The 72,089-nt window shown below is 44.6% G+C and overlaps 1 protein-coding gene across 2 annotated transcripts; it reads right to left on the bottom strand.

Annotated features, from left to right (window-relative positions):
* Nucleotides 1-9,483: 9,483 nt before the first annotated feature.
* Nucleotides 9,484-58,570, bottom strand: VAPB (VAMP associated protein B and C). Of its 2 annotated transcripts, none has more exons than XM_082643965.1 (6): nucleotides 58,258-58,570; nucleotides 32,370-32,459; nucleotides 18,969-19,072; nucleotides 15,329-15,409; nucleotides 13,194-13,370; nucleotides 9,484-10,958 (listed from the first exon to the last, which is right to left on the bottom strand). In XM_082643965.1, exons 1-6 carry the CDS (start codon nucleotides 58,313-58,315, stop codon nucleotides 10,800-10,802), a joined length of 669 nt encoding a protein of 222 aa, XP_082500091.1. In that variant the 5' UTR covers nucleotides 58,316-58,570; the 3' UTR covers nucleotides 9,484-10,799. The 2 variants fall into 2 exon arrangements, with proteins under 2 accessions (XP_082500091.1, XP_082500090.1); XM_082643964.1 differs by having other exon boundaries at nucleotides 32,307-32,459; nucleotides 58,258-58,562.
* Between the last annotated feature and the right edge of the window lie 13,519 nt (nucleotides 58,571-72,089).

The following is a 72,089-nucleotide window of genomic DNA, read 5'->3' on the forward strand; positions in this document are numbered from 1 at the left end:
TCTTAAGAGATGATGGCTGGACTAATGCTGCCAGGAAGGAGACTGTAAGATTCTTTAGAGAAATGAGCCCAAGATAAACCAACTACAGATACTGACAGCTAGACATTCCCCAAAATGGTGTGTTAGGTCCCTACCCACTTAGCTTTCATACAAACCCACCATTCAACAAATCCCACCTTCACCCATGCAGCTTCCCATCAGCTTTTTAGTGCTTCACTAATAAATACCTAAGGATGGTCAAGGATAACCAGGCATTTGAGAAAACCTCCAAAATGACAGAGACACAAACCTAGTCCAAAGTTAGTAGTAAGTCGTAGATAATGCAGGAGATAGAACAACAAAAACTATACTTTCCTCGGTGAAAAGAATGTTAACCTTTTAAAGACCACAACCATTTTTTAGTCCCTCATATAGAACATCAAAATGAAAGCTTCTAGAACAACAAAAGAACAATAATATCCATAGTGAAAAGAAAATTATATATATATATATATATCTAGCAAGAACAGGGTGCTATAAACAAATAATAGTAAGTGGAAAAGAAAGAATTCTTGAAAATGATAAATACGTTAGCAGAAAAAAAAAAATCAAAAGAAAGTTGGAAATTAAAGCTGAAGAATTTCCCCAGAAGTAGAAAAAGGATCAGGAATTAAAGTGGCCTTAGACTTCTTAGGGGCAACACTGGAAACTGGCAATCAGTGAACAAGGCTTCAGAATCCTCTGAATGATTGCCAACCTTGATTTTTATAACCAGTACAGCTATCAACCAAGTGGGAGGGCAGAATGGAACACTTCCAGAAATGCAAAGTTCTCAGAAGAATCATCTCCCACGTACTCCTCCGTCAGAAACCTGCTAAAGGATGTGCTCCGCCAAAGGGAGGTAGCAAAAGAAGAGAAAGCTAGAGATCCAGAAAACAAGAAATCCAACGCAGAAGAGAACAGAGGGAGTTCCCAAGACGAAAAAGAGGGAGGAGCCCTCCTGGGATGAGAGCTGTGCAGCACGCCTAGGAGGCCGTCAGCCCAGAGAGTAGCAAGAGAATGCAGAGCTCCGAGGAGGGACCTTTCTAAGAAAAAAATCACAGACCACCCAATGTGCAAATGTACTAAAGAGAGTTATACTTCTGTCAGAGTCTGGGGCTGAATTTATCATAGAAACTAAGCACACAAAGCACTGAGATTTAGTTACTCTAAAGGGAAAAGGATTGTGGATAAAAGGGAAATAGAATCATAGAACATACATGGCAGAGCTGTGAACAATGTTTTAAGTAGTCTTAATCATGCAAAAGGATACCGACACAGCCAGAAATGATGACATAACACTCTGAGAGGGACAGGGAAGGAGACTCGGCTTCAGACAGGGATGGAGAGAAAGGTTATTGGAGCTAAATCCTTATCCTCCTTAGAAGGAAATCAATAGACAGTATCTCGACATGAAAAATCAAGACAAAGTAATACAGGCACATTATTCAGAAATATAGAGGTTGATACCCAGAAGAAATTAGTGCTAAAACGGCTGCCTCTGGGCAATGGAAGCTGGGAGTGATGGGGGTCTGCTGGTTTTCATTATGAGCCTATTAGAGAACTATTTGGCGTTTTGTACCATGTAGACAAAATGCTTCAGTTAAAAAACAAAATTAAAAATACCACACGACCAAATCCAATGACAAAACCTAGAACATCCCTTCAAATTGCTCTTAATCCAATAAAGGGACAGAGAGTTGGGGGGGCAGGGGTGGTGGGGTAGGGACGGTGCCGTAGAGCAGGCAGTGCCAGATGATGAGAGAAGATAACATCTTCAGTCAGCAAAGTGGGCTTATCCTCCATGTCTGAGACTGAAGGGAAATACCCCAAGTGTGACAGGGCCACAGGGACTGGACAGCTATTCTCTGATGGTTTCATCTTTATTAATGGAAGATACTGCTATGTTTTGGAATCACGTTTAGGACTGGCAATGCGACTGCAAGGAGGGGCTTAAAATATAACGGTCGGTCTTGGTTTGACCTTAAAAAGAGTCCTGCCTTGCATGCACATTTTCCTAACATTTTTGAAATAGCATAAAAGTCCACTTTTCCGAAAGTCCATAACACTAATTTTGTATTTCTCCAAAGTTTTGCTATTTCTCTGCTTCTGTGACGTGACCTTAGCAGTCAAACATTGCTAAGAAACAGAAGTTCTACTTGAAAAAAAAAGGAAGTCTAGACTCCGAGTACAATTTCCGAGGGTATTCTCAGCTTCTGACGGGGCATGTCACTCCCGTTACAGGACCCTGGCAGATTCTCAGGGAGATTTGTCTTCTGATGCACTAAGGAAAGCTAATGGCAGATTGGTGTGGTTATTTCCTCAGAACAGGCACCTTTTGTTGTTTAAAAAGGCCTCTATTTCACAGCTTGGATTTTAACCCTTTAAGGATTACCACCACTTTCAGTCCCTCTTACAGAAGCTCCCTATGGACTGGGAGGCTGAAACACCCCACCTCACTCGCATCCTCTGCGGACTCCATAGTCCAAGGACCCCAGGAATGTGACACAAGATGTTCGGACTGGTGCAGTAGTGAGGCTCCTAGTGCAGGTCAAGTCCAAGCTCAATTCGTTGGCCACAAAGGGCGATTTCCTCCCCCTGCCCAATCCACTTCTATACCCTTTGCTGCACGTGGTTTGCCTATTAGTAAAATCATGTACAGATTCCTATTTGCACGTTCATAAACGTGTGTCCTCAGAATCGTCATTTCTGCTGTCATCAGCCCTTTGTGTGGCCTTTTAATGTCCCTGCAGATCCTTTACCGTATGAAAAGCTGCTCAACCTCCTGGAGAGAAACCACAAATGAAAGCTGGGAAACCAAGTGCGCTTTTCAGATGAGCAAAGATCAAAAAGGTGGACGATGCAACATGCTGGTGAAGGAACAGGGAAGGAGGCAGCGCTGGGACCACGTGCTGCCACGTCCTCTGGAAGACGATGTGGAGTCACATGACCCGTTTTACATGCAGGCGCCCTTTCCTGTTTCTCTTCCAGGAACTGTCTCATTTACAGGGGAGTCTGCTGTGGCTGCGTTTGCAGCAGCGAGACTAGAAATGATTTAAGTGCACCTCAGAGAGGGCTGGTTAAGGAAATGATGGGCACGTCACCCAGAGAACTACAGAACCACTCCAACGTGCTGTGGCCATGAAATGATCTCCAAGGCGCATCACAAAGTCCACGAGCAGCACTCAGGATGGGGCGGGGCGTGTGTGCAAGAACACACGAGGGCCCTGCGTACACAGGCGCACGGGGGGAGGCTCTCTGGAGAGAGTCCAGCAAGGATGGGGCACAGGAGCCCCTGGAGAGGGGAGCGGGCTTGGGCCTGGGGGACACAGACTTGGAGCTGTCTATCCTTTGGTCTTGTATGAAGTCTTACTGTTTGCACGTGTGACTTTCCCCAAAGAGGTTAAAATGTTTTCAGTAATGTTTTAAAGAGATAACATCAGAAGATGGAGCCTATCCACCACAGCTTAAACACCGGCACCACCCCACCTTGCAGGCTCGGAGGCAACTTAACACCATGAGCAATCAGTAAATCAATGACAAACGCCTCCCCCAGTAGGTTTACCACACGGGGATGCAGGTCTGGCCCCCATGCTGAAGCTCTCTGGGCAAAAGTTTCCTCATCAGTAAAATGAGAAGGTTGACCTTAGTCACCCCATAAGTCTGTTTTGGGCACAAAATATCTGATTGTTCACTTAAACCAATTTCATGTTCCTCAGAAGTGGTGATGCAGGGCTGCACTGTCTCCTCTAAAGCACAGCTAAATTGCTCACAGGCCATCCATTCAAAATAATTGTACACTGAAGCACCCTTTACACATATTCAGAGCACAGAATTTATTGAACATAATGTGGAGATGGCTAGTACAAAAGTTCATGCCTCAGCAGGGCAGGTTTCATCAGGCTGACACGGAACATGTGAGAACATGCTGTGAACGGCTCTTTCGAGCTGGACACTGCAGAAATACACCTCCTTCCCTCCGGGAAACAGAAAATTAGCCATAAAACCGTGAATTTATTACATATCAGATAACCAGCATGTACGAGGGTAAAGAGTCCTTTCCTCCACCAACTTTTTAAATGAATTCCATGTCAAAAGAGGGCATACAACTTAAAATATATAAAAGAAAAATTATGAAAACAAAAGCATTCTAAGACATCTCTTAAAATACTCAATTCCCAAAATGTTAACATATACTGAAGTCAGAATAAAAACCCTGATCACAAACCACAGAGATCTTTTTTCAGGACAGGGAGTGAGATACAAAGCATGGAAAGAACAGCACGTGTGACTGAGACTACTTCTTTACTCAAAACAGTTGAGAGGAGGTGAAGGGAACATTTACATAAAAATAGATCATTTTGAGTTTCCTATAAGAAGTGCCAAATGGCAGCAGTTTATAAATTGTCTTTAAAAAAATGAAACACTAGCAAAAGAAAGGAGGAGCAAATGTATTTTGCGTTTTTCTGCGTAGAAGCGTGAGTCACCTTACTGAGGCTGCTTACGAATGAAAAACACAAAAACACCATCTTTCCCACTGAGTAACTTCTCAGCATCTCATTCAGGATCAGACACAAGAGAGAAGGTAAATGGATCAACGTTTGCTGAATGATGGAGTGGTGAAAAGCAAGAAGCAGTTCTTGTACACGTGGTCTCAGTAGGACAGACAGTAAACTCTGACCTTTGAATCCAAAGAAAATTGTCAAGGGGAAAAAAGTATTTTTAAATGAATGCTGCACTAGAGGTTAACAGCTGAATTTAAGTTACTTCTAAAACGCAGATGGGAATGCAGGCAGCCAGTTCATAAAAAGAACCAGACCTCTTCGTATTACATGGAAAACCGTGGAGTCGATGTGAGAAACATGCACGCTAATTTATCATCCTAAATCCCAAAAAGCTATGCATTCTTGTTAGCACTAAGCCTTAATGAAATCGGGTTAAGATATGTGATTTGTCTCCCCTAGTTGGCAGTTGCTGAAGGAAACAAACAAACAAAAAGTAACCTGTTCTGTTTCGGCCAGACTCGGCGCTGGGTATCAGTGAGACGAAACCCTCCGGGGCCGCAGCTGCACCTGCAGGAGCCGGGCGGAGCTCCTGCCGTTCAGGATGCAGAGGTGAGCAGGACGGGGAGCGAGCACCGCTGTGCACCCACCCGCCCTGAGCCAGATGATTAAATATACATCAACCCTGCGGTATAAGAAAGTAACTGTAATAGGGTATTGTCACAGGATCAATGTTCCCTGGTTTAAAAACAAACATTAGCATTTACTTAGCAGCAGAAAACTATTATCCCACAGTACTGTTTTATTCAACTGACATCTTTTAATCAAAGCAATCCGTATTGTGGCAATATTCCAAGGTATCATAGTTGCAAATATATATGGCATGTTAGATAACAGCTATATTTTTGTTGCTACTTTTTTTTCCCTTTCCTACTGATTGGATGCAGGCATTTTCTGATGAATTATTTCCACTAAGAAAACCTGAAGTAATTATATTGAGACAACTTCTCATCCACCTCTACTGGTTTCATTTTTAACTATTACACACAACTGTTTGTGTGTGCTCATGTCTTCTAAATTTTTCAGAATACCTCTGTAATGACAATAAGGACACCTCGCTTTTCAGTGGCGGGGCCGTAGCTAACAGAGTGGGGTCTGTGTCGTCGGCACGGGGGCGTAGGGCCTTGTGTACCCCAACTCCTGGTCCTGGAGGCCAAGCCTCGCGTGCTAAGTACGCGGGTGGTGAGATTCAGACGCAGGAGGAAAAGGGTCTGTGAATCTCGCTGGAGGTCCACGTTCACAGCCTGCCCAGTCTGCCTGTCCGCTGATGCGCCTCATCGGGGTCTGCCATTACTGGCTCCCTCCGGTGATTTCCCGGAGAAGCACAGCGCTGACTCGGGGAGAGGTCTGAGACCAGCGGCTCGGCTGCTGTAAACCTCAGCAGGCCACTTCTGTGATACCAATTTTAATGAACTGCCTTCGCTTCCCATTTAATTCACAAGTTTTGTAAAGCCTCCCTAGAAAGGCTTCGCATCATCGCCTCGCTGAGACAAGCTAGTAATTTTCTTTCTCAAGCCCCCAAATTCATTCCCCAGGAGCATCATGCAGAGATCTTCAGGCAGTGAGAAAATGGAAAACACACATTTCTTCACTGTCTGAAGTGTGTTTAGTTTCAAAAAGCAAAATACAAAGCATCTGAAGGAGAGTCCTGATTCTGTCTACTTTATCTTCAAAATCACTGCAGAAGGGATGAAGGCAAACGCCTGGAAGGTGTACGAAGGTCAGCGCTGCTGAGATCAGCCCCTGTGAATTCACCGAGGCCTTTCTCGCCGCTCCTCTGACTGGTTTTTGTGGTTCAAACAGCGTCTTGGCGGTTTAGGCCCTCTCAGCAGGCTTCCCAGAGACGGACTTCATTCCAAATGAGAGGTTCTAAAAAGGGGCCCCGTTTAACCTCCTGGAGGCTTCATTTCCTCGTGTGCAAAACCAAAGCCCTCACGCCCCCATCCCCATCACAGTCGTCGTGAGCATTACGTCAGTGAGTGAACCTATCGGATGCTCTGCACGCGGTGGGAGGGCGTCCTAACAACAGCGACTTTCTCTCAGAGGTTACTGTCAAAGCAGCTCTGGCTGAGGAAGGCTTTTAAAAAGACTAATGTTTTCTCCAAACCCAATCGGGCCAGGAACCCTGAGGGACCCCGCTTCACGTGGGGCACACAGGGTCCCAAGCCGCCCTTTCGGGTCGTATCGGATCTGCGTGCCCTGAGCTGGAGTCTTCCGTCTACCGTGCAGGGGACTTTCTAAATACAACCCCATTCCCGCTCATCTCTCAGCAGCAGCAACCTCGGCCCGAGCTCCACTGAGCCCGGCCTCCTCAGAGTGGGAACTCTGAGAATTCCATGTATTAGTTAAAGCTCCTCCTCCTCTAGCCCGACTGTCTCAACAGGAAGAGGCCACTCCCACCCCAGGGCCCCCGCAAGACGCGAGTCAGTGAACTGCCATCACCAGCAGGGGGAGCAGCGGCCTCTCCACCTGCCAAGGTCTCAGAGGTTAAATGTTACTCAAGTGTACAAGGTGACTTCCCAGCCCAAGTCCCACCTTGCTCTTTTTTTTTTTTTTTTTTTTTTTAATCAAGAATTTCACAAACAACCCACAACCAGAAACTTGTAATTGGGCCAGTGCTTTGGAGAAGGAACTGAAAATGACAAAAGGCATTCTATTTTGGCATGGATTCTGAGTTTGCAAATATAAAGATTTTTGTGTGCAAAAAATATAGGCACCATTTGAAAAATGTTAAGCTACTTACATATGGTACATATGCTATATATATACACACACACAGCTTGTTTTCAAATTAATGTGAACGGCTATTTAGCTCTGAGCTATCACCTCATTCAGTTATATCTGACTCAACACAGCCGGCAAGTCCAGTACTGGTATCTTCCAATAGCAATTCTGTTCCTGGGGTTTCTTTGAAAGCTGTTAGGTTTTCACGGATCACTGGAGGTCCTTCACTTTTCCCCCTTCTGTGTTATGTAGGTATAAGCCGTCTCTCTAGGTATAAACTGTCCACTGGTCAACATCAATTCTGATTTTATCAGTATTTATTAGCAGTGGTGCCAGCGGTTTAGAAGACCAGAGAAGGAAGACGTGCAAACTCGGAGGAGAAAACGAGTAAAGCCGGGTCCTCATTCCTACAAACAACACAGCCTGCTGGTCTTTCAGTCATCTTGTAAGGTGCCAAGGGAGCTTAAATTACCCATTTGTAAATTCAATCAATAAAAATTTACAGGACTGTTACTGCTTGCATCTCTCCGTACCTGCGAGCCTGGTGGCGGCTATTTCTAAAACAAGGGCACCACTCTCAGAGGTGCCGTGAGCCAGCGACCAGGGCAGCGGGCACCGGAGCAGCCCGACTGCGCCCGCCCAGTCTCCCTTCCCGGCCAGCGGCCTAACCAGCTTCAGCCTGGCTCGCTCTAAGCCAGTTTATTCCAGTGACTTGACTCTCACCCTCTCAGGACAGAAGAGACCACGGGGCAGGACCGCACATCCATCTACCTGCTTTACTCTCATTTTCCAGAAAAGACACCCAAAATGTGCATGCTTGGGACTTCCCTGGTGGCGCAGTGATTAAGAATCCGCCTGCCAGTGCAGTGGACACGGGTTCGAGCCCTGGTCCGGGAAGATCCCACATACCGCGGAGCAACTAAACCCCTGCGCCACAACTACTGAGCCCATGAGCCATTAACTACTGAAGCCTGCGTGCCTAGAGCCCGTGCTCTGCAACTAGAGAAGCTACAGCAATAAGCAGCAGCACACACTGCAACGAAGAGTAGCCCCTGCTCGCCGCAACTAAAAAAAGCCCGCGTGCAGCAACAAAAACCCAAAACATTCAAAAATAAATAAATAAAATAAATAAATAAATAATTGGAAAGTGCACATGCTTCTCCAGGTTCAAGATCTTGAGTGTCTGTGGTTCTTAAAATGGTCCCCGAACCAGAGCGGCGCCTGCTCCACACACATTCTCCTCCCTGACACACTCTTCACCGACCAGGGTCATTGGCACGGTGTCCGCTCTTCCCATCACCACCCTCCTCCTCTCCCTGGGCCGGGGGGAGATGTTCCCTTCTTCCACTCAGTCAAAAAGCTCAACAGGTGCTTGCCAAGTCCTAGCCCCTAAAACAGAAAGAGGTTTCACAGGATGATTAGTTTTAAGAGACAGCTTTGGATTTTAGATTTTGATTTTTAGCTACACACAAAATGCCACCATCCTCGGAGAAGCTGAATTCCTTCTAGATGCACACGGAACACTTAGTCACTTCCAAAGACCTAAAACACAAGTGTCCCAGGTACTCTTTTTGAGAACTTAGTCACTCGACTACAGGCGCCAGCAAACTCCAGTCTCACGGGCCAAATCCCAGGAGCTGTTCTTGTGAATAAAGTTTTAATGGCACACACAGCAACATCCTTTAAGAAAATGTTTACCAACTCCTGCCCTAGAGGAATGGGACTGTACTGCACCCCCAGGCACTATTTGAGGCCCCCCCCCCACACCAATCACTCTCCTTTCCAGGTCATCAGGTATTAGAAGCCACATAAAGAGTAATTTGTTGCAACTCCTACACTCAGATAGATTTTACTCCACTTAGAGAAAACAGCAGAAAGCACATGCTTCCCAGCTCAGTCTTCTCACTCCTTTTCCTAAGTACCTGGGTCCACACGGAATAGAGACTGGAGACTAATTTATAACCGGGCAGCCGGCCTTCCATAGCTTCACACCATGGGTGTGTGGTCGAGAACTAGGTCTACTCAACATTTACCGCGAGTTCTCAGGATGTATAGTAAACATGTTATTTCTCATCGATAGGGTTCATTTTTAAATCAATCTTCCAATGATAAAATAATAATGATAAAAATAATGTCTCCCTCCCCCCGCCATTTAGCAAAAGTGACAAAATGACAAAAGAACTCTTAATTTGGGGGCTTTATTTTAATTTTTTTTTCTTTTTAAGATGCTACATAGTCAAACAGAATTGGTCTTTTATGGCATAAAATTAATTCACAAGCTCTCAATCACTACTTGATGGATTATCTGACGATTCTCTCCCACCCCCTCCCAACCCCACCGAGCCGGTTTCCTCTCTCCTCCCCGCTCTGCTGCCTGACTCACCTGCCCTGATCCCCAGCTAGGGCCACACGGGGAAGGCCAGGGCCACACTGGAGCACGTGTGTGGAAGCGTGAGTGGTGGCTGATGAGTGGAGCGAGAAGGAGCAGCACAGAGATCGGTACCCCTTCCCCGCAGCAGGCGTAACCCCGGGGTGACTGCCACTACCGAGCACTTCCCTCCCCATGAGAGGTGCTCTTTATTTGCACAGAAAACCACTTCCTGGCAGCTGTTCTCCAACATTCCAACGAGCCGCACCTCCGTATGTGTGCACAGCCCAGAACCTCCAGCGGCAATGCCAGCTTCGCCCAGCAGTGTTAGGTAGCACAGGTGACTTTAGGCCACAGAGTTAATTATAATCTCGTGACAAGAAAACATGAGATGAAATACATTAAATAAGTTAAATATGCATTAAACATCTCTGAATAACAATTCAATCTCATGACACGAACCAATGGTTATCTAGCTTGGTCCCTTTAAGAGAACAAAGCCTTCACTGACTTTTATTTCCAGAGTACTGGGTCACTCGGGCAACACACACCTCCCACTCGTGACAAGCACAGCCGAAGCTGCCACAGCGCCGTTCTTCTCGGCCTCAGACTCTGTCCATCAGTCCCAGGGGACTGATGGCCGGGGCAGACATGGAGGAGCAGCCCGGAGGGAGCGAGCAGCGTGGGGAGGACGCCTTGGGGGGGGATGCACTCTCCACCGCACTGGGCTCCGCTCCCCGAGGGCCAGCACCAACAGGCAAGGAAGAGTGTCATGTTGGAAGAGAGGTGATCAGTAACGTGGACCAAGGCTACAGGTGTCTAAAGTGACATGTACAACATGCCAGTCTCGTTTAATCATGGTTTCCCTGTCATTAGTAAGGATCATTCTTTTCCCCCAATCATTTACTACACGTGTTAAACTTTCTAAAAGATTGTTATTTTATGTTCTATGTGTGTGTGTGCACGCGTGCGGCAGCACACATGCGCAGGGAGGGGTAATTTAAAGGCAAGACCTGTGAGATGTCATCATCATACATTAACTTCTTTTTACACGCGGTTATGATACATTTAAATCCCATGATATGGCGGAGCCATCAATCCAATTTACCATCCTTTGCCCGCTGCCTCTACAAGGCGATCTTCCCTATGATTACACCAACGATAAAGAACAAAACCACCAGCGCGAGTAGCCGGGTGCTGAGGCCCTCCTCCTTCCCAGCCGCGGCTAATGCAGGAACGGGGCTATTGCTCTGCGCGGCCTTCCTCATCCGAAGTCCATCTTCTTCCTATGGGAGCAAACACACGTTTCAAAGACAGTCCAAGGCACCAGAGCAGCAGCCAACTGTACAGCTTGGGGGACGCGGCGGGGGGGCGGTGATGCTCAGACTCGATCACATGATGAGGTCCCACCTCCTCATTTTGCAAATGGAGAAACAAGCCTACAGAGAAGAGACTGGCTTGAGGCCACCACGAAAATACTGCCAGGAGCCCCTCTTTTCTCCCATCCATCCTACACAATGCTGCTGGGTACCTTTTTATACCACACATCTAAGCAGGGGACTCCCTGGTTCCCCATGATTTACAGAAAAGAACTCTTCAGAGAAAAGATTCACAAGAAACGACCACGTGGGGGACCTGGAAGCTTTCAATGGTAGAGCTCTGTATATAGTTGATATCTGATGAGTTACAGGTAGACTGCTGGATCAAAACTGTGATGTGTGTAATATTAAAATGTAACTGAGCTTGATACATGCGTCTCAAATATGTTCTACTTAACGCATGGAATTCCCACCAAAGAAGTGACTCTCTTTCTCATACACATGAAGATAACTTGGCCATTTCCCCCCGCACACACAGACCTGTACGAACAGAAGCTTTTGCTTTCTCCACGTCCCCAAGTGGGGCGCACACCAAGGCTTTCCTACCCGGCTAGTTACCCCTCGACTCATCCCTGACGCCCGCACAGCAGCTGCACTTTCTCTTCTTCTCCTTCAGTCCGTTCACATTCACCAAGTGCCTAGCAGGTCTTGAAGACAACAGGCATCCAACCCATCGACCTTCCGTGACACTCATGGCCATCTCGGTGGCACCAAGCATCACACTCGTTACCAGTATTCGTATCGGGGCCTCCCCGGCTACCCTGGTTAACAGGGAGCTTATCTTAAGGGCAGGGACTGCCCGTGTCTGTATCCACAGAGCGGGGTACAAGGTAGGGCCTCAGGAAATGTGCTGGCCAAATGACAGGATGAAACAGCACAAAACAAGAAATCAGTGTTTGGCAAGATAAAGAATCTTCTAATGTCAAGATCTGTCTGATAATATTTTAAAGACACTCTGCTCATGGGGCATGGCCAATACGACTGCACAGTGATATATGACTGGTGCTATTCGATTAACTTTAAAAAAAAATGGGCACAGCAATATAGCATTTATTTTATTGGGTTTATATAGAAGCTATTTCTACCTATTTATCACCTTAAATGGCACAGAAGTCTGTTTCTGAAAAGCAATACATTCAAGGAGAACCTTTAGGCGTATCTTAAATTTTTAGCCAAAAAGTAGTGTGTCAGCTTCATAATTTACTCCTTACTAAAAGAAGTCGAATCAAGATTACTGCCAAGAAAGAAGATGATGCCATTTCCCAAACTCTGTCAGCACTTCTGTATCTACTACCTTGTTCAGAATAAGAGATGGAAAATTCAACTGCCACGAATTTATGACGTGTACCTGGTGCTATGCAGTGAAAGAGTGAAAAAGCCTATCATGTGGTTGGGGTACATGATCACGATGAAGAGAACAGATCAGCCTCGAGATTTAAGCTGCAACGAAAGACCCTATGATCAGACGTTCAGAAATGCTCTCTTGAATACTGTGTATGAAACAGACATACTTTTAACACTGGAAGGGGCCTTAAAGGGGTTTTGCGAACAGAGGCCTGGGAGCCGCTGTGACTAACAAAGATTCACAGCGAGTCCAAGTGTGGCTGGTCGTTTCCACAACACCGCAGGCCTCCGAGACCAAGTGAGGTGCACCTGCTCCCCTCCAATGCCAACCACCGGGTCAATGGCCACAAGCTGGAGACTCTGGTTCCCTGTAATTTCCACCCATGTACGGCGACAGCTTCCCATCTCCAGTCTCCTCACTGCGTTAACAGCAAGATGAGACCCTACTGCCTAGACCTATTTAGGATCCTCATGAAACAGAATTTTGCCTCTGTTAAAACAGAGTACAGGTCAGTATTTACCCACTTAAAAAAGATTCTCATCCAGTGGGGATGGAGTGGGGTTTGAACATGTGAATTCAAGATAACCACTGCTGTTTTATTTTTAGTCTCAGAACTGAATTTCAATTTACACTAATGGCCTGTTTTGTTTGTTGCTTTTATACAAGGTGACAAGAGTTTATATTGTGCAAATATAAAACAACTCTACAAATTCAGGAGTCCATCAACTTCCCCACCCAAGATCACAGTGAAAAAGCCCCTGTTCCCCGCAGATGATCAGAAAATAAAATGCCGTTACCTTGAACTGCTTGTTCTCTTCCCGCAGCCTCTGGACTTCACTCTGCAGCCGCTTACATTCTTCCATCACCTTCTTAACTTCAGTGTCATCCAAAGAAGAACTCAGAGTTTTAGACACTGTTGGTGTTTCTGTCTTTGATGCAGTTGTGGATATAATTTTATTTATTTCTACATCATGCTGTTCAGAAATAAATGAAAGCCCAAGTGTCACCAACTATGTAATAATGGACTTTTTAATGCAAAGTAAAGTAGTTCTCAGCAAACACCACACGTGGTAGCGTTTCATCCACACTGTAAAATGTCACATTGACTTTTAAAATGGATCACTTTATCTAGTATCTTAATAATCTAAAGCAACTGCGCTCCAGAAATTATGGATAAGGGCAAATAATGAAGTTCGGCTGAGACTAACACTTCAAAGAAAGAGACAAGGGGCTGTGCATACTGCACTATCAAATTCCTGCCATGCAGAAGTTAGCATACTGTAATTGTGCAAACTCAGGAATTATCGGCCACAAATTACTGTCACCACGAAGATCTGAACACCCCCAGGACTGGCTGAGCGGGGGTGGGAGAAGGCCAGAGGGGACGTAACACAGAGGGCGATTTATTTCATGAACTTAGAAAACTTTGAAGATGGAATGAAGGTGCAGTAAACTCAGTGTCTACAATATTTCAGTCTGGGGAAGCGCCACATTCCTCCATTTCCTCGGCCAAAACTGTGCTGTGACACACTCTGGAGCCCGGCTGGGGATGAATCGGTAGTGGTGGGAGGGCATGGAAGCACTCAGGTGTGTCGGGAAAATAAAATAACTGGGGATCGCTGCCCTGGGGGTTCCATGCAGCAAACTGAAAACTAGGAGCTCTACCCTTCGTCTCCCAAGTGAGAAGAGTGAGGCCCTGAAAGGCAAGGCCCCAACATACAGAGCTAATCACCTAGCACAGAGCTAGGGCCAGAATACAGATCTCACAGCGTCCACAACTGACCTTCCCAGGACAGACGTGTAATGGGAAGGGGGAAGGAAAAAAAGACCAGAGCCATTCAAACCAACAGGATAATGATAGTGGTCAATTATCGAGCAGAAAGAAAATGCTCCGTAGTTTCGACACAAAGTGTCAGCATTCCTGGAGGTGGCTACGGAGAATGTGGAGAAGGTGAGCGTTTCTGTTTCCCACGTCCAGCTGTTAACAGCCAGGGTGGCTGAATGTTCTGCATGTGTTTTAAACTGTGTTTTTAATACAATTTATTATAAGTTTTTTGACTAGGTTGAAGGGAGGTCCACATTAGCGTTACGGATACAATCTTCTCTCTCCAACTGGTCACAAGCCAGGGCCACGACAGGCTTATCCCTGGGTTTCACACAGAGAAAAGAGAGCTGACAGCTTGGAGGAAGTCGCTCCTTGCCCTCACCAGCTCGGAAAGCAAAGGGGGCGATTCTCAGCAGGGAATGATTCTGCCCCAGCAAGGGCACATCTGGCAATATCCGGAGACATTTTTGGTTGTCACAGCTAGGGGGTGCTACTGGTATCTAGTGGGCAGAGGTCAAGGATACCGCTACACATCCTACAAGGCACAGGACTGCCCCCATGGCAAAGAATTATCCCGCCCGAGTGTTAATAGTGCTGAGGTTGAGAAATCCTAATCTAAAGGCATATGTTGACTGAAGAGGTGGGTGGGGTTCAAGGGGTAGAGAGGTGGTGCTGAGGGAAAGTGTGGACGGGGAAGCCTACAGGCGGCACTTTGTAAAACAACAGAACCTCAGAGCTCACCACCACCTGTCCACCAAGCACCATGATAAACGGCAAATTATTCCCTTTTGGTCTTACCCACTGTTAAATAGCAACCTATAACTTTGCCAAGTCACAGAAGCTTTTTGGAATTTATGACATTTCAACAGCCAACAGGTTGCACTTTTCAAAGGGAAAAAAATGTTTCAATTAGCTGTCTTTCTGCAAGTCTCTCAAAGGCAGATTTCATGAAGGCCCACTTATTTGTTAACTTCAGCTTATTTTTTTCTTCATACATCAGAAGAAGGAAAATAATTTGCCAACTTAAATCTTGGTTTTGCGGGAGATGGTATGCAAATAAGCATCAGCTTGCAACATTCAATTACTGTTAACTATAAACATACTTACTGGTTTATCATTTTCTGCTGGCAATTCAAACACACATCTAAGTTTTGAATCCATAAGGTCTTCCGGTTTTGCCTCCTTCCACTAAAACAATTTAAATTTAATAATCAGGATATTATAAAGCTGCTGGAAGAATAATTTTCTTCCTATAACTGACAATTTCAGAAAAATACTCTTAATGAGAAAGCCCTGATGTATATCAAATAAAGAACTTAGTTAAGTCTGCTGAGATTTCAATATTTTTAACATGACCAGATTAAATACACTAGCTCTCCTGAATATGTATTATTCTTCACAGACCCCAGTCTTGCCGCTTGACTCCTCAAAGCCCACCAGCGCTCCCCCTGTCGCCAGTCTGCGGAAAGCACACGGGACCGAGAAGACCACCACTGATCCAAGAGGAATCTTCTAAACTGCAACTGGACGGCCTAGGGACATCTGGGCTCTCCTTAAGAAAACACCACTTACTTCGCAGGGCACATCCTTCTTAAGAGAGAGCAAGCACGCACTATCTGGGAGTGGTTTTAGAACGCTGCCCACTACCAACAGGGCACAAGAACTGGCGGGCCCCTCTCTGTGGGCACCGCTGTCTGGGCTGACCCCCACTGCCTCAGTCTGCTGGTAGTAACACCTTCCTGACTAAATCCATGCTCTGGGATGATGCACTTCTGGCTTACTCCTCCTCCTCTTGGCAGTGGAGGACAGGAATTCCAGGTGTTCTGATCCTTACAGACCAGCAGAGCAGGAAGGCTGCAATACAGAAAAAGGGACGAACTCCCCCAGCCTCACCCCAGAACCATGCAGGAGGCAGCAAGAGCAATACAGTGCCAAGAGCCAAAGACGGGAAATCATCTTCATGTCGAACAGCAGGGAACCTCCACATAACCCCTGGCGGGTACAGTCAATGGAACAGCAGGCCGTTCAAGGGATTCTGAGGAGTGTTTAATTGCATGGGGAAAATTCGCAGGATATTAAGTGAAGAAAGTACAAGCAATATTTTAAGTCTGTTCCTCTGCACACGCGCGCGCGCGCACACACACACACACACAGAGTGTACGTGTGCCTGCGTGCGTTGTGTCAAAAGAACATCGGGCAAGGATCATCTCTGGGCGCCAAAAATTACCAAGTGAAAGACTGCTCGCCGGCAAGCGGGACGTTCGTGTGGCCTCCAAGTATCTGATTACTCTGAGTATCACAGATTACCTATTAACCACGAGGGGGAAATGTGCTTTGACACTGGGGAGAGTTGGCATTCACCATCTTAACCAGGTAATCAAATTTAGTGTCATCAAAAGAGGGACAACAAAGCATTAAATGCCTTCTGATATGATGCATCATACATGACACCACCTAGGGAATATTCTTGCCAAAAAAAAAAAAAAAAAAATTTAACCTGAATTTAATCATGAGGAAATAATTGGACAAATCCAGAATGTGGGACATTCTACAAGTCAGCTGGCCTGGACTGTAAAAAGGGTGAGAGTGCTCTAGGAGAAGAAAAACTAAAGGCCATTTTTGGAACAACTGGAAAATGGTGAATATGGGTATGGGTTTCTCTATTAAACATTACTGAATCAATGTTAAGCTTCTTAGCTGTGATAATACGACTGTGGCTATGTAAGAGACTGTCCTTGTCTGAAGCAGTTAGGTGGTGAAGTGTCATGAAGTCTGTGTCTTACAGTCAAGTAGTTCAGCAAAAAAAGAAGTTTATGACAGCAACGAAGCAAATGTGGCAAAATGTTAAACGGTGCATCTTAGTAAAGGTTAGATGAGTAGGCACTACTATCTTTTCAACTTTCTGTATATCAAAATATAAAGAAAAATATTTTAAAGTAAAGAAAAAGCACAAGGCTCTCATTACAGTGGTTGGGTTTAGTATAAATAAGCTACAGGTCACTTAGTTTTATTTTTGCTCATTTGTATATTTCCAAATTTTCCAACAATGTACATTTCATATAAAAATTTTTTAACTGTTATAAAAGTTACCATGGAAGTAAAATTCACCTTTATTGTACATAGAGTGCCTGGCCTATAAAAGTGCTCAGGTAAAACAGCTGCCAGATGCCAGACACTATGCCAAGTGTCCTACATACACAGCACATTTAATCCCACAACAGCCATATGGACTAGGTTTTCATCCCCATTTTATATGTGACCAAACCCTCAAGAGAGTTAATGAACATCGCCCAAGGGCACAATGTTAGTAAAAGGCAGAACTCAGCTTCACACCCAAGGCACCCAAGCCCATGCTCTTTTCACCAAGCCATGCAGCAAAAGCCAAACAGAATATATTCTTGGATATTCCATATTTTGCATTTGCCATACATTTCCTTGATCACACAAAGTAACATGAAGTGACACATCATGTTCCAGGAAATAAAAGTAGTGAATGTCTCAAAAGTCATTCCTATTCGAAGGAATCTTAAAGGAAGCCTCCTCTCACTGATGTCTCTGAAACCCCCAAATATCTAGCTTACCCTTCATTTCCTACCCAGAAGTTAAACATGCATGAAGGTGGTCAGTTATGCTTTTCCAAGATGAAAAGAAGCAGCTGCGTGGTGGCACGGGGACATGAAGGTAGGCTGTGCATGAAACAGCACTTAGTATAAAACTTTGGAAGAGAAGCAGCAGTACAGTGTGAATCCTAGCGAACTCAAATTTGCAGGCATTCCTCGGACGACTTCAGTCTCTTAGTTTCAGTGGGCGAACTGCAAAGCGGTGAAAATGTTGAGGCAGTCCTGCCCTTCTTTTCCAAACTGTGAGGGACAGACAGTCTGTCCTCACTGGTGCTGTGGATTTTAAGGTTTATCAATATATTGTGATTCACGCTCATAGCACCAGGATGCCTGCTGATTTATTTAAGTGAAACCTTGGGGAAGAACTACCATTATAATCTTCTTCTAGAAAAATCAATACGAGGGATTGATTGCAGGGCCCCGCCCCCATGGCTACGAAAATCTCAAGTCCCTCACATAAAACGCTAGGACCGTTGGCCCATATCCACAGATGCAGAACCCACAGAAATGAAGGGCCAACTGTCATATATCAATTATTTATTTTATGATTTTTTACCAAAAAATTTTTTTTACCAAAATTAAGAGACGGAGTTAAACATGTATTTAAGCAGGGAAGAAAAAAAAAATGAAGGAAACTTGGGGAAAAAAACAACAACAAAAAACCCAGAATCATGCTTACCAGAACCAAGCATGAAAAAATAAATGCCTAAAGGGTTGAAGGATATTTAGTATTCAACTCTCTCCCATCCCTCTGGGTTCTGGAGGATGGGGAAGATGTGGTAGGAAGGTTCTCTATAGTGAAAACTGTCCTTTTCTGTGGGGGGAATGGGAGGGGGGTGAAGGGAGAGAATCCTCAGACCATTCAAGACACAATCCACCAGAAGAAGGCACTGCAGAAGGCAACCAGATACAAAAGTCAGAAAAGAAGCGTGTTCTAGAAAGTTACGTGAAATGTTAAAATCAAAGTTTTAGAAAAATCATAAAGGCAGTCAAAGCACAAACCTCCCTGAAGGCACCATTCCCCTTTACAATCAATTCTGACACACTTTGAAATGCATGCACCCACAATTCTGCACCTAATCATTTCTTTTAATTACTGAAAAAAATAAGAAGCATTCAGTACTTACTACTGCTTCCATATCAGAAGTGTCAGTTGGAGCAAACATAGACTGAACCATAAACTTGTGTTTACTTTTCTCATTGGGATCATAATCGAAAGGCTGTAACATCACTGAGAAAGAAAATATTTCATTAGGAGGGTCAGAGCTTGGTTACCAGCAGCCATTTGTTACGTTAATTACTTGTAGTTTGGTTGTACATAGTTTACCAGGATTCGCTCATCTGAGCCTTAAGAAGCCCCAGGTGAAGCGAGCAGGTCAAGGTGACCAGCCTCTCCCCCCACTTTGCAGGTCTCAAACCCGAGGTCCAGGCAAGTGAAGGGACTTCCCCAAGGTCCAACAGCAGGTAGTGGCAGAGCTAGGACTGGGGCTTAGGACCCAGGTCTCCCGATTCCCAGTCCACTGATCTGCCGCTAGGGCACACCTGACCAAACATCTGCTACGGGCCTTACATCCAGGTCAACCAGGTAGAAACACCTGTGCCTGTTTTGCTCAAGAAGACACATGCAGTTGATCTCTTCGGGAACTAAAACAGAGTAATCCAAGACATCTAAGGAACTGTTTTAGCTTCTCTCTGTCCTATTTCCCACGTCAAGGTCATCAAAGTAATGCTTCAAATGCAATTTTGCCAAGAATGTTAGAGAATTTTCAGAACCAGCACCCTCAGGGCATGGAGAAGACACCCCCGGCTTACACCCTTTTTCTCCCTAAGAACCTAGGGGAGTCTCACGTAAGGGCTCCCTTGACTGAGCAGGCCCACTGTGCTGCGGGAGGTACCGTCCTGTTCTGACTGGCTGCCCTAGGACCTACCACCCTACCCCATTAAATGACAGCTGCTGTAAAATACAGGTTTTGCTACAAGCCTTTGACTAAACCACACATCTCATTAAGTTCCCTGAAAACTAACTTTTCCATACACAGGAGAAGCCCGCTGTAGCCCTGACCTTGATAAGAGCTCCCCGGGACTGAGCGTCTCCCTTGGGCCAGAAGCTCAGCTCTGCACTTCAGCTTTATCATTACCTCAAAGGCAGGTAATGTTGTGGAAGTTGTTTTGATGGCTGTTCTTCAGATGAAAAAACTGACGCACAGAAAGGTCGGCTAACCTGCCCAAGGTCACACCGCGGAGGAGTGGACACCCCAACGCAGGTGGTCTGACTGGACAGCCAATGCTCGTGGCCGCCACGAGGGGCTGTGGCTCCCTGTCCTCTGACAGCGCAAGTCCTGTCCTTCTCCACCAGCACCTCTGCTGCTGGGCACTCATCAGTGTTCTCTTGCCCTTGAACACCACTTAGAACTTCCCAGGTGCTTAAAGCCTCACAATCAACCACCCCCTGCAGCAGATGAAGGGCACCTACCCTAAGCCCGAGCTTGTAAAGGAATCGTGAAGGGACTCGACAAAGTGAAGGGACCTGCTCAAGGTCACTGTGCTGGGAAGCAGCAAAACTTCGACAAGGAGCCACGTGCAGTCAGCACCCCTTCGGCCACAATGGACACTCCAATTCGAGACGGGGTCACATCCTGCACACACCCCAGACCCACCAGCACATATCTTACAGAACCACACATGAGGAGGAAGAGAAATACAAACATCCCCCTCCGTCTCAGAGATGCATGGGTCCTTTCTCTCTTGGGCACAGAGAAAGTCTATCAATATGTTCAGTCTGAGGACCCCAAATCCAAAGTGTGACCATAAGCAGAGAGAACAAAAGGTGGTTTAAAACACAGGACCACTCTACTTGAAATTTTATTCTTGCAGATGTAAAGGCACAGCTCCATCCTGGAAAAGCAGTCCTTGCTAGTGGCCTGGGACCTGGAACGGAGACAACTCTGCCTCTGGCATCACAGCTAGCAAGAGCTCTCCTGTGGAGAGACCTGGAACATCACTACACACCTGGGCTTGACATTTAACCTCAGGGACAAATGACCAGATTAGCAGGTCAAAACCATGGACTCTTATTCTGAAAGCTAAATTCCCATTGCGTTTTTTCCACCTGCAAGACTGCAACAAGGAAGAGGCATGTGATAAAGAAAGAAGCCAGTGTCTTCACATGCACTGTGATCTTCCCTGGACAGGAACTGTCAACTTTTTTTGGGGTTGGGTCACAGTCTTCAAACTACTATCAGATTAATATTTATTTTAAAAAATTAAAGTGAATTAGGTTTTAAGAATTTCAGATCTCACCTGGCTGTGACGAAATCACGCTCTAGTATTTTTTAGAATTGGAAAGAAAAGAACTTTGTCCTAGACTACACTTGGATTTTCAGCAGGGCACAGCTCTGGTAGAAAAACTGCCTCATCCTTGAGGCTCTGCTTTCCCAGCTGTGAACCATGGAGGGCTCTGAGGCTGAACAGGATTACCTGTAAAGAGCCCAACGCCCAGGAGACGAGAGCACTCAGAAGACACTAATTTTCAGAGAAGTTGGCCCTTCAGCTCCAGTGACACTGGATCACACACAGGGAATGGATGGGTCCAGAACCCTAAGACAGCCCCACACAAAGAGCCCCGGGAAGACCTGCGGCTCCCTTTCCACTCTTCTCCCCGTTCCTCCAGGGGGTGTAAGCCAGAAAGAAGGGCTTGGTCGCAGGCACGTTCTAAAGCAAACTGACCCTTCCTTTTTCTCTCTACCTCGCCCCACGCTCCCATCCCCAATGCCTTCGCAATGTCCCAAGAAAGGAAAATAACTTTTACTAGGGCCTAGTACAGACTAGGCACCAAAGAAGGAATATTCTTAGTTCTCCCATCAATCCTCACAACAATCATAAAGATGGCCACGTCCTTATGTTCTAGATGAGAAGACAGGGCTTGGAAAGGCTAAGTGGCCTCCCTCAGGTCCCATGGACAGCGTATTAACTGCTGGAACCAGAGCTCCGCATTGGCTTTGTGTCCACGGTCCAACTTCCACACCACAGGCTCTCGAAGTGTTACTCCCAGACCCCGAGACCCACCCCTCAGGTGGTCCATAAAGTCAGAACTGCTCATAATAATACCAAGACGTTGCACGTGACATGACTTCTCCACTGCACTGACATTCGAAGTGATGACCGGCACAAAAGCGACGGTGGGCGAAACTGCTAGCGCCTGAGCGCAGACTTCACTCAATTCCAACCCTTGACGGTGCATCTTAGCCCTCTGCACAATGAAATGACAAGTACACATCAAGCATTTCTGCTGCCTTGGGAAAAGCGCCTGTGCAACTGTTTGGGTTGTGAGCTCAACTGGGCGCTTTCTCATGGAACCATTTACTTGAAAGAACAACCAACAGAAAAACTATGGTTATTCACACCTGGGTATACAGCAGGTATTTTCCTGAAAAATGAATGAAGGGAGCCTGTCACTTTAAGGAAAACAACTTACAGTTGTTGCTGGTGATAAACACCAGGCATTCACACGAAAGTTAGAATATTGGAAAACCTCTTTCTGCCACCAAGAGCTTCACAGTTTCCTGAAGATTTAAGGACTTTTCCAATAAGATCAGTGGGAATAGTAACGAATGTACTTTCTTGATACTGTATAATGAAATGTCAACAGTTGGAAGATCTGTATAACTCAGCTAGCATAATATTACCAAAGCCATCAAGTGTAAGAGAAACCAATGCATTTTAGTGAAACAAAGTTCAAATGGTACACTGACAGGGTGTCAGATTCTACACTGTACTAAACTTTAAGAAAGTGTCACTTGTCAAGTTTTGGTATAGTATCAAAGAATAATGTCTATAATTATCTGAAAAGGCTATTAAAAATACCCTTTCCTTTTCCAATACATATCTGTGGTAAAGGTGGTTTTACTTCATATATATTCACCAAAACAACACATTATAACAGACTGAAAAGCAATTGAGAGAATCCAGCCTGTCTTCTATTTAGCCAGAAATCAAGGAGATTTGCAAAACATATTGAATAAAGCCATCATTTTTTGAAAAGTTATTTTCCACTAAAAATGTTACTGTTTGCATATAATTGTATTTATTAAAGTTGTTATTAAAGAATACTTTTTAAATTTCTCAGTTTAATTTGCAATACGATAAATATTGATACAACCCACACATCAAAAAAAGCTCTTTTGGTCTTTGATTTCTAAGAGTGTAAAGGGGCCCTGAGACCAAAAGGTCTGACCACCGTTATTCTACATCAAGCTGTCTCGCAGGCCCCTCCAGGAGGAAAATGCTCTGGTCAATAACTCAAGTGAAGGCACTGGTGGCTTTGTGTAGCCCCCTTCTTGGGAGACTGTGCAGTTTGAAAGAGAAAGCAACCTCACACAAACCAAGTCTCGAGTCCCGTAGGTACCCAGGCCTCGGGTGGAGACAGAAGCGCACGTGCACGCGCACGTGTCCGTTACAGGGAGGGGACTGGGGTTCCCTGTGCTCTGCTAACCAAACCACCCCGCAACCTCTTGCTCCACCTCTGGAGAAGGGTGCTGTCTGAGACCTCCTGCCACCCTCGGACCTTGAAGGTGGCATCAGTCCAACTCCAGGCCTAGAGCACGCTGCCTGCCAAGTCGCCACCGTGCAGAGCTAGAAGACCCTCAAGAGGATGTAACTGACATTTAGACCTCCGAGCTCAACAAGAATGTAAGCACACAAAGAGGTGGGTACTGGTGGTAACTGATCACCTTACAGGAGCACTGGGGACAGCAGAGGTGGCAGGTCAATTACCCCTTCTGCAAAGGCTGGGACTCATGAAATAGAAACACAGATGCCCGATGCACTGGTGAGACTGGCAAGGTGAAAACTTTAAGCTGAGTGAAAATGGTGGCTGCTGGTGAACTTCAGGAAGCGCAGGGTGTGAGACGGGTGTGAGACGGGTGTGAGACGGGTGCTCGGCCCCTCCCCCTCTGCAGCAACTCTCCTTCCACCTGGAACAGTAGGTGGAAAAGAAGGCGTTTGCCACCTACCATCGCTCCTTTCTTGTGGGCTCCCCAATCAGTGTGCAAGAGGGAGGAGGGCAAGTGGCACCCAGACTTTGTGAAATTTCATAAACCCTCGCTGGGCCTCAGCATCTGCACCCTGCTGAACGAACACAGCCCCCAACTCATGTCCAAAAGTTTGTATTTCTCAGCTACGATCACCTCATGTCGAATTCAATTTGTTATACCCTATTAGCTGGAACTTCACGAGAACACGACAGAATAAATGTTGTTAAACGTTTGTGCTTTCAGCTGCATACATGCAAATTGTGACAGAAATTATGTACTTTTTTCCATGACAGGCTAGAAAAGAGCTTCCCATTAACTTAATTTATTTCACTTGAATACCAGAGACACTAATGATAAAACCCTTTTAAATGAACCATCTATCCTACTTTTAAAAATGTATTGCTGATACTACACTAAAAAGAAGCCCGTTACCAGGAGACGGCCTGGAGACCAGGTCACCACTCACCAGCATTAACGCTGTGTGATACAATGTCTGCTGTACTGCAGACTGTGAAAGTGGGATCCTGTTAGGAAAGGGCCTTCATGGTCATAAAACACTGGATCAATAAGATCAGACTTTCTTCAGAAGAAATGCAGTATATATGCTGCTTAACACACACACACACACACACACACACACACACACACACACACGCCCCTCGGAGAAATGACTTGATTAAATGCAGCATAAAAGCTTCTTATGAGAACCCGAGCAAGTCACAGATCATTTTCATCTGCATCATAATGGCAACAGAGCAAATGAATAAAAGTCTAACAAGCACCTCGACACACGCTTTATTATTTTTTTAATCTCAGAATTTTATCTTTAAAATGTCCCTCTCCTTGTTCACATGACCACAATCTCAGCTCAGCCCCACCCCCCCAACATCTAAGTTTCCCAGCTAGATCTCCCCGCCTCCTCCCGGTCTCTCTGACAAGCTGCCCTGCAGAGCCCTGTAACGCTACAAATCTAATCTCCCCCTAAACACCCTACTCACCATCACGATATTCCTCGGACCAAAAACCTGCTACAAAAAAGCCTATTTCCCAAGTAAAAAACAATCAATTCAAGTCCACAGCCTGGTTCTCTCAGTTTACTGATAAGATCCAACAATAGGCTTCCCTGCTGGTCCAACAGGTGTGCACATGGTGCTGGCCACACCCCCGCACACAGGTGTTCTCCTGTCGTTACCCAAGTCTCCTCTTATCATGTTGGGCCTAGGAGGCTGGCACATCCCTCTCGGTCCCCCTGCCCTACTCACATCTCGGTATGTCACACACCCCCGGGCTTCATCGGACTCTGAACCTGCCACTAGTCTGACTCTGTCATGAGGGGGTCTCCAGCTTCAGTGTGCATCAGACCCACCTGGGGTGCTTGTCGAAACACAGGTGGCAGGGTCCCACCTCCAGTTTCTGATTCAACAGGTGGGGCTGAGTATACGTATTTCTAACCTGTTCCCAGCTGCCGCTGCTGGTCCAGGCACCCGCCTGGAGAACACGTGCTGCACGACACCTCCTCACGCCGCAGCTGCTACTGGAATGCTATTTCACACTCTCATCTTACTGGGGCTCTTATTCTACCAGCGGACACTACTGACACAGAGTTCTCCCCACATGTTCGCCGTTTCTACCCAATTAAGCTGAGACCAGGACTCCATGCTTTGCTACCTCACATTCTGGGAGCTAATGTGCAGCTTTCCACTGGCTGAAGAGTACGCCCTCTCTTCCCTTCCAACATTCAAAGCCCTCCGGAATCATGCTCCCCCCAGAAACCTCCCTGGGCAGCAGAGAGAGAGGAAACCCTCTTTAACCCTCAACCAGCTCTCTTCTCTTCTGCCCCACTTCCCAGAGCCACTCACTCTTCATCTCGTGGTTTAAGACAGTGGTTTCCAATCCTCTCATCACCACTGCGCGCTCTCTCTCTGTCTTTGCTTTCATGCCTGTGTCAAAAGACTGTTCTCTACCCACCTGCATTTACAATGTCATAATGAAGTCCCTGCTCCACTTTTTTGAAACGAATCAGAGACAAACCAGAACTCTGTCATCAGCTTATGATAACCAGTGTTCCACAACGAGGTGACAGAATTCTAGCCTAAAGCAAAGCGGACATCTTAGTTAGACTGGATGCCCTTATCATGAGTACATGTATTGTTTCCTTTAGGATGCTCCAAATGTTGAAAACATGACTACTTTCCTAGACCTCTGTCTATTCAGGGACCCATGGATGGAGCTAAGAGTCTAGAGGGTAAATAATTAATTTTATCTATTTATAAATTGGTTGACATTGAATTGTCTTTGTGCTCTCTACAGGAGTTTCCAGTTCAGTACAGCCCATCTTAGATAACAAACCCCTCAGAGTCTTATTGATTTATCTGTGCGGAGTTTACAGTGCAAATGTACCCCAGTATCACTGGAAAATGAGGTGTGCCATATACAAGCACTGGCCAAAGAACATGGCTGACTCACTCTTCTTTATAAATATCTTTTAAAATGCACATCTTTTCTCAAAGCTCCAACACACTTTCCCATCTCCATTAACACTTCATACTGGAACACCATCAGCCTTTCCTGAGTACTCTCGTGTTCTGATTATCAACATCCATTACATGCTATCTTAATATGGCCCACAAGCAAGGTCTCTCGGGACTGACCCACCGCACAGGGAGAACGGTCTGCCCGGAGGCTCAGGCAATTCCAGATCCCCAGTGTTCTCTCTCCCGTACTTGTTCTTTGCAGTGTTCCTGTCCTGTCCAGGCCGTCACTGTGGCCACCGCTCACAGCCCGTGCCCTTCACTGTGGCCTGTGATGGGCTGGGCATCAGAACAGGGTTAACAGAGAGTCTAAGGTAAGAGTACAACAGGAGAGTCAAGACTAGGGAGCCTAAGTGTATAAATGTGCAAGGTGCCGTAACCAGTGAAAAGAACATGACTCTTGGCTGCTCCGAAGTCACGCCTGGCTTTTGCTCCTCAGCCACACTGTAGGAGCTGAAGTTACCTTCAACTAAGTGAGGTGTACTGAATGGACTTGGATAAGTCCTCTTGATCATGATCTTTGAAAAATGTAAATAATATGGAAATCGTGTTACACTCATAAAAAGTGAAACATAGGATTCTCCTTAAGAAACTTCAATATTACAGTAAACTTTTTTTTTATACATTTATTTAGTTAGTTTTGGCTGGGTTGGGTCTTCGTTGCTGCACGCGGGCCCCCTCAAATTGCGGCGAGCGGGGGGTACCCCCCATTGCGGTGCGTGGGCCTCCCACTGCAGTGGCCTCCCCTGCCGCGGACCACGGGCTCCAGGCGTGCGGGCCTCAGTAGTTACAGCACACGGGCTTCAGTAGCTGTGGTGCACAGGCCCAGCCGCTCCGCGGCATGTGGGATCCCCCCGGACCAGGGCTCGAACCCGGGTCCCCCGCACTGGCAGGCAGGCTCCCAACCACTGCACCACCAGGGAAGTCCCTACTGTAAACTTAAAAAAAATCTTTAAAAGCACGATTAAGCTTAATTACTATTGGTAACTACCCCCCCCTTTTTAAAAACCAGAATCTCATCTGGTGAAAAAGATTAAAGACATCTTTTAAGTATGAATATGAGTTGTTCTTAACTGAGAATCATAAAGCTGGTTCATGAAAACCACTTATAAAAAGGTTCTGTTTTTCAGAGACTTCCAAAGCAAACGATCAAATGAAGAAGAATGTGGCTGTTAAGATGCCCAAACCTCCAAATTTAGCTCCCACTATCAGCACTTGACGCATGAATCCCTGACTTCTTTCTCTAAGGGCAGTGCACTTATACTCGGATGCTAATCACCTAAAAGCTGCAACCCAAGGTTGGCTGGTCCAGGGCAAGCAAGCAGCTCCTTTAAACTGAGTCAGCAAAATCTTAAAAGGATTAATTATCAGTTGCAGTACTACCCAATTACATTACTTGACCAATGTTTCCATCCAAGAAGAGTTGCTGATATTCATTCTCTGTCCTCGGGATTTTACTGGAAGAACTTTATGCTTTAAATGTGATTGAAATAAGTGCTGAAAAGGGCTATATGTCAGGAATAAACACTGCTCAATTCTTTGAATTTTAATTTAAAACACAGATTCAGACACTAGAAGATTTGTGTTTGTTTGTCTTTAATCCATTTTCAATTCCCAGGGTACACTTAGTAAAGTATATCTGTACCTAAATATTGGTATCTTTAATGACTCTTTCCAATGCCCCCCCCAAACAGATATTTTGCATTTCTAATTTCCTTGGTACAAAGGCAACCAATATGCATAAATGAACTGCAAATGGAAGCGTGCTTGCTACTTTAGTGAAATTAGAATTCAGTGAAGGTTATAAAAATATTAAACTTAATATCATATTACAGGAAGCCTAAGTATTTTTGATGGGCCCATAATTTTACCACTTCATCTGCTGTATCCGCTGGCAAACATGGTTTGGAATATTAATGGAAAACCCCCTCATGATTAAACTGCAGTATTAAAAAAAAAATCCACAACCACTAACAGCTTACCACAGACATTTTCAGAAATTATCTACCTTAAAAATATTTTCCCACCAGACAGTTCAGAAAACAGATTTAATTTTGTAAAGCTAGAACAAATGGAGAGACACCCCGCTGCTTCAAACAATTCATTAATTCAAAAAGTTCTATTTTCCTTGCATTTAAAATCTCTAGAGGAAAAAATCCAATCTCCTCTTCTCCAATCTCCATTTAAGTGTGCCTATTTTGCCGAGGTCCAGATTTGAATAATTCAAAACCGTCTCTAGCAGATGGTGCGTATCAAGGGGCAAGGGGCCAAAACCATGGCATTCTGGGCCAATTAATGCAAACACAAAGCACCCACCACCCCTCCCACCTACTGCCTGCCTCATCCAACAGGCACAGATCCCAGAAGAGGCTGTCAGAAAGAGATGCAAGGAGCACCTATCTAAAGGACAAAGAAAAGGAGTCAATCAGAGACCCGAGTGACCGGATCCCAAAACACCCCTTTGCAAAGGCCACATGTTTTCACCTACCGACCCAAGAAGTTTAGGTTATACCTGTTTCCAACTGTAACTTTACCACCTGAGTTTATACAAGAGCTGTTGCTGCTGCTTTTTAAGGACCCAATGAGTGATGTGCCATCTTCTGAAGAAAATACATGACAGGTCAGCGTCTGGACTTTTGATGCATAACCTAAGGTCCTGTGAATATCAGATTAAGCTGACAGCTGAGAAGAGTTTCACAGGGTGTGTCTGAAAGACATCTGACAGCTAGAAAGTCTCAACCCCCCATCAAAACCCTGATCCGTGTGCCTTCAAACCTCAGTCGGTCTTGCCAGCTCCACGGGTAGATACCATCCTCCTCCTCCTCTTCCCCATCCTCCTTGCCCCCCTCTCTCAAAGAATGATTTATCACCTTTCCTATCAGCTAGCACATCCCAAGGGTTTTCAGAGATGGGAAAAAAATAATGTACTAGTCATGTCCTTTCCAGGTATGCTGTGACATTCTGTGTGGTAGGCAGGGCAATGCTGGTAGTATTTTCAGTTGAGTTGATGACCTCCTTTTTACAGACTGTATTTGAAAATGTACTAGTGACTCTTCACTATAAAACAAATGCATATTACAGAAAGAAGAAAAACAAAAATTTCTTCTTAAATTAGAGTTAGAAAAATTTCATAAATTAGTAAAATGTATAGAATTGATTTATTTCTAAAAAGGCAATTCAAATATGTACGATCCACCTTCAACGGAAACTAGCCAGTTTCTGTCAAAGCTAGTGGAAGAAAAATGCAATCCCACTCTTGTACCACGCTTCCCGTTAAAATTCTTCAGCATTGGTAAATACGCTGTGAGGCGGATACCATTCTCTCCACCTCACAAATGAGAAAACTGGAACCTAGGGTGGTTAGAGTATTGGCACAGATCAGCCGACAGGCTAAACAGCAGGGCTGGGCTTCCCGTTCAGGTTTCCGAAGCCCAGCTCTAACGCCCTCTGAGTAGAGCGGGTGCAGCCCAGCTCGGCCGGGCGCGCGCGGGAAGGGAAGGCCGGCCTCCAAGCCCTCTGCGCTGCCCGGCCGCCGGGCGCCTCCTTCTCCTGAGGACAGTCTCTCTCACCCGCGGGAACCCGGGAACCCCACGTCCTCACCCAGATGCCATCACGTGGCTGCATTTTAACAGGACCCTTGGAAAAGTGCGGTGCTTTTACCCCAAGACATGAATGTCTAATAAATGATACAGCGGCCCCTCGGCACGGAAAACTACAGCAAGTGGAGGCTGGTCGGTCTCCTCTGCCGACTGATGAGGCCGTCCCGAAAATGGGACAAAATCTGGCTTTACCCAGGTGCACCCCAAGCACTGAGACCGATACACACCAAATAAAAACAAAGGAGGCCTTTCTCATGTGTAAACATAATCTTGTCTCATTAGGAGGAAGGCCCACAGACACATGGACGTTTTGTTATTCAGTGGCTTATTTCCCCAAGTACATGACGTTTTGAGAGCCAAGGTATTTTGTTTTACATTCATTTGGAAGTGGGGCCGTCCCCTAACACTGCTGAGGCAGTTCAGGGTCACCAAAGAGCCACTCGATCAGGACAGACACCTGGCTTCCAATACTAGCTCGGCCACTGGTCACCCATGTGCCTGTAGGAATTCACGCCCACTCTCTGAACCTTACCTTCTTATCTGCAAAAGGAAGGCCACAACCACAAAATCTTGGTCTTCCTTAAGGAGGCAGACATAAATCAAAACAAATGCCCAGGGTTAGTTATTACTTTAAAAAAACATTCCTCTGATGGGGGAGGGAGGGGTGAATCTTTCTGAAAGAGATACACATATACTCACACACGTTTATATTTCATATTGGAAAGCACACCTACGCTGCACAGCTGCCTGTTGAGGCTGTTCAGAAAACGACGTTGCTGCCCCACGTTTACCGTGAAAACATCTAAGTCTCATCTACTGACAACCTTACTCAAATCTGACATGGGCAAGGAAATCAAGAGGTAAAAAAGAAGTCAATTTTAAAAAGGGAATTAAAGATATCAGCTGCCCTTGATTTCAACGGAAAAACTGAAACCCTATGGATCCAAGGAACGCCGAAATGCCAACATCCTGGGCCCCTTCCTTGACCAGCATGCTGCAGTTCAGAGTCTGGGCATCAGAGCCAAACAGGATGGTCCACATCTTGGCTCTGTCACTGGCCAGCTTTGTGAGCCTGTGGCCACCGGCCTCCTTCTTAGTACAATGGGGGTAACAGTGCATTCTGCACAGGGCAGATAACAGAAATTACATAATGACATGTGTGCAGGCCCAGCACAGAGGAGACCCTCAGTACATGCTGGCTGCCACCCTCCTGATTTCTCCTGGATAATAACCCGACGTGAGAGTCCAAATCAGGTCTTGCAGCCTCAGAGACAAACACACAACGGGACAGCTGGTGTGGGCGCACCATAATGAGAGAGACCAATGGGTGTAGGGAACAAGAGTTCGCAGAAATGATCAGATAATGAAACACCTTATATCTTTCCAAAGAGGTGAGTCATTTTCTTTTAGGTGTCAAATGAAGAGCCACATGTATCACAATCAAAATCTGTCATGAAAAAAGCCAGGCAGGTACCCACTTCAAATGAGTAGTAGCTTCTAATGATGCGGAACCTTCTGTAACACCCTCCTGATCCGTAAAGGATCACCACACACTCCCCCAGAGCTCCTCCACAAATACAAAAAGCACTGTTGGATCCAGAAGTCCTAACGAGCTAGAAGTTGATTCCATGTCTAAAATACATGTAAACTCAAACCCATCACTTACATCTCCTTAATTCTGAAATCCAATTCTCAATTTGGGCACTCTACCAGCATCTTTCCGAAATTTGGACTTTGGAAAATATATGCCCTCTCAGACAGGAGGGGAAAAAACCCATCAGACATGCACAAAACTTGCACCCTTGAATATATTCCAATTTCCTCAGCCTTCATCTCCCTTACCCTTTCACAGTCAGTAAAGTGCAGTTACCAATCACTGGAAATGACATGAGCTTAATGTCAGAAATCATTTAGCTTAAATAAGAAAATAACTCCATTTAGCTTTCTCCCACAAAGTAAAATTAAGTTTGTTTAGCCCTTTTTTATTTACTGCCAAAGGGCAGATTTAATTTCAAGGGAGTGAAATCCAAACTCATTCTGAAGCAAAGTCTGAAGTTACCACTTTCATTTTGCTCTAACTGTTGAGGCACGAAGGCTGTAAGCATTAAACTAAAGAGACTTTAATTATGGGAGAAAAACAGGTGAGTGGGACCCACAGGGCTTTTTAATCAGAGGGCGGGGGCTTGTGGGGGAGAAAACGACCATATTATTTTGCTGTACTGCACATACAAGCTTTAAGAGATCCCACTACTTCTAGGGGGCCTTTTTAGCCCACCCTGTTGGCCTTCATTCTCAGAACTTACCAGATACATTAATAGAGGCCCCTGCATCAATGATCCCACTGTTGGGCCTCACGCAGTACCTACGTGGTGCCGTGGTCTTCACTTTAAAACACACATTTCGGTCTGTCGGGTTGCCAAGCTTTAGGTTGGTGGTGACAACGTCGGTGAAGGGACCTGTGGAATGAGACAGAGACTGATTGGGGATCTCAGGAGGATCGTTTAGAAGAAAGACTGATTTATGGTCTGGGGTCAGGAGGGATGTGCAAATATGATTAATCCAAAACCACCTCATTATGATGGACAGGAGAGACCAGCTGAGGCTGACGCACTAACAGCTAACATTCACCAGGTGCTCACCACGCCACCAGGCACCTGGCCTAGTGAGTGTTCTAGCATACGGTATCTCCGTGACACCTCACAACTTCATGATTACTGCCAGAGGAGAAAACTGAGGCTCGGGAGGAAACACTACTTGTCTAAAGTTTTCACGCTAGTTAGTGGTAGTTAGGATCTGTAACCAGGCAGCCTGAATCCAAGGCCAGTTCTTAACCTATGCTGAACACTGATTTCCACAATAACAAGATGAAATCTAACAGGGAGAATGTAAAGGACTAGACCTGGGTCCAAAATGATTATCAAAGGCAGAGTATGCCAATAGTAGTAGAGAGGCGAGAAAGACGTTGAGGTGTTAATGGTCTATACACACAAACTGCCCCCACAGCAATACAGTGTCGCTGCAGAAAAGTTAACATCATCTTAGGCTACGGCAAGTTCAGAGTCCTGCTGGGCAGCCCACCCCTGAAACATCACGTTCAGTTTTAACTACCCAGGGTACCAGGGAGATTGAAACAAAGTGCCCTGAGGGTATTTTTTTATCATTATTATTTATTCATTTTCTACTTTATTAGATTTTTTAATTAAAAAAGTAAAACATGCTTCTTAAAACAAGCCAAATAATAAAGGATGTATAAAGAGGAAGTTAATAAGCTTTCCCTTGTCCCCTGAGGTAACTAATATTCACAATATGGGACATCTTTCCACATCACGCATGCTTACACAAGGAGTACACACATACGTGAGTGAGGAGGGGGATTAACAAAAATGGGATCAAACCATTTACGTGACTGTGAAACTTCTCCAACACCTGACCACTAGGGTTTATCAAGAAGTCGGGGTGGGGGGACTACAAGGTCTCTTAGGACCTCTTCAACCCCTTTTCAAATTCCCATCTTTTCACTATGTGAGTCGATGACGTCTTTGTGTTTCCTCCAGGCAAGCTCTTGACGCCATCTTTACACGCACAGGAAGTAAGAGATGGGGTGGGGAGATGGGTGTGCTCCTGGGTTCACAAACTAAGAAACACACGCAGGCGGTGCATCTGCTCCCTAAGAAGATCCACAACCAAGACGTTTAAATCTGCGCCTTGAAAAGTTGTCAATGAGACTCTAAGCTCCTGAGGACAAGAATGATACCTTACCAGTTTCTATATCTCCAGCACTGTGCCTGGCATGTGGTAAAGGGGTGTGCGTGGAGAGAGGGGGCAGGGAGAGACAGAGACAGAGACAGAGACTGACTGAGAGTCACTCAGCAAGGAGGACAGTACCTCGTGGAGTACCACTAGCGAAATTAAACTCTCAGGCTGCTTGCTCGCCTCTGGAGGTGCTCTGGGCATGAAAAATCAATCTGATATGGGCTTAACAAATATAAATTAAGAAATCAATAACAGTGAAAAGAAAGAAAGGAAAAGGGACTCAATTCCAATAAAATAAACTACAGCCAGTTCTGCTAGAAACCTTATTCTGAAAACGTGAATCTGTTTCAGTGTGATTGATGTGAATATTATGGGGACAATCTGAGCATAAAATGAATTTCACATTTGCTTATGTGTGATTTTGTCTGCAAGAAATGCTAAGTGATCACAGAACACTGCACCCAGCTGCACCGAGTGGCACAGAAATACACAAAGTACACAACTACACACACCTCAATCACTCACCAGCACCTCCGTGCACCGCGTGGGACAGGGGCCACACCCCCATCCTCACCTTGTGTCACCTTCCCTGTGACTTCAGGTAACCCTCCTTCCTCCACTTCACTACCTCACAAACTGCAACTCTTCCAGCGCCCACGTCCACAGGCAAACTTCAGGTCTTTTTCAAGGTAAAGTGCCACATTTATTATAGTATGTATATATTTCCGAGCCATTTAACGTGTGCAAAACTGTGCTTCTGCTTGTATTAGGTTCCTATCTTTGTGTGTGTGTGTGACCAGCAAAGCTTTTGAGTGTTATGCACCTAACCTCGTTTCCTCCTCTTAAGTCCTATGGTTTTTACTGTGCTATTTTGTATAGGATGGCGATTTTTAGGAACGCATATGCCGCATTATAGCAGGACTGATTATACTACTAGGTTACCTATTGTTTTGTCGTTACTAAACTAAAAGCTACTCCCATTCTTTGAGCAATGACACCTTCAAGAATGAAATGCCTAGGGAATTCCCCGGTGGTCCAGTGGGTAGGACTCCACGCTTTCACTGCCAAGGGCAAGGGTTCAATCCCAGGTCGGGGAACTAAGACCCCACAAGCCACGCAGCAGAGCCCCACCCCCCCACAAAAAAAAGAATGAAATGCCTAGACAGAATTTCTCCATTTGCTTACCTTTCCAATAAGCCCCGCCTCTGGCCCCATGGCAGTCAAGCTGGACGCCACAAGAGCGAGGCACTTTGTAGGTCCAACTGTGGCCAGGCACGGGGAAAGGCAAGGCCTCTGCTATCTCATCCCGCCTACTGACTCCATCACACATAACCCTCTCTTGACATGCTAAGTCATCTCCTTACTGAGAACTAAAAGCTTACACAGGAGGGTGGGTACCCTGTGGCCCAAGAGGATTTTCAGCCACAGTGAGGGACAGCCAGATGCTGACCACGCTCCACCCTTGTATCAGATTTTTGGCCTCTCGGGAGAAAAAAGACACTTGGTGCTGAGGCAGTCTTTTCGGGATTCTGGAGGCAGCCGCTCTCCGTGACTCGACCCTTTTCCACTCTCCAGCACGCGCAGTCTGGCTCAGAATGAAGATGGAGAAAGTCTGACCGCCCATTAAGTCTCTTTGCTGGAAGTGGATATCACTCTAGCAATGATAAAAGAAAAAAAGAACAACTACACACAACTCCAGTTTTCTGGAGTCAAAGAAAGCAATTAAACAAACACACAAACACAAGCTCAGACAGACCTACACGGGCACAATCACGATGTCCATATACTCCTTGGCCCTCAGGTAAAAGGTGCCAATCACAAGGACTCACATGCCAATCATATAAGCAGAGCTCCAGCTCAAATGACCCCACAATGCTGGGGGGAAAGGAGAAGAAAACAGACAAAAACTGTGAGACACCTCAAAAGGGGTGCGCTTTCAAATATAAGGCCTACGGGGGAAAACACTACCCTCACTGACAATCTGAAGGTGCTTCATAAACTAACAGGCCTTAAAGCTTTCCAGATATAAGCTTAAAGTTATTTGTTTCAACAAAATTCTGCCTCAAGAACGTGGAAACATCTTCAGATCAGAATGCCAAGAATCCATAAGGGCCCACAAACACATCCAAAAAAATAGAGGATTTTCTAAGGTGGTTTGAAGTATACTAAGCAGAAAATAGGGACACTGGCAAGATTTCACTGTGATGAAATTAAGAGTACTTACTTGTTTCCAGCTCAGTTTCTCCTGTCTCTTCCTCCTCACCCTGCCTCATCAGAGGGGGGAGTTTAAGTGTGTTTATCCTGTACAATGACCTTTTCTTCTAGGTATTCCACAAAAATAAAGCAAATTTAACTGTAAACACTAATCTGCTTTTGGAAATTCCACCAGTTAACCCATTACATAGCAATCTAAATAATATTTCAGCCTATAAGATTCACCTAAAAAGTAGTCTATATTATTGAAAGACAAACGATATTTGCGTAATAAGCAGAATAAAATAAATATCCCAGATTTCTCCCTCAACACTCAATCCTGAGCCATTAAGTGTTAGAGATTTCTTGGGCTTATGTAGGTTTTATTTTTAAAAATCTGGAAGAAACTATACTAAAAATATATGCAAGTGAACAACATCATTGATAAAACAGCAAAGTCTCATGTGTAAAAATCATGACATTTTGTAAAAACAGGCCAACCCTTCTCTCCTCTCCCTGGGCAATTTACTCTAAGAATTTTATTGAAAACAAATTCTATTCGATTTGAGTAATTATAGGAAATAAACCATGTTACTGTTCTCCTTTTCCCCTGTATTAATGAATCAGAATACACAAAAACCTCAGTAAAAATGATGCAGTAAGGGCTTATGAGAATCATTCATATTTTTACTAGTCATTTTCATTTCATAAAACTGTCATTTCCATTAAAGCATTATGTAAAAAATGGGATTTTACTATACCAACATGTGTATTTATCACCAATGAACTTAAACATTGCTTATATAGTACAGAGTCAATTTACAAATGAAATCTTCAAAAATTAGACTTTTTTCTTTTAAAAGATGAAAAAAATGATTTGGTATCTCTAGTACTGCAGCACCTCCTTTTAAGCATTTTTCTTTCTAATCTTCTAGTCCTTATTTCAGATAGTTATACAGATATTTAAGAATTAACATCTAACGTGAAAAAGGAGGTCCAAAAAAATGAAGCAACATGAATTTGGGAGAAATTAGGAATATTCCTTAAAGTTTTAATTTTTCTTCTTTTTAACAATTTGAATAATGTTCTTCATGCCCTATATTATGCATATTCATCTGCGAAAATTCTTGTGAGTTTGATAGATGCTCATGAATAGCATTAACTAACGTGAATATGAATTCCACGACATGCTCTAAAACATACTAAGATAAAACTAAGCACAGTATAAACTATTTCCTCCACCCAGGTTTGGCTTATTGTCATTTTAAAGTGTGTATTTTAAAACAGTAAGAAGATCTAGAATTGGCCTTAGAAAGTAAATAATACGGGCTTCCCTGGTGGCGCAGTGGTTGAGGGTCTGCCTGCCGATGCAGGGGACACGGGTTCGTGCCCCGGTCCGGGAAGATCCCACATGCCGTGGAGCGGCTGGGCCCGTGAGCCATGGCCGCTGAGCCTGCGCATCCGGAGCCTGTGCTCCGCAACGGGAGAGGCCACAGCAGTGAGAGGCCCGCTTACCGCAAAAAAAAAAAAAAAAAAAAAGAAAGTAAATAATACGATGTCAGCAGAAATATGCATAGCATTAAAAGTAAAAGCAGGAACAGTTAACTTTTCAGTCTTACTTACAAAAATGGAGTCTCAGAATTATAAAGCGCTGGTTTTAAAGGTCAAGGAAAGAAGGTCATAATCCAGCAAACGAGATTCTCAACAGTTAAGACATCAGGTTTCAGGTATTGACAATTTCATCAAAAATGGCTAGATAAACTTATCAATCAAGAAACACAAGGGCATTCTGTGGAAAAAGTATTCCATTAACTTTTTAAACATTTTAGCAATCTATGCACGGTGTAAGAGTACTTCCTTCCTGCAATCGTTCATTCCAAGATCCATGGAAGAGAAGACTACAACAAAACTCTTCCTTTCAGAAAATGCAAATAACCATTTTCACAAAAGAATAACTTAAGCGTTCAGGTCCCAATGACTGTAAAAGGTGACAGTGAAACTCCAAGTGAACTCAAAACTCAATCTTGACCTTACTTATCTGTGTAACCTTAAGCATATTATATCACCCCATATGTAAAGAGCAGGACAGAATTTAAGGGGTAATATTTTTCCTTAGCAATTCAACTAGAAAACAAAGATAGATAGATACACACACACACACACACACACACACACACACACACACACAACTATAAAACTCCTAGATGATAACATAAGAAAATCTAGATAACCTTGGGTTTGGCGATGACTTTTCAGATACAATACGGAAGGCACAAACCATGAAAGAAATAATTGATAAGCTAGACTTCATTAAAATTAAAAATGTTTGTTCTGCAATGGATACTGTTAAGGAGAATGAGAAGACAAGCAAGCCACAGACTGGGAGAAAATATGTGCAAAATATTTAAAGTATTTAATAAAGGACTGTCACCCCAAATATATAAAGAACTCTTAAAACTCAACAATAAGAAAATGAACAACTGAACTTAAAAAAAATGGGCAAAATATCTGAACAGACACCTCAGTAAAGAAGATATACAGGTGGAAAAAATATACAAGTGAAAAGATGTTCAACATATGTCATTAGGAAATTGCAAATTAAAACAATAAATGAGATACCAATACACACTTATTAGAATGGCCAAAATTTAAAACACTGACAGCATAATAGGCTGGCAAGGATGTGGAGCAACAGTTCTCATTCCTCGCTGCTGCGAATTCAGAATGGTATGGAACTTTGGCAGACAGTGTGGCTGTTTCTTAAAAAACCCATACTCTCCTGCCACACAATCCAGCAATCACACTCCCTGGTATTTACCCAAAGGAGCTGGAAACTCACGTCCACACAAAAATGTGCCCACAGATGTTTACAGCAACTTTATTCATACTGCCAAAACTTGAAAGCAACCAAGATGTCCTTTAGTAGGTAAATAAACTGTGGTATATATAGACAATGGAATATCATTCCACACTAAGATGAGCTATCACACCATGAAAATTCAGACACAGACGAACCTTAAATGCATATTACTAAGTTAAAGAAGCCAATCTGAAAAGTCTATAACCTGTATAATTCCAACTACATAACATTAAGGAAAAGGCAAAACTATGAAGGTAGTGGTTGCCAGGGGTTAAGACGGAAGGGAGGGATACAGAGACTGCGTACAGAGAGTTATTAGGGCAGTGAAACGATTCTGTATGATACTATACTGGTGGATACATGTTATTATACATTTATCAAAACTCACAGGATGTACTATACCAAGACTGAACCCTGACGCAGACTACGGACTTTGGGTGACAATGACGTGTCAGTGCAGCTTTATCAACTGTAACGCACGTCCTACTCTAGTGCTGGACGTTGACAGTGGAGGAGACCGTGCATTTGTGCGGCCGGGGCAACTCTCTGTACTTTCTGCTCAATTTTGCTGTGAACCTAAAACGGCTCTAAAAAAAATAAAGCTTTTTCTTTCCCCCCAAAAAAGAAGGGAAAAAAAAGTATTTGGTCTTTATATTAATCCACTGTTGGTGGCACCCCCACAGTTTCAGATAGCAAATATTACTGATTTTAATATATTGTGTATGTATAATTGAATAAATAAATAAATGAAAAAAGATGCTTTGTTTTGCTTTTCTTCCATTTTCGGGAGTTCATTAAATTCTGGTGTTGCAAATACATATCCTTCCTTTGTAATATGTGTCCTGATGTAGACACAATACTTTGAAACTCAAACTATGTGTTACCAAGTAAGTTATATGCCAATTTGATATATAATCTATCAGCTCTCAGCTTTCCAGATATAAATTTAAAGTTATTAGCTCCATAACAGTTTTTTTCCACTCTGCATAAAAAGAGCTATATTATTTTATACTCTTTTATAAACACAATTTAGGTACAATATCTCTTGTTTCTTCAACACTTCCGAAAAACAAGTTACCATATTTCATTTCAACTCTGAAAAGATTACCTTTTGGAAAGGTAATAATCTGTCTCCAGAAGCCTAGGACTGATGATGGATTTTGTTAAGACAATGAAATTATGCTTTAGGTTTCAATACAACAGACTCTGATGCATAGAGTCTATTGTAAAAGTATATTAAGATGAGGGAAATGGACACTGTAAAGTAAAAATCTGTTGGATATCTTACAGACGTCTTTAAAATTTATCCTTTGACAGTGTATTTTCATTAAAGGTATCCTACTGCTTCCTACTTTCCCTAACCATCTGCAATGCACCAATCCTCACATTATTTTTCTTGTTTATGCAAGGCTTCCACTTTCAGAATGTAAACTCCAAAAACACAGAGACTTTTCTGTCCCTCTTGTATTCACCACTGATCATCAGTTTCCAGAACACTTCCAGACATAGCGCAGATGCGCAATAAATATGCTGAACAAATTAGTAAAACGGCCATGCCACACTTCTATCTATTTTAAACAATGCTTCCAGTCTTCCTGCACCCTCCCTCCTGGATGCACCACCAGGCTCGGGGTGAACTTGCACTGAGCTGGCTGCTGACTGCTCCCTCCGCAGCATTATCCCCCGTTTCATCTTCTACCTAAGACTTACCACTGACTGATAGTTCATGTGTTCCTTTCCTGCCTGTTTCCCACCTAGAGTGAACCTCCACATGATTCAGCACTGGAAGGTCTGAGTCTAGAACAGCACAACACACTGTTGCATTAAAGGGCTCAGTAAGTGTGTGCAGCACAAATGAACACCAGACTCCTCAGAAGCGATTCAACTCTGATTCTGACACGCTTCCTATAAACGAATGCCTAGTCCATAACTCTGATCTGAAATCATGATACATTTTTGTTCATACACAGGTTGAAGGTACTAAAAATGTTCACTTGTGTCAATAATGCCTTTGTCATTATTATTCTATGATAATTTTGTTTAAAGTTGCCCCCTCTAAAAAAATGAAAAACAGATTTCATAGTAACAGCTATTCAAAGACAGTAAGCTCTTAAATAACCATGAATTCAAGAGTAAGGACACTGGGAGATAATTTTTTAAAATCGATTTTCTTGATTTAATTCTTAGCTCACACGTTAATTCAAAGCTTTAGAAACAAAAATAAAGCTTTGCAACCAATGTGCCTTTAATGGCAGACAGTGGATTCCAATATTTCAGCAGAAAGCCTAATGATGTATCTCTTATTTTGAAAGAACCACACATAAAGAACCCTACACATACATATAACTTTCCCAAAGAAATCTTAGAATGCAAAGTGTTCTAAATTAATAAAGTAACCTACCGGATATCCTCGGAGAAGGCCAGCTACTGAGAAACATCACACCCATTATTATAGCAAGAGAAATCAAAACCCAAGAATACTGACTAATGATGCCATCAAAGGCACACTAGACGCCAGCTTGATTGAGACAGACTATACCAACCTTTAAGGCTGCTTATTCAACTCACTAGTTTCCTAGCTCCTTTGGAGCAGAAAGAAATAAAACTCAGTCTCCCATCAACTCCATGGGTGGGAAAAACTAGACCACAAGGCACCCTACTGTAGTGTAAGAATCCAATGGATAAAGCACTATGGAAGGGTAAGATCAAACTCAGGAAAGCTACCTGCAAAAGACATAAAGCTGGACAGCAAGGAACACCTTAGGAAACTGAAGGATATTTGGAGCTTATGTTAACAGATAAGCAATTACTATTAGAATATATAAAGAACTCTTATTAAGAACAAATGTGTTGGGACTTCCCTGGTGGCACAGTGGTTAAGAATCTGCCTGCCAATGCAGGGAACACGAGTATGATTCCTGGTCTGGGAAGATCCCACATACTGTGAAGCAACTAAGCCCATGTGCCACAACTAATGAGCCTGTGCTCTAGAGCCTGTGTGCCGCAATTACTGAAGCCCGCGGGCCTAGAGCCTATGCCCCGCAACAAAGAGTAGCTCCCGCTCGTCGCCAACTAGAGAAAGCCTGCACACAGCAACGAAGACCCAACACAGACCAAAAAAAAAAAAAAATACATATATATATATACACACATATATATATATAACAAACGTGCTGAATTCTTATGAAGGAATACTATACAGCAATTAAAAAGAATGAACTACATCTGTATTTCAACAATAGATAGGTCTCAAAAAACATGTTACGTGATACATACACCACAATACCACATTAGGTGATACAGAAAAAAAATGGAAATAGTTCACACTAAATTCCTCTGGGAAGTGAAGAAGAGATCTGGAGCATGAATGGGCAGATGTGGAGGAGAGACATGTCTTCAAATTCTTGGTGAAGGTTTACTGATTAAAGAAAAACTTTACAACAAGTCTAACAAATTATTAACATTTAGTTATTCTGTATTTGGGTGTTTATTAAATTATATGTATTTTTGTGTATTTACATTTTTTTCCACAGGAAAAAAGCAATAGTTTAAGATCCAGACAATGTTCTGAGAGAATTTTCTTCCTGTCCAGAATGCTCTGTATACATAAAAATACTAGAATTCTGAATTGTGGAGTTGTTGAAAACCATATACATACATCAATAGCCATTCTTGTGTAGTTTTTATAAAAATCAAGATTATTATTTAAAACACGTTTAGAGTAGAAGTGGTCTCATTAATTCAAGACAAAGACCCAAACCCCAAAATTTGACAAAATCTATTGTAAAAACTTTGAAGACTAGAAGCCTTTACCCATCTAGAGATAAATTCTTTTTTTTTTTTCCGAAATTTATTTATTTTTGGCTGTGTTGGGTCTTCGTTGCTGCACGTGGGCTTTCTCTAGTTGCGGCGAGCGGGGCTACTCTTCATTGCAGTGTGCGGGCTTCTCATTGCAGTGGCTTCTCTTGTTGTGCAGCATGGGCTCTTGGAGCATGGACTTCAGTAGTTGCGGCACACGGGCTCAGTACTTGTGACTCACGGGCTCTAGAGCACAGGCTCAGTAGTTATGGCGCACGGGCTTAGTTGCTCCGTGGCATGTGGGATTTTCCTGGACCAGGGCTCGAACCCGTGTCCCCTGCATTGGCAGGCGGATTCTCAACCACTGCGCCACCAGGGAAGCCCTAGAGATAAATTCTATGACTACTTTCGTTAATGCAACATTTCTTTTCTAAATAGAAAAATGGCTAAAACTATTATATAAGAGCTGAAGTTTCGTACATTCTACCTACACCCAGCACTAAAACATTATTTTAAGGTAATGGCACACGTGTGTGAATTTTATATCAGTTCTAAAAGTATCTCAGACTCAGTTTTTTTTCAATGCATAATCTTTGACCCGTTGACTAACAAACATCTAGTAATTTTTCTTTATTTAGGAGACCAAATTTGTGATTAGGGTGATCATGAAATTAAACAAAAAGATAAGCAATATTCTACTCCAATTAAAATTCTACCTGTAAAGGAGAGTGGCAAAACATGACATTTTTTTTCACACAAAGCAGGAAGAATCAAGACAGATATTATGCCCAAATGAGTTATATGCATGACTAGAGAGCAAGGGGTCCCAATTGCTCAGGGTCATGGTTGTGGCTGGAACTTGACTGAGTTATAAATTAACAGTTCAAGTCAAGTGCCTAGAGTCAGTATCAGCAGAAGTAAAAACTTCCCCAAAATGTTCAACCTTCAGTGGAGATGACAACATATGAAAAACCTCCACACCAAAATCAACACATCCCAATTCACAGCAGACACAGAGGAGTGAAGCAAAAACACACTTAGCATTCTGCACCTCTATGGTCCAAGTCGAACTTTCAATTTGTGAACAATGAGAAATAGCAGAATGTGGTTTATCAGTTAGTATGTACTTTGCTCTGGTTTCCTTTTCAATAGAGAACCTAAGTGGCTATACAAGTGAAAAGAGATTATCAACCAGGTCAGCGGCTTCTTAAATTCAACAAGAGGCCACGGAAAAAGGCTGTGAGACTTCGGTGAAAAATATCTTCTATTTTCCCCTTTCTTGACTTTGGAAATCATACTCATTCTTCAAAGTTTTGCTCAAATGTCCTCTCTTTTGGAAAGGCTTATGTCATCTCTCAGTTGGAAAGAATTATTCCTCCCTATACTGTGTTCTAACGGTAAGCTGAGAATTGCCAAATTTATATCCACAGCCTGACCCTCTCCCCTGATGTCCACTTACAGCTGTACTAAGCCTCTCAAGTTTATCATGGCCAAAGAGCAGAGTCCCATTCCCCTCCCCCAAACCCACTGCTTCCCATCTCAAGAAAAGAAACCACCCTTCACCAAAATGCTTTAGCCAAAAGCAGTTACCTTAGTTTCCTCTCTTCCTCTCCTGCTCCACATTTAACCTTTCAGCCAGCTCTACCTTCAAAAGAGATTTGGAATCTAAGCACTTCTCATCCCATTCTCTCCACGGCCACCGCCCTGGTCCAAGCCACAGTCTCTTGGCCTGGGTTATGGATAACTGTATGGATTATGGATGGATGGATGGATTATGGACAACTGTGTGGATTATATGGATGGGTGGATGGATGATGGATGGGTCAATGGGTGATGGATAACTGTATGGATTGTGTATGGATGGATGGATTACGGATAACTGTATGGATGACGGATGGGTGGACGGGATACGGATAACTGTATGGATGACGGATGGGTGGATGGGTTACGGATAACTGTATGGATGATCGATGGGTGGACGGGATACGGATAACTGTAGCAGCCTCATGGCTTCCACACATACCACCATCCACACATCTCCCACAGCCTACTTTCCCCACACCGGCCATGGTCTTTTAAAAAGACTCCTGGTCAGAATCCTCCGTGCCTTCCCACATCACAACAAAATCCAAAGTCCTTCCCGTGGCCCGTCTACCAAGAGCTCCTCCTTCCTCCCTGAGCCCACCTCCTACTGCACCGCTCCATCATTCCACTGCAGGCAAAGTGACTGTGCTGCTCCCTGAACACACCAAGCCCATCACCATCCGAGGGCCATGCACTTGCCGTGCCCTCTCTCTCTAATGCTCTTCCCCCAGCTTGCATGCTCATTTTACACAGGTCTCAGTTCAAACATCACCTTCTCGGAAACTCAGCCTTCCCCAGTTACCCTCTTTAAAACAGAACCCACTCCCAACCAAACCCCTTTATCCTGCGTCCACCCCCACCCCCCATTCAGCACCTACCATTATCTGACACCATATTATACGTATTTCCCATCCTTTTATATACTGCCCATCTTCCCCACTAGAAGGTTTTGTCAGTTTTTTCACCTCGGTGTCTCAAGTACCTGGGACAACATTTAGCACACTGCAGGCATTCAATAAGTAACTGACGACTGCACAGTCCAGGTACTGTGCTAGGCTCCCAAGCTAGAGAGACGACACTGCTGCTCCTGCCCAGAACCCTGAAAAGACAGAGTAAATACACTGGGAGAACCATCCCAGGACCCATCCAGAACTAATGAATAAGAATCTCTAGGGTTGAGGCTCTGGAATGATGTATCTTGGAAAAAAAATTATCAAACAATAGTAACATTAGTTAACACTTAACAGGTCTATTCTAAGCACTTCACATGTGCTAATTCACTAATCCTCTCCTAACATACCACAAAGTGAAGAATCTGAGGCACAGAAGTTAAATACTTTATCCCAGGTCATCTAACTTTTAGGTGGTAGATCCAGGATTCACATCCAAGCATTTTCGCCCCAGAGTTCACACTCTTAACTGCTGGGTTGTACACTCCCTCTCACTGCACTGAATACCATGTGAAAGATAATATATAAAGTTTTGTGTAAACACAGGAGGGTGGGGAGTTGAACACTGAGGGCAAGTCCCGGAGTTTGAAAAGATGAAGGAACTACATTCTCAGTTGGAGGAAAAGCCCTGGGGTAAGCACAGTGCGGTGTGATCGAGTGCAAGAGGCCTTTGTAAGGGAGGCCATATGGCTGCAAGAAGGGGTTTGAGGGGAGGGAATGAACTGAGAACCAGGAGGGGTGGCGGGAAATCACGTCTGCTTATGCTTTTTAAAAGCTTATAGTTTAAGTAAAAATAAGCTGTAAAACCGTAAACCTACACAAGTCTGGCAACGAGCTCTGTGGAAGGAAATGAAAGGAAGAATATTAAAAATGACTCTAGGAAGGCAGGTATGAGGAAGGGAAATGGGTTTCCTTCTCCTCATGGGTTCTGAGAAGTATTCACCACCTCTGCCAGCACTCAGGAGAAACCAGATATAAGAGGAGATGTACTCACACATCTGTGTGTGTGTGAGTGTTTGCATATTTTAGTTGTTTAAAATAGAGAATAAAAGCCGATTGTTTTAAAAATAAAGAAGTGTGACCCAGTTTTGAAAGGCTGTGATGTTGGCCTAAGAATTCTGAACACTAACCTGTAGGATTGAGGGAGCCAACGAACGTTTTAAAATAAAGAAATGACATAATCAATTTCAATTTTTAGAAAATAACTCTGAAAAGTGTATCCAGGATAGCTTGAAGGGTGAGGGAAGTAGGGAGTAAATGAGAAACAGGGAGTTGGGACGTGGGGCAATACTACTGAAGAGAGAGGGCCTACACTCAGGATATGGCAGTGGGCAGAAACAGAAGCAAAGGGGTGCAGGAGACGCTGCTAATGAAAATGGACCAACTAGATGTGAGCAGTGTGGGATAAGGGGCGGGGAAAGACGAGGTTAGGATTTCTGGCTTACCCCTCTGGGTGCAAGGGCCATTCCCAAGATACGGCAGACACGTTCAACGGGGAACGAGAGCATAAACCATGAATGCAGCGCGGAATATGGCAAGTCCTGAGGTGTTTTCATGACCACCAGATAGGCAGGAATGACTGGTAGGCAGATAGCCTAGAGATCAAAAGATCTGCTTGGAGATGGAGATATGAAAGTTTTCTGTGTAGAAGTGAGAGCTGAAGGGACTATTAATCAGACAACACAGAGAATGCTTAAATGGCGAAGACTGAGGACAGAAGTTTGGGGAATGTCAACATCCAGTAAAAGAGATGATAAACGGCTGGGCAGTTCACCAGAAAAGTCAAAGACAAAAGTCACAAAGAGAAACCTGGTGAACTGAGAAGGGCTTCAGTGGAGGGGTAAGGAATGAGAACTGAAAGGAAAGTGAAGACGTAACCCAGTCATTGAGATTCACTGCTTCCAAAACTTTACCTGTGATGTAAGACTGAGCATTTGCTAAAGTGGGGGAAGATCTGGAGGAATGTGATTTCCTTTTAGGAAGGGGAAACTTAACCATGTTTGCAGGCACTGGGAAAGCATCAAGTAGAACAGAAAGTTGAGACACCAGAAACAGAGAGGCTGACTAGTGGAGCAAGATACCACAAGTGATGGAAAAGGAACGGGGTGAAGCACACCAGGTGAAGAGGCGGTGGGGGCAGTGCTGAGGCCCTGCACCAGGAGGGGAGGCGGTGAAACCTAAGTGTGCAGAGGAGAGAAAAGTGACCAATGCTTGGTAGAATATCTTTATTTTCTGAGTGGAAGGCACTATGTCCACATCGATCAGCTGCACACAGCAGGCCTTGCTGAGGGGCTTCACATTCCTTTGCACAGAAAGTTTTCTTTTCTTTTTCCCTTCTCACCTTTCTCAGCCTGGACATGAACTCCCTGAGAAGGGGCCCCGTGCCATGCATTATGCTAAGCACTGGGACCAGGGATAAAAGACATGGTCCAAAAAAGGCCAAGGCCTTGCTGATTAACAGGGGAGGAAGGCAAGTAACCAAACACAACTCACCACGATACACGCAGGGGCACAGGGGACAGGCACAGTGTGAGTGGAGTGCCAGGAAAAGGACCTCAAAGTGCAGGAGGGAGCGGTGGGACAGGAGGAGGAGTGAACTCATCTTGAGTGATGGAAACAACATATGCAAAAGCTCTACAACCAGGGAGAACCAAAGGCCAGAGCACAAGCATGAGGAAAGGTGATGCTGGAGAGATCAAGGGCACAAATGATTTTCCAGGTCTTGTTAAAGAATTTAGAAGTTATTCTTTTGGCAATGGGTAGACATTTAAAGATTTTAAGAAAGCAACAGAACTAATAAGAACCTGCTGTGTAAAAAATAAACAAAATAAAATCCAAAACTTCAAAAAAAAAAAAAAAAAGCAAGAGATAAGCTGAGATTTGCACATTTGAAAGTGCCATCAGTATGGAGAGAAGAAAGAGGACTCAGGCAGGAACCCCAGGTAAGAAACTATTAATTACAGTCATCCGGGAGAAAGGTGAGGCAGCCATAGAGGGGACAAGGAAGACGGGAGAGAGCCGAGTCACGGGCTTTCTGAGTTCGGTCGCTCCACTGTGTGGATGTGGGTACCATTCAAGGAGGTATGTGCAGGAAGAGGAGGTTTGGAGAGAAAAGGAAAAGGCAGTGGGGAAGCGTACATTTCGGGGCATGCTGCATTTGAAGTATCTGCAGCCCCACATAAGGGCTCGGGTCAGGCCTAGGATCATTGGTCAACGCCGTTAGAAGCCAAGGGTACTGGCAGAAGAGCTCCCCGACAGGGAAAAAGGAAGACGGGTGGGGACGCTGAGAGACAAAGAGAAAAGGAGCAAGAAGGCGTGGGGGTGGGGGGAGGGATACCTGTACCCCTGAGCCTCACCCACAGGACTCTGTAAGGAGCGGGTAAAAACGGCCAGATGGGTGGGAGAAAGCCAAAAGAGGGGGATTAAGAAGGTGAAGGGAAGAGTGTCAAGTAGCACAAGGGCAACAGGTGTCAAATGCTACAGAGGGTACACAGGAGATAAATAATAAAAATCCAACAACAGATGCAGTAATGAAGCAAGAAAGTCCCCAGGCAATGACTTTAGGAGTGAATGGGTGGTGAGAAAATGGTCATGAAGACTGTTTGCAGAGGCTTGCTAGGAGAAGCTACTTCCAGAAGGGAGTAGCTAGGGAGAGCGAACGAGACTGAGAAAGCAGTTATTCTTTTTTAAAGGTAGACAGGACAACACTCAGACATTTACTGAAGAGGACTAATTGCCAAAGCACTGTGCTCAAAGTTAGGCATGTAGAGAAAAGAAAAGAAAAGAAAAAAAAAAGAAACAATCTTACTAGGAAGGGCAAAGGCGTTCATTTAAAAATTTTTTGAAACAATAAAATAAAGAGACCCAAATAAACTGACCAAGTTTTCTCTGGACATCTCCAGATGACCTCTCATGTTTCTTCCCCCTCCGCCATTCTCTGAGCAAGATTAGAGGCCAACTAGGCACCCACAGTAAACTGTGATCCTCCTGTCCCCAAACTACATGAGAAGTTTTGAATGAGGAGTGTATCTGCAGATTCTCCAAGGAGTGATTCATGGCTTTTCTTCATCCAATTAGTAAAGCAGTGCCTGACTTCGAAAAGGTCAAAAAGCACGGATTTAGATTTTCAAAGCAGTCCATCAGGACACACTTATATGCCAATAAATCAATTCGACCAACAGAAAGAGAATTCAAGTAAGCCTCCACAAGGACAAACCTTTGGTTTTTCAGCAAATCCCTCTTTTTATTCTTGTGTATGCTTCTATTTCAAATGGTCAAACCAAACACTGAAAAGATGACTTCTTTGGGGTTACTAGCAGAAGCAAACAATTAAGAAAAGAATATATTCTATCAGTTACCACTGGGGAAAACTAAAGAAACAAAACCTATAGGAGCTTGCATTCTATAGCATGGAAGACAAAGCAATCAGTAAATAAAGCACAAGGAGAGGATAACATAAACTAAACATGCAGTGGTACACAATCTGTACAGTTTGAGGTGATGCAGAAAACACTGGAACTGGATAAGAATATCCGAGAATACTCAAGAAAGGTTACTAGGATAGAGTGAGCTTTGCAACAGGAACAAGAGGGCTCATTAATCAAAGATCTGAGAGCCCACTAGTGCAGAGCAATGGTAGGTTCTAAGAGGAATACAAACTCCACTTTCTGCCCTCACGGGCTTTCCATCTTTCTTCTTCAGCGAAAATAAATTTTAATCACACGTTTTCAAGACTAGAGCTGGAAGGAACACAAAGTGGCATGGAGTTCAAGCTTCCTCATCCAACAGAAGAGGAAATCAAAGCTGGGTGGGGAGGTGAGCTGAGTGTCTCTCTAAGTGACAGCAGGAGTAGGAACAGAAGCGTCCCTTTGTAATACAAAGCACACAAGCTGTAGAGGCTGGAGAGGCCGAGGTGCAGATTATGCATTCCACCAAGTGCTGGGCCCAGTTTCTCTCATTTTTAAGATGGAGATGATGATAATACTTGGCTGTTCACCTAGATTTGAACTGCATGTGATGTGGCTTGGAACACTTAATTCCTTGGGTTCTCTAAAGGCTGGAGGGTCCTCTGAGAATGGACAGGAAGAGAAGACTGACCTAGGTACCATTCCTTTCCTTCCCTTTTTTCTACTATACTGTAAATGTTGCTGAGTGATGTAACTAAAAGGCAAAAGAGTACCCAGTCAACCTGCACTGTTTGTGATGACAGACACTGAGGTATAATAAAGGCCTTGGAGTGGGGGGTGGGTGGTAGAAGGAAAGGTGTGGTGATAACATTAGCACATAATTTTCAACATTAATACATGAATGACACAATCAGAAGTGATCGAGTTAGAACAGAAGTTCTTAGGGGAAAACAGAATTAGTATAAAGATTTTTTTAATCAGTCGCTTTAGCGTTCCAGAACAACTCTGCACTTCGTGGAAGCAGTGACAAAGAAGCCATTACTAGATTACAATGACAATTAAGCACGTTTCCTTCCTTTTTATATCTTGTTTCTCTTTCACTGCTCCTTCTCAATTCCCACTGTCCTATTTCCAGTCCTGCTTTCATCTTCCTAACAACATAATAAATAAGAAAATCCCGGGCCTTCCTAGTGAGCCACACTCCCACTAACTTTTTAAGGGGAGCAATATAGCCAATGTAATGATAAACAACATGGGCTTTGCAGTCAGACAGATCTTGGTTCAAATCCCAGTTCTACCTCTAATTCAGGTTATGAACCTGAGGATCATAACCATCTACTTCCTAGACCTGTTTTAAGAATAAATGAGCACTTATAGAAAAATGCCTAGCACAAGTCACAGATCTCAAATCCCACCTTTCCTGTGAGGTTCAAACCCCAAAGCAGAATTAACAGTTTTTTCTAAGCTCCCAGTGAGGGACAGCCCGTAAGTGTCCCATTTCCACACTCTCCTCCATCCTCCCACCACCTGGAGGCTGGAAACTCTAGGGGCCGGGACTCCTCTCCAGTCCCCACTCCGGTGCCTGGCCCACAGGAAGCTTTCAGGACCCTGAGTCACAGTTATGCTATACTCCGTCAGACAAGAGGGGGGTCATCTGTTTATGAAGTAAACCTCAAAGGATGAGCTGTGGAAAAGGAAGAAACCCCAAATACTCTCAATCAGACAATCATCTACTACGCACACAATCATCATACCCATGCATGTCTCTAAACCCTCTCCCATCTGATTCATATGCATGGATGTCATCATTTGGGGGAATGATGACTTCCCAAAGTATACCTCCTACAGAATAAAACAGCACATTCTGATACTCACCTTGAGTTTTTCTCTTTCAACATTTGAGAAATCTCTAGTTATATGTTAATTCACACTTATTTGTTTCTCTGCCTTTGTAGCCCCACTTGTAAGGTTTAAGATAGCACCTATGAAGGTCACTTATTTCAGACCTTCCTATCTTAATAAGCACCCTTTTGAACTCTAAATTCCCACTTTACAAATGTGCAAATCCGTGAAATCTCTACCTGTAAGTTTCACCCTACCTTCCAAAGACTCCAGAGCAGATTTGCAAATTACTGGAAAGTTAAATGTGTTCTAAATATACAGAATCATTAAACACCAATGATACCTGTTATAAAAACTGAATATTCACAAGGTAAATCAAAGAATGCTCTGGAGTCACCAGCAGGAACTTTTAAAAAGTATGCTGAGAAATCCCTCCTAAAAATTCCACAAATAATAATTCTTAATTAATTAATGTTCTTAAGAAATTACCCTGACAGCTCCTAACACTTCCTTAATGGTTAAAAATTCTCTGTCTCCCTCCCTCCAAAATGAAACCCTTTGAGTTCATTCTAGAGCCGATGTGAAAGAAATGGGCTTTGACGCCAGACAAACCTGCATTGAATCCCTGCACCACTGTTTACCACAGTGGCCTCATCCAGAAGCAGGCTCCCTAACCACTGAGTAACTAACTCACGTCATAGGACTGTGTTGTAGATTAAATAATAAGATGAAGAACATAAAGCATCTACCACAGTCCCTAGACTTTGTGGTCTACCTTCTGGAAGTTAAGCATTTATCTCCTAGAAATGTTCATTCTTCCCTCACCCTTTCTTTCCTCTCATATTGCAAAATGAGTGTCAGCTCCACTATGGCCACTGCTTTTAACTCCAGACCCACCCTACTGCGGGGTCTACTAAGTGGTGGACCTCCACCACTTAGCCCCTTACAAATACGCCCTCTGCTCCCAGCTCCCTTGGTGCGGGGTTCTGTTCCTCTCCAATCTTTGAGCACCCTCCAGCCTTTAAAGACAGCCCAAGGAACTTAGAGTCATAAAGGTTACAAGCCACATCACAAGCAATTCAAATCTAGGTAAACGGTACAGGGGCCCATATAACACTGTCTTCAAGTACAATCCAAAAGACAAAACAGTCTCAATCTCTTTCTCCCCCAAAATATTTATTTCCCTAACGCCCCTCCCAAATAGGCTAAGGTTGTAAGACCCTACTGAAATGCCAACTGGATACTAACTCAAACACATCATGGGTACCTGTGAGAATGTGTGCACGCCAGCAACACTTTAGGTGCCCACATGGGCGTGCACACACAAACACAGCCAAAAGCCTGATTGAAGACACTACTTGACACAGATGAAAAGAAATAGTAACTGCTAGTGAAAAACTGATAATAACCCCTCTGAAAGGATGAAGGAAAACTCTAGGGAGGTATTTCTATACCTTTACAGTTTTGTGCCATTAATGCTAAATTATTAAATGAAAGCACTTCAAGATTTTTCCCTTGGGACTATGGCATTTTCTCAACTTTTTTTTTTTTTCCAGGCAAGGGGGGAAAATCCAAAAGCACATTAAGGCATTGTTTCTGACATCAACAGCTTTTGTTAAAACAACGTATTTAACATTTTGAAAAACAGATATTCTAGAGATACTGTTTTGCCACACTGGTATTTTTTAAAATAGTCTTAAAATGACTGTCAAGTTCAGTAATTTTGTTCCCATAATGAAGCTCTTTAAACAACTGTTGTTTTCGTAAAGCTAGCAGCCTAGGTCTGTCAGGTAAAAACTTCAAAGAATGTGCACATCCACCGAGCAAGGGCCAAAGCAATCCTGGATATGCTATGCTGATGACAGCCTAGAGAGGGGGGCCTAGAATGATAGAACAGGAGGAAGCAAGCCTGGAAACCATAATGCAACTTTGTTTTTAACACAATCCCCAGTGCAAAATAACTGCTCAGAAAGCTTTTATTTTATTTCATTAAAGACACTCAATGGCAACCCTGTCTTGACTAATGGAACTCAGCACTCTTTGTGTTCGTCTTTCTTGTCGTCTTGCTGAAAGCTATGCTCATTTCTTCCAAATCATGGTCATCCTTCAGACGGCAAATTTTTCAAATACAAGTGGGAGATATGTGAAGCAATCTTGGAGATAACTCCTTATGTAAAAATTCAAGTTTCAGGTTCTAAAAATCAAGTCTAAGGGTAGTATTTGAGTATAACCAATATAGTTTACTCCCTTGATTCCTCCCCTGATTTTCAGCAACTTAGTGGTAATATTACAGGGTCAAAGTTCTCAGTATTTTGCCTTCCGCGCTGGAAGGAAAGATACTATATAATTTTAATAAATAAAAGACAGTGTTAATCATGTTTAAGAGTTCACCTCTTTTATAAGCATCAATTCAGACTAATTATTTTAATAAATCCACACTTGGATGCAAAGCTACCAGGTTTATCATGAAGAAAACTGTGTTCATGTTACAACCACACACAACAAGGAACTATCACCATATAAGCACATAGCCGAGAACTATCCATTTCTTCCTTAAGGAGTTAACCGTGAAGAAGAGAAGTAAATAAGTGGGTAAAAGTAAGTTAACTTCTACCTCACATTCCTCTCCCAGGAACAAAAACTCAGAAGTAAATAACACAATCTATGAAGATTTAGGTTTGACTCAAGGTTGGTAAGTTTAATGCCACTTGCTTCTTATAAGCAAGCTGGTTAATAATTAAATAAATGAAGATGATCTATTCAGGATGGATTTAAACCACTACCATAAAGAATCTTAAGCACACTGCTGACATTTTGTTGTGCTGTAAAACACAGTCTGCTCTATGTGATCATGAAATGTTAAGGAAATCAGTGCTATGCTAAAACTATAGAGAATTAATGCTGTAATTAGCATCTGAAAGATAATTACTGCATTGAACAGACTATATCTACAAGATGTTATAATTTTTTAGCTTCCTAAATACTAAACTACACGTTAACTTAAGAGGGTGAACTAATGATTCTAAGCACGCTTTCCTTATACAAAAGAGACTGTCCCTAACCTATCTACCCAAGTTCCTATTTCCACCCCAGAGTGGTCATCAACCACACCAATCCAGTGGTGCTACCCAACCTGTGACCCACACTGACCAACAGCAGGACTACCCGAGACTTCTAGAAGGCCATGGTTTAGTCACACAATAAAGCAAAAGCAATGGGTCCACAGCAGGTTTAAATCTTAACTACTCAGCTCACGAGGACGGTTAACTGACCACTCTCAGGTAACAGTATCACGAGATGGGGAGAATGCCGGAATGTGAAGAAGGATTAAGAGTCCTGGGCAACGACCGAGAAAATACAAGACATACTACTGACCGTGGATGGAATCTATGGAAGGGGGAGGGGAGGAGGAAAAAAAGAGATACAAAATGCCCTGAAAGTGACTCATTCAAAAAGCTCTCATTGAGCTGGGCAACACGTGGGACCTCAGAGTGAAAAAGAAAATGATGTGGCCTTGGAAGAGGTGAGAGCAACAGAAAGAGCAACAACGCAAAACACACCTCCCAGGTTGTAGAAGCCCTTAACTCTTCCAGAAAGGTGTCCCCAGTCCAAAGAGATCCTACTGCTTCACCAAGGCAAATGTCGCAGTGTCATGCTCCTTTCAGGAGGCCAGGAATCCTCCTCCTTTCGACACTCAACACAAGGCAGCACGGCACTTCCTATGAGACTGAACGAGGTCCTGCAAGTCTGTGCCCTCTTTTCTTCTGCAACATCCTTAACTTCAAAAGAATCACACAGAATGCCCAAGGCGAAAAAGAATCCAACATATACAACCCCATATCATTTTAGGCTACACTTAAAAGATGACTAATTTTTTCCTCTGGATGACAAGCATTTTAATTATTATCTTCTTAAGCAAAGTTAGCTTACGAGTTTGATTCATCTAAGTGAACCGTATGAAGTCAGAATCATCACCCCAAGTAATCTGGAAGACACCAGTTAAATGTGCCAGTTCTCATCCTGAAACGAATGCTGTTTATACAGCAAAACAGGGTATTGAGCCTCTATTCTGACTTCACAATCTTAGTCCTCAGTTTAAAACTAACCAACAAACAAATCATAAGGTGGTTCACATATGCCTGCAGATGCCTCAAGCCAACAGCCTTCAACAATTTGACACTGTAACTTTCCTGGATCACTTCCCTAGCAAAAATATCCAGTGACTTTGGCCATCATTACTTTGGTCAGCCCTAGGCCAGAGACAGGTCACTCTTCTTTGCCATACCTTTCAGGTAAAGAAGTTGGAATGATGAAACCAGTGGTGTAAATACAACCCGTCTCTGCATAACACTGCACATTTACAAAGCAGCTGAGCAGCCATAATACCAACAAAACTTCCTACACGAGGCAAGGGAGATATGAGCGCCATTCCCATGGAGTAAAGAGTAATCCCAGGCTTTGGGGCGCAAAGTGGCCAGCCCAAGGTCAAACATCACTAAGTAAAAGAACTGGGACAAAAACGTCAATTTTCTCCAATTAGTGCCTCTTTCTATCACATCACATTAGAGGAGAGTGTATGTACCAGGGGTGGGGTTAAGGTTGCAGGGGATCAATCAAGGAAGAACTAGCCGAGGAGACACAACACAGTGTGCACTTGGACACTGGCTGTGTCTGTGCACAGAGGCCTGAGAAGAACTGGCTCCTGTCTACTAGACAGCCTCATCTCCTCCTTTGCCTCGTGACCCCAACAAATGCTCTTTGTCACTGTCATTCCGAAATACTACTGGCATCCCAAAGGAGCCCAATCACCTCCGTCTTCGTGCCTCTGTACGTGCAATTTCCTCCACCTGACATGCTCCCCAACCCTTTCTGCTTTTCACCTGCTTCCATTCGACCTTTAAACTCTGCTCAAATGACACCTCCTTCAGGAGTTGACCTCCTTAGTGCGCTCAGAGTACTCTGGACTACCCTGCATCACTGCACTGTGCTGGCTGATTCTGTCATCTGCTCTCTTCCCTAGACCTAAGTTCTGGGGTGGGGGGTTGAGGGACAGCAGGGGCCTACACGTGATGTGACTCATCTCCTGGTACCTGGCACGTGGAGCAGGCGCTGAAATGTCTGTGGACTAAATGAATGCACGTGCCAATTCCCAGGAGTAGCTAAGCCAGGCTTCCAGGGTAGAGAACTTCAGACAACTCAAGTGGAAACCATCACCCTCCACATTCAATTGAGTCACCTGGATTCCTTTCTCAGGCGGGGGATGAGAACATCACGTAAGCTATAGCACGGTTGTGGAATTATAATCCACGTTAGGTTTTTGGGGTGTTTGTTTTAACTGGAAAACCTTCAGTTGTTTATACATTTGGAGTCACTTCCAAATGTGACCATCTGGAGATTGTTAACCTGGGAAGCTAAGTGACAGCCACAGCACTGGAGTATTTCCCAGGGGTCGGACAGCATAACTGTTATAGCGTGAACTCTGAAATCTGGGTTCAAATGTGCCATTTGCCAACTGAGTAACTTTGGGTCCGTTACCGGACACTACCTCCTGCCGGTACATTTAAAGTGGGGTGCCTTGGGGCCAGCAGGCATTCCAATGCCACAAACATCTATCGAGCAGCCACCCTAGGCTAAGTGTTGGTGACACAGCGGTGACCTGGCCGTCCAATGCAAGCATAGTCTCATCAAGCCAGCCTGTCTTATTTCCTTCACAGCACTCACCACTACCTGAAACACTCTCGTGTGCTGGCTTGTGGCCCCTCCCTACAAGGTAAGCTTCATGAGAGCAGGGGTCTTGTCTGTCTTGTCCATTCATCTCTCTCAAGGGCGAAGCAATGTCTGCTACACAGTTACTCAGTCCCTCTGGAAAGAAGGAATGGCCAAGTCACATGAAATCCCCCGGCTCTGATATTTTGCTGGAGAAGGAAGGGGGAAAAGATTAAAACTAAGGGTACAGGGATTTCCCTGGTGGCACAGTGGATAAGACTCTGAGCTCCCAATGCAGGGGACCCAGGTTTGATCCCTGGTCAGGGAACTAGATTCCACATGCATGCCGCAACCCACTGCAACTAAGACCCAGTGCAACCAAATAAATAAATAAAATAAAAATAAAAATAATTTTTAAAAAACTAAAGGTACACATTTCAAGGGTCTCTGGCTCGCCACAAACACATGTGGCCCCCTGGGCTTCCTCGGGCTCCAGTCCCAGGCGGCTCCTGGGAGAAAAAAGATCTCGCCACCCTGACAGCCCCGCACGGCTGCGGAGACATGAGCAACGGGCACGAGAAAGGCAGGAGAAGGAAAGCTGGGCCACGCATCCCGTCGGAACTTCTGCGGACGTTCCTTTCGTTCATTTGCTCAACAGGTACTTATTAGGCTCCTAAGGCGTGCGGGGCATAAAGCAGAGACGTGACAAAGTCCTGTCCTCATGGAGCTTCCCCCCTTACAGACACGGTACACAAGTGCGTAAAGTGGTCCTTTCAGCGAGTGGTAAGTGCCGAGCTGCCACGCGACAGGGGGCGGCCGCAGGTGTCCACGGCGGGGTGGCCAGCCAGCGAGAGGCGACCTCTGACCCAGGGCCTGAGCCTTCTCGGCACAGGCGGCCGCCGGGGCCCACACTCAAGTGAGGAGGCCGCATTCGGGACAGGAACGGCCAGAGCGGCAACGAGGAGACTGTCTCGAGGGCGAGGCGCGGGAGGCTGCGGAGGAGCAGGCCCTGGACTCCCGCGCCGGACGCCTGGCCCTCGGGGCCCGGGGAGCGCGGGCGGGCGGGCGCCGCGGCCGGGGGGCCGACGTCACCACCGCGCCGCCGGGCCCTCCGGAGCGCGGGCCGCAGCGGGGGCGCGGGGCGGCGGGCCTCCGGGCTTACCTCGGAATTTGAGCTCGTGTTGCGGCTCGAGGCTCAGGACCTGCTCCACCTTCGCCATGTTCCTCGGCGGCGGGACACCTCGGGCGGGGAGACCCCTGAGAGGTCACCTGGGGCGGGAGGCGTGAATGCTGCGCCCCCTTTAAATTTGGAATGGGGGGGCCAGCCGGGGCGCGGGCGGGGGTCGCCTACGGGGTGCGCGCCGGGGGGCTGCCTACGCGGTGCAGGCGCAGGGGCAGAGGGCGAGGGCGAGGCCGCGGCCGCGGTGCCCAACGAGCGCACGGCACGCACGCACGCACGCACGCACGCACGCAGCGACGCACGCACTCACGCAGCAGGCCCGCCGCCACGGCCCGGCGCGCGCTCGGGCGGTGGAGAGCTGAGCGCGCCGAGCCCCTATCGGCCAGTGCGCAGGCGCGGCGCTTGCCGCGGGGGCGGAGCTGCCGGACGGCAGGGGGTGGGGCGTTGCGCAGGTCCGGGGGAGGGGCGGGTGGGGGACGCCCAGAATTGAGGACCGTCCCCCTGAAGATTATTTTTTCAGGGCCCGTGGGAGCCAGGCTTTGTGTTAAGTGCTTTACTCAATAATAATAATTAATAAGAATGAACTTCCACTTTCCCCTGCTAATGTGGTGCCAGGCACTTAGAGATTTTGAATAATAATGAAAGTACTATTTATTCTTATTATAAACATGATGTTTATGGGTGAATGATGTGTGCTAGGCGCGATGATGTATGGTAAACAATAAATATAAATTTAGTAAGCTACCAATTATTGCTTGCTCATTTTGTGCCACTCTGCTGAACGCTTTGGATAACAACAGCATCAATTATAATAAATAAAAGCTACTCTACATTAAATGTTTACTATGTAACAACCACTGTGCTGAATCCTTGCTACTAAATGCAACAAATATTTAGAAATACAATGATCAGAAATATTGACCTGGTTCCTACCCTCTCACTAGAGCCCATAGGAGAGGCAGCCTTTGAATAAATAACTGCACAGAAAAAGTACATGATTAAAAATTACTGAGACCCCCTGGACTTCCCTGGTGGTACAGTGGTTAAGAATTCACCTACCAATGCAGGGGACACGGGTTGGAGCCCTGGTCCGGGAAGATCCCACATGCCACAGAGCAACTAAGCCGGTGAGCCACAGCTACTGAGCCAGTGCTCTAGAGCCCACGAGCCACAACCACTGAAGCCCACGAGCCACAACTACTGACCCTGCGTGCCTAGAGTCCGTGCTCTGCAACAAGAGAAGCCACTGCAATGAGAAGCCCACGCACTGCAGTGAAGAGTAGCCCCTGCTCGCCGCAAGCAGCAAAGACCTGACAGAGCCAAAAACAAATAAATAAATAATTTTAAAAAAAAATTACTGAGACCCCATATCTGCTTGGCCTCAAAAGTGAACACTTTACCTCATTATTGACATTTAAATTTTACTTTGTTATGTAATGTTTACTACATAAAATATGTATTAATATTCTCCTTTTCATATATAGATGAAACACAGCAAATAGCTAACACTGACCCTACATGGCAGGCATATGGGGATTCTTTGTACTATTTTTCCCACTTTTCAGTATGCTTGGAATTCTTCATAATAAGAAGGTTTTTTTTAAAGATAATCTTTGTCTTTTAACTACAGCATTTGATCCATTTATACTTATATATTTATGATATATATGGATTTATTTCTACAGTCTTATTTTGTGCCTTCTATTTGTCATGACTGTTTTTTTCTTTTTCCTTTCCTTTTTGCTTCTTTAGGGCTGATTTTTTTTTCCTCATTCCACTTTTCTTCCTCTTATGTACTCTACTTATGTTGTTTTAGTGATTACTCTTTACTTTGCTCCCTGAAAATAAAAGCACTTAGGCATACTTTAACTCTAATCACCCATCCCCTAAATTATATGCCTTAATTATAGTATATATTTAAGTTTAATCTTTTCCTTTCTCACCAGTGAGTCATTACTAAATTGTTTATATAGTCAATGTTAGTTTAGACTCAACCACACAGTTACCAGTTTCTTTGCTCATCTTTTCTTCTTGCATCTCAGAACTTACAACCAGGATCACTTTCCTCGTGCCTGAAGTAGAGCCTTTAAACTCTGTTTCAGTGAGTTTGTTGGAGCAAATGCTATTGGTTTTTGTTCATCTGAAAATTACTTTATTTTTCCCTTGTTCTTGCAAGATATTTTGGCTGGTTTACTAGAGGGACAATTGTTCTCTCTCAGGGCTGTGAGGATGCCACCACTGACTTCCAGCTCTCGTTGTTACTGCTGAGGTTTCAGATGACAATCTCCTCATTATTCCTTCAAAAATAATCGTTTTGGGCTTCCCTTGTGGCTCAGTGGTTAAGAATCCACCTGCCAATGCAGGGGACACGGGTTCAAGCCCTGGTCTGGTAAGATTCCACATGCTGCGGAGCAACTAAGCCCATGCACCACAACTACTAAGCCTGAGCACCTAGAGCCCATGCTCCGCAACAAGAGAAGCCATGACAATGAGGAGCCCGCGTACCGCAACTAAGAGTAGTCCCTCACTCGCCGCAACTAGAGAAAGCCCGCGTGCAGCAACGAAGACCCAACGCAGCCAAAAAATAAATAAGTAAAATAAATAAATTCTTAAGAATATAAAAAATAAAAAGTTTTTTCCTGTTGTCCTGTGGTTCTGCAGTTTTATCATGATGTATCTTTTAATTTATTGTCTTAGCCCATTCAGGCTGCTTTAACAAAATACCATATAGACTGGATGGCTTAAATAATGACATTTATTTCTCACAGTTCTGGAGCCTGGGAAATTCAAGATCAAAGCACCAGCAAATTCTGTGCCAGGCAAGAGCCCACTTTCGGTTCATAGTCAGCTATTTTCTTGCTCTCTGGGGTCTCTTTTTTTTTTTTTTTTTTTTTTTTTTTTTTTTTTTTTTCCCGTACGCGGGCCTCTCACTGTTGTGGCCTCTCCCGTTGCGGAGCACAGGCTCCGGATGCGCAGGCTCAGCGGCCATGGCTCACGGGCCCAGCCGCTCCGCAGCATATGGGATCCTCCCAGACCGGGGCACGAACCCGTATCCCCTGCATCGGCAGGCAGACTCCCAACCACTGCGCCACCAGGGAGGCCCTCTGGGGTCTCTTTTATAAGGGCACTAATCCTATTCATGAGCTCTCCCCACTCATGACCTTATCACAGGTCATGACCACAGGTCCTTAATACCATCATTCAGGAATTGGGTTTCAGCGTATGAATTTTGGGGAGGATACAAATGTTCGGTCTATAGCATTTATCCTGCTTGAATTCCCGAGGGTTTCTGAATTTGTTGACATATCTTTCATGGTTCTGGAAAATTCTCAAACAACATTTTTTTAATTTTTTAAATTGTTGTAAATACACATAGCATATAATTTACTATCTTAGTCATTTTTTTTTTTTTTTTTTTTTTTTTTTTTGCGGTATGCGGGCCTCTCACTGCCGTGGCCTCTCCCGTTGCGGAGCACAGGCTCCGGACGCGCAGGCCCAGCGGCCATGGCTCACGGGCCCAGCCGCTCCGCGGCATATGGGATCCTCCCAGACCGGGGCACGAACCCGTATCCCCTGCATCGGCAGGCGGACTCCCAACCACTGCGCCACCAGGGAGGCCCTATCTTAGTCATTTTAACTGTACAGTTCAATGATATTGAATACATTTGCATTATTGTGCAACCATGACCACCATCCATCTCCAGAACTCTTTTCATCTTGCAACTAGAACTCCATACCCAGGAAAAAATAAGTCCCTATTCCCCCTCCCCACAGCCCCTGGTAATCACCATTCTACTTTCAGTCTCTATGAATTTGACTACTCTAAGTAAGTGGAATTGTACAGTATTTGTCCTTTTGTGTCTGGCTTATTTCACTTAGCATAATGTCTTCAAGATTCACCCATGTTGGAGCATGTGTGACAATGTCTCTTTTAAATGTTATTTTAGTCCATCCTCTCACTCTTTTCTTCCAGAAGTCTGACTAGTAGTTTATTCAACCAGTATTTTTCAAACTGCAGGTTGTTTCCCAAAGGTGACATAAAATCAATTTAGTAGGTTGTTACCAGCACTGAGAAAGAAAATGAACAGAAACTATCAGAGTGTGTTGTATTTTTTCATGAAACTTTTGTTTCAGTTGTATTTACTAACATACCTATACACGTAACTATGTAGTGAGTTACAAATAAAATGCATTTATTAGACCTTCTCATACCGTTCTCGGTGTCTCTTTGCCTCTCTGTCATAGCTTCATCTCTCATCTCTGTGTCCCGTATTGTGGATATTTCTTCAGATCTCTCTTCCAGTCAGTAATTTTCCCTTAGACTGCCGATAAACCTGTTCCAGGAGTTTTTCATTTCAGTTAATTTTTTTTTAAGCCTCTAAGTTCTACTTTGTGCCTTTATACAACTAAGGATCACATTGGCAGGTCTCTAACATTGGTTCCAGGCCCCCCTCCACGCAGGGAATGGTGCCGTATTGGGGTTTTAGTGTTGGTCTCCACTGTTGTCACTTTAGGCAGTGGCAGTGGCCAGGTCAGCTTGATGACGGGAAGTCCATGTTCTCGGGCCCATGCAGAGCTTCCACACCTGCTACCATGAACACTTTTAAGTAAACTCAGTGTACAAGCAATGGCAGAGCTGGCCCAGAATTTGTCATCCTGTCCAGTGGATTATTACTGAGTCACTGATACCCTTGGGTGGGCATTCACATGGGACACTGGAAATATCTTCACATTGTGCTCATCCTGGGAGGCATCCACATCACCCCTCCCCACACCTCCTTCTCACGAAATCCAGTTCTGCTGTATCTGTTCCTGGCCACCCAATAAATGGAACCAGGATGCCACAGAAAAATGGCTGATTCTAAGAAGGGAGCATGGAACATATGAAATGGACCTGGAGCACCTTAGAGTGCCTGGAAATAAGGAAGTGCTCAAAAGACAAAACTAGGTGGTATGTCAAAGGGACACAGGAGCCAATGAAAGAGTTCCCAATGGAACAATTTAAGCAACAGCAATCAGTAGCATAGTATTGGATTATAACCTGAAGAATAAAATAAATATCCATGAGTCCATACTGATATGAATCATGTATTGAGTAAATAGAGTAGAAAAGACAGAAGAATTCCAAATAAGTTATGTTAGCTATTCCTCCCTCAAGGAGGTGGGACATAACCCCCCCACCCCCTGAGTGATGGCTGTGTTTAGTGACTTCTTTCCAAAGAGTACAAGATGGAAAGTAGGGAAATAGTAACTCTAAGAAGAGAGACCCAGGAAATGGTACCCCAGCCAGGTGATCAATGATGAGTCATGGTGGAGCATGGACCTTGATACGATGTGATGAGAAGGGCAATTCACCTCTGTGGTATTCCCCCCCAGAAGCCCACAGTTCCAGTCTAATCACAAGAAAAACATTGGAAAAACCCAAACTGAGGGATGTCCTACATAATACCTGAGCAGCACTCCTGAAACTGTCAAGGTCATCAAAAACAAGGACAGTCTTAGAAACTCTCACAGCCCAGAGAAGCCTCAGGGGATGTGATGACTAAATGTCATGTGGTGTCCTAGGTGGGGTCTTGGAACAGAAAAGGGGCATCAGGGAAAACCAAGGAAATCTGTATAAAATATGGACTTCAGTTAACAGTAACATGGTAATCACATGAATAGTGGTTCATTTGTTGTGACAAACGTATCACGCGGAAGACGTCAGAGACAGAGGAGACTGGGTGCTGGGCACATAGACACTCTCTTTACTGTCTTTGCAAGTTTTCTTTTTAAAAGAATTTTTATTGAAATATAGTTGATTTACAATGTTGTGTTAGTTTCAGGTATATGGCCTAGTGATTCAGTTATACATATACATATTCTTTTTTAGATTCTTTTCCCTTATAGGTTATTTTAAGATATTGAGTATAGTTCCCTGTGCTCTACAGTAGTTCCTTGTTGGTTATCTATTTTATATACAGGAGGGTGTATATGTTAATCCCAAATCCCTATTTTATCCCTCCCCCCGGGCTTTGCAAAGTTTTTGTAACTCCAAATCTCTTCTAAATTTAAAAGTTTATTTAAAATATTATTATTGGATTTTCAAACGCCTAAATTGGCGTTCTCTATAGTGCAATCAGTTACTGTTGCTCTCTGACCCTCAAATTCTTTGATAACCAGAATGCATAAGGTTGAAGCACATTGAAGAAATGGGTGGCTTTGTCGAACTGCTGTCTCACCCCCTTTCCTGTTTCAGAAACGCCGCCACCCCTGGCTGTCCTTCCTGGCCTCAGTCAGTCACTCACTCATTCTCTCTTTCATTCATTCACTCATCCAAGCAGCATTTCCCAGGATCCACTGCATCAGCATCCTGCAGTGGATAGATTTAACCTTGGCTACAAAGGACCTTACTGTCTAGTGAGGGGAGTCGAGAAGAAAGATACCAAGAGACAATGAACTTTACTCTGGGGACTGGGAGAAAACTTAAAAGCTCATAGGGTATTAGAGAATAATCTTGGGAAAACAGTAGGAAAGATCTTGCCAGACAGAAAAGAGAAGGAAGAGTTCTCCAAGTAGAGGAATAGCAAATGCAAAGGCCCTGGGGTACACGGCCTGCCAGGGCCTATCTGGGGAAAGACAAGGAGTAATAAAACTTTCTCAAATTTATTTAGCTCCTGCTCTGTGTCAGGCAGTAGGTTAGCATATGTATTTGTTTCCTATAGTGCTATAACAAATGACCACAAAAGTGTGGTTTAAAACAGCACACAGGACTTCCCTGGTTGTCCAGTGGGTAAGACTCTGCACTTCCAATGCAGGGGGCCTGTGTTCGATCCCTGGTTGGGGAACTAGATCCAACATGCATGCCGCAACTAAGAAGTCTGCATGCCACAACCAAAGATCCCACATGCCGCAAATAAACATGCCACAGCGAAGACCAGGTGCAGCCGGAATAGATAGATAGATAGATAAATAAATAAAAAATAATAATTTTTAAAAAAGCACACATTTATTATCTTACAGTTCTGGAGGTCAGCAGTTCGAAATGGGTCTTACGAGGCTAAAATCCATCTGCGCTCCATCTGCAGGCTCCTTGCCTTTTCCACCTCCTGGAGGTTGGCCACAGACCTTGGCTTCTTGCCCCTTCCTCCAAAGCCAGCAGCACAGCATCTTCGACCTTCATCTCCCATGGACCTCTACTTCCTGTGTATTGAGTGTGTACATGTGGGCCAGATACTGCACCAAGTGCTTTGTTTATATTAACTTGTTTAATCATCACCATGTCAAGAGGGTGATCTAGACCCACTTTACAGACGACAAGACCAAAGCACTGAGAAGCGTACCAGCAAGGGCCAGGGTGATGGGTCTTCTGTTGTGCTATAGAGTCTAGGTGTCACCCTTGGCTATCCTAGAGGATGTCCTATCCAGATGAGTAACATGACCAAACGCATTGGTTCTTTGTTTGTTTGTTTTGTTGGTTTGTTTCATTTTGTTAAATTTTTTTTCATTTTTGTTTTTTAAATGTATTGTTTTACTTATTTATTTTTAATTGAAGTATAGTTCATTTACAATGTTTCAGGTGTACAGCAAAGTGATTCAATTATACATATAAAACGCATTGTTTTTCAGAAAGAGACCCACAGACATAGAAAACAAACTTATGGTTACCAAAGGAGAAGACGGGGAGGGATAACTTAGGAGTTTGGGATTAACATATACACACGACTATACCTAAAATAGATAAACAAGGACCTACTGTATAGCACAACTATACTCTAATAAAATAAATACATAAATAAAACCATTCCAATAGTTAGAAAGCCTTAAAAATAAATAAAATGCTCAAAACAACAAAAACAAAAAGTAAAATGTATTGTTTTTAAGTACACTTTTAATTTTGCAACAATTTTAGACTCACTGAGAAGTTGCAAAAGCGTTACAAAGAGTTTTGTCTACTCCTTACCCAGTTTTCCCAATGTTATCATTTTACATCATTTTACACAACTGTGGTGGCAACATTGGAACATTCATCATTGTAAACTCCAGACTGTTTTTGCACGTCACCAGTGTTTCCACAAATGTCCTTTTACTTTTACCGGATCCAGTCCAGGATACCACACTGCATTTAGCCAGTTTATTTTTCACAGAGATGCTCTGGAAGCTGACTGGGGGATGAAGTGATGTCACCATCAACTGTAGCCTCCGAGGACCAAGTGCCACATGACTGGCACCATCCTGAGAGGCACAGGTTTCTCCTACATTCTCAAAACGATGAGTGATAACATCCCTTCCTCCAGTTTGAAGCTGAGGGAACCAAGGCACAGGGAGGTTTAAACACTCGCCCAAAAGGAGTGAGAAACTGGAGCTGGAGGACAGGGACGTGGATGAAGGACCACAGGGGTGCGGGTGCGGTGCGTTTCTCAGAAGTGGAGAACACGGTGAGGGCCTGGGGGATGGCCACAGAATCCCGTGGCCCTGCCCGAGGCCCTTCCCACTGGCTGTTCCCTCTCCTGCGGGGCCTTCCCAGGGCCACCTGACACTGTCACTGTCATTCGACCACTTCCTGACTGCCCGCTGCACACGGAGCGCCGGGCTAGGTCCCGGTCACATGTGGAGACACGTGCGCACAGGTGAAAACGAACCTCGGGAGGGGAGTTGTGGGCGCAGAGCTGGAGGTCCAAAGGCAGGTGGGTGTGAGCTGGACGGGACACCCGCCTGAGAAACCTGCTCTGTGAGGCTTCCCTGACGCCAGCTTCTAAGTCAGGCTGTTCCTTCCCAGCGCTTGTCAACATGGAATTACGTATCTATTTATATGCGGCCCCTCTCCCCACTAGGACACAAGCTTCACAAGGATCCCGCAGGATGTGAGCTCCTAGCGAAGCCTCCAAGCACAGTAATCAGTAGAGGAGGGAGGAAGGAAGGGAGGGAGGGAGGAAGGAAGGGAGGGAGGGAGGGAAGAAGATCCAGGGTCACCAGGTATTGAAATTTCAGGACTAGCTCATACATACGCTGTGTTAAAACCCACGTGGACCCAGCAGCTCCAAACCGGCCTGGATGGAGGTGGAGGGTCATGGACTCAGAGCCACACCACTTCTTTGCAAACAAGGGTGCACTCATGTGGCCCGAGGTGGCCTAACCCTTGTCCAAAGAGGGGGGCCCTCCAGGCTCAGGCAGGAGGACTCAGGAAGGGCTCCCTGCTCAGGGGAGGGAGACGGATGCTTTCTCCCTTCCCCACCCAGGAGCAAGCTCTCCCCGCTGCCCTGAACTCCCTTGGTTTCTCATTGCTGACTGGGAGCGACCTGGGGCGGGATGGATTTGTGGTCCCCATCTCTGCGTTCAATACATGTTTGATGAATGAACGAAATAATGTAATTAAGAATTTGAAGGGGGGTTGGGGAGAAAGAGTCTTTTCCATCCTTAGGCCTTGTCCCCAAGCACCCAGAAGGCCACATTTGCATACAAATAATTGATATTCTAATTACAAATCATTGGTATTGATTTATTAAGCAGATCCCCAAAGGATCTCTAGAAGATAATTAGATTCCAAGCTCCTCAGGGGTTAGGAAGGCATATTTACCTCCTTGTTCCCCCCGGCGGTGTGAGAAGATGCCTATGTGATACGTGTTTGATGAGACGGGGTAAGCCTGCTCCCCTTGTGGGGAGAGCTGATAGCGGCCCCATAGATCATTTCCAGTGTGTCGGGGGGTGTTCGGGGGACAGGGGGCACCTCCATTTGTGTGTTTGCAAGTTCGTGTGTGTGTGTGTGTGTATGTAAAATTTGCAAACCTCGCTTTTCCCCAAGCCCGAGTGATTTTCCTCCCTGTGAGTGGCCTTCCCTCACGGAGGGGGCACACCACCCGAGCGTGGGGACCAAGGGACAAAAGACATGCAGACCCCTCGTCCAGGCCCAGCCGGAGACTAAGCCAAGCAAGACAGAGCCTGCAGTGGCCCCGCCACGGGGTGGCAGGGGGCTGGAGGTGTTGGACCCTTCCGGTCATCTCTCTGGGCCTCTTTCCCAAGCCACCCCAAATAGATGACATTAATACATTAAAAAAAAAAAAAAAGCCACAGGTGAAGGAAGCCATCAATAGAAAACTTGGCAGTTTTTACTGATCTGATTAAAAACTCTGCTTGCTCTGCGAACGCAGCTTCGAGTCCCCCCAGGTCCGCTGTCTGTCTGACCCACTGGCCACCCCCAGGGCCCTGTGAGAATAGACGCCTTGCTGCAGCCCCGGACACCAGGCTCAGAAGAAGAGGAGTATCCTGCAACAGACCCTCCAGAACTCGGTGGCAGAGCCAGCCCAGCAGGGCCCGGGCAGGCCCAGGGATGGAGGGAGGGAGGGGTTGGCAGGAGAGAGCGCTGGTGAGAGAGGGAGGGAGGGACAGGTGTTGCGGTGGAGGTGTTTTACGGTTTGGTTTCTCCACTTCCATGTTCCTGTGCCCTGCTCCCAGGAATGCTTAGGGCCACAGATTTTCAAGTGACTGTCACAGCTTTGCATTTCTGTCTGGGCGCAGGGAAACAAAAACAAGCGATCACAATATGTAAAGCAAATGCAGCTTCTCAGCAAATCCAAACAGCTGCAGCAGACCCCATCATCTCATGCTGGGAAGGGCCTTGTTGACCCTATCTGGGTGGTGGAGGCTGCTGCCTGGGCCACAGACCAGTTTAGCAGCTCTGAGATATACTAGGTGTGTGACCCTCCGGCAGGTTCCTAAGCTGTGGGCAATGCCCTGCAGCCAACGGCCCCGGGACACAGCTGCAGTGGACCGAGGGGGAGTCATTGCTCACTGCAGTGCAGAGGAGGTAGCTCAGAACACCCAAAGGGAACGAGTTGAGGGAGGGTTTCACTCTGGGTTAGATGCAAGGGAGGGCAGACCAGAGGCAGCTTACAGCTGTAACCAACTGGCAAAGCAGTAGCTTACCCATCACTCAGATTAGCTGGGAGAGGTCAGTTTGGGGGGTTTGGACAACGTCCTTGTTTTGTCTGGGCTCAGGAGGATGACGGAGGGGTCTTGTTGTTGTCTCGACCCACCCTGGTCACGGAGTGGCCCTGTGGGGTGCTGGTGTCCTGTGGAATTCTGTTCAACAGGAGAGAGGACATCAGGACCAGCTGTGAGTGCCAGGCCAGCTCCTGGCTGCCAGGAGCTGAGTTTCCTTCCCTGCCCACGCCTCACCTGTAACGTGGGGAATAATCAAAGTTTCCCTCTCTAAGATTTGGGGAGGATGCAATGAATGAATGCAAGTAAAGTTCTTAGCGCCCTTGGCCTGGCACATGGTAACTCCTCAATAAAATATTAGCTATGACCATGAGGGTGGCATTTCACACAGCTCTCCCGGTCTCTTGTGTTGCATCTGGGAGGCTTGTATGCTGTGTGGGCTTGGGAGCTGTTCTATTCCTGGATATTTTACTTATTGCAGGGCAGGTTTTTTGGTACATTGTGAAGGAAGTGAGTTCATCGCATAGGTAAATCCCTCTCACCCCAAATACGGCACACCCAGGAAACAGGGCATTAAAAACTGGCTCTTCATCATCAGTTTGTAACTTGGCGAAGGCATCCCCTATCCCCCCATCTTTTGTTCAATAAAAGCAAGCGATTCTTCATTCGTAGCAATTAGAAAAAGGGGCATGTAGTAGATACCTGCTGTTATTTCCTCCCGTGGGAAAGGTAGCACAAAGAACCAGCTTTATCTCTCAGAAGATTAATTCCCTCGTGAGGTCCTAACGTATTTGTGTTGTGATAACGCATGGTGTGTGATAGGGGTCATAAAACCCTGTCGTGATTTTTCATGTATTTATTCCTCCGTGTCTGAGACGTAGGGCTTTGCAGTGGCAGGACTGTTTTAACATTTGATGATATAAATAATAAATGATGATGGATCAGCCTCTGAAAGCTGGTACCTGGGAGGGGAGGGGATGGCATCTGCCTCGCCACGGCTGTGGGCAGCAGTGCCCATGGGCACAGGCACTGTGCTCCTTCAGCTGCTCTTGTCCATCCCCTACCGCCCCACCCCAAGCCTCAGAGTTCTCGGGTGCAAACCCTTCTCGTCCTGTGCTATTCTGCTGCTGCGGCTGCAAGACATCTTTTGTCTTTTTCTCACGGTACTTTGCAATTTAAGTCATTGCCTTTGCTTCATTTTGTGTTTGTGTGTGTACTCACAAGCATGTGTGGGTGTATTTTTATTTAAAGTACAGCATTATGAAAAATAAAGACAAACTCTTATATGTTTTAGCCTGTAATATAGAAACAAGAAAGAAGTCCCCAGAGGAACCCTGGTGAAAAAAAGCAGGTACTCAGTGTGTGTGGTTTTGTAACAGGCTGTCGGATGCTAGGGCTAATAATGGAATTTGTATGTTTATTATTGGTGCGGTTAATAATACTGATTTATAGAGCTTGACGGCTTGCCATCATTAGCTGTTCACAGTAGCCCCATGAAGTTGGCATCACTATCATTTAGCAAATAAAATCACACGTTGACTTGCAGAGGAGGTAGCCAAAGTTCAAGCAGTCACTGAGTAGGCAAAATACTACATGTCTTCTGGTCGGCCTTAGAGCCCCCTTCGAAAAATGAGCCCGGAGTCATTTAGTTTAGAGAAGAGCCCAAGTAAATGTAATTTTACTCCACATCTTGAAATGCTCTCTCTTCAAGATTACTAGATCCCTTAAGCCTGTACATCATTTTAATCCAGCTAATGCCCAGGCGCCTTTCCAGGTTGGTCTTCCACTCTAGGTGGCTGAAGTTTTTTTTTTTTTTTTTTTTTTTTTGCGGGGGTGGTGGTGGTGGTGGTGGTAATTTGGTACACACAATAATCATCTCTGTATTTGTACCATAAGAGGCTGTTCTTTCGGCACTGCGAGATTGTTAACAGTCCATTTATAAAAACTGCCGCTTATCTACCCATGTTCCCATCTCCTATTACATTCAGAAGGAGATGCGTTTGGGGAGAAGTAATTTAAAACCAGGGAAAGAAAACCCACGGAGATCCTACTTCTCTAACATGAGGTTATCACATTGGACATAAGAAGCATAACGATAAAATTTAAAACATTCAAGCAAAACGTTCTTAGTGGGATCTTTTATGATTTGATGGCCCCGTGTATTCATAACTGGTAATTCAGACCTCATATCACCCTGGTGGTAAAGATCTCCTATGTCATTGCTGTAGCGTCTGTTCATTTTTTCCTTTGTTTTTTTTTTTCACTTTTTTCAAAAACTATGATGTGTTCCATTTATATGCAAAGAAGATGTGACCTGACCCCATCGCTGGAGCAGCTGATTGAAATTCTAATGTTGATGATAGTATACCACGGGTATGGATTCTGTGCCCTAATACTGCGCATTAACCTCACACTTACATTCACAAGCCTACAATTTTCTTCTTAAAAGTGACCTTTCTCTAATGGACTGGAGCCTTGGTAGCTTTCCCATTATGCTTTCCATATATTTTATTTAACAGAGGCCTGAAGGTAATAATATTCTACACTGTGTATTAATAAAGAGAATTCTGACCCTCTTGTCCTGTTTCCCACCCCTTTAACAGTGATACCTGTGGTTATATCAGCTTTATGAACACATCTTAAAAGGTGATCTCTGCATTCTTACATCGTTTCCTGGAAGATGCTGAAAGGTTACGCTGAAAATAAAAAATCAAAGTGACCAGAGGTCTGATTAAAATCATTACTAACACAGTGATTCATTTTGACAAGGTGTTAGCTGTGAAGTCTTTTTTTCCTTTCCTCTCCCTTACAATCTCCAGCAGTCTCTCAGAAAGGGTATAAAGAGAACTGATAATTTAATACTCTTGGTAAACCCTAGAAGGCTGATGATGCTTGAC

This window comes from Mesoplodon mirus (genome assembly GCF_964341445.2).
Source record: "Mesoplodon mirus genome assembly, chromosome: 15".
Classification (NCBI taxonomy): Eukaryota; Metazoa; Chordata; class Mammalia; order Artiodactyla; family Ziphiidae; genus Mesoplodon; species Mesoplodon mirus.

Excerpts from the sequence above, each read along its gene's own strand:
- VAPB (XM_082643964.1), bottom strand. The coding sequence starts at position 58,315 with ATGGCGAAGGTGGAGCAGGTCCTGAGCCTCGAGCCGCAACACGAGCTC. Across the intron at positions 19,073-32,306 it reads GGCCTCTATTAATGTATCTG|TGATGTTACAGCCTTTCGAT; the intron begins GTAAGTTCTGAG and ends TTTCTTTCTCAG. Across the intron at positions 13,371-15,328 it reads CAGCAGAAAATGATAAACCA|CATGATGTAGAAATAAATAA; the intron begins GTAAGTATGTTT and ends ATTTCTGAACAG.